Genomic DNA, 72,089 nt, shown 5'->3' with positions numbered 1-72,089 from the left:
CGTCCTCGTGCAATCATAACCACAAGTTAAAATGACCAAATTACCCTTACACGGTTGCCGACGAATCCAGATGGACGGGCCCTACAGGCCATCATATCATTTCATTTTTTGTCAAAACATGTGCGGCCTCCGATGATATCATAGTGACGACGACGTACTGCTGACTCATAATCAAGCCACGTCAGAAAAAATTGAAAATTCTTTCTATCAAAATCATTATATTAACCTCACACCTTCCGTAAACGACGAGAAGGTCCCCATCGTTCAACCATCTGTACAACCCTTTGGGGGCATTCCCGTTGGTTAAGCAATTCACTTAGGACAATACTGATATTTTCTTCATCCCAAAAGAGAAAAAAAAAAAAAAAGAGGGAACGGGGATTCGTCTCCTTCCGTTACCGCTCCAGGCGTTCCCCCTTGACCGCCACCTCACGGCCGCAGAGTTTTCCGGCGACGGACTTCTCGGCGAGGAGGGCGACGATGTCTGCCATGGGCGGCCTGAGTGCGGGCTGCTCCCTCAGGCACGACGCGGCGACGGAGACGATCGCTCGAGCCTCCTCGGCGTCGAACCTACCGGCGAGCCTCGAGTCGACGAGCTCCGGCACCCTCGCCGGATCCGCGACGATGCCGGCGGCGGTGCGCGTAAGGAGCCGCTCCGTCTCTGGGCAGAAGGCCTCAGCCCCGGAGACGAGCTCGAGGAGGAGGACGCCGAAGCTGTAGACGTCGGTCTTCTTGGAGACGATCCCGGTGCGGAGGTAGTGCGGGTCGACGTAGCCCGGCGAGGCCATCACCGGCGAGATCGACGAGGGCAGAACCGCGGAGGAGAAGCCCATCTTTGAGGAGCCGAAGTCGCAGAGCTTGGGGGAGAAGCTGCCGTCGAGCAGCACGTTCGAGGACTTGACGTCGCAGTGGACGATGGGCATCTCGCAGCGGTCGTGCAGGTAATCGATCGCCCGCGCCACCCCCAGCGCGATCGACGTCCTCTGCTGCCACGTCAGCAGAGCATTCCCCTTCTCCTTCTCGTCCCCATCCCCATGGAGCTTCTCGTGCAGCGTCCCGTTGGGCGCCAACTCGAAAAGCAGCACTCCCTCCTCTATTAGGGACAAAAAAAATGTGTCAGAATAATTAAGATGCCCTTTTGTATTTAACAAAAAAGCACTGCTGCTTAGCCGTCTATCCTGTGCTGCTTTTTTATTGTGTAATGCTTATGCATTAATGCTCTGTTTAAAAAAAATTCTCGCCTGTTTTGATCATTTTGAAGGAGAAAAAGAGAAGGTAAACAAGAAAAGAAAGACGAACCTTTTTCATCGCAGTAACCAAGTAGCTTCACGATGTTTTCATGGCGAAGGCGGAGGAGAATGTCGAGCTCCTGCCTGAACGCCCTGGTGAGCCGCTCGCTGCTCCTGAAGAGCTTCAGCGCGGCCAAGTCGGAGCCGGAGAGGCGAGCGAGGTAGACGGTGCTGAAGCCGCCCTGTCCGATCGCCAACGCAAAGTTGTCGGTGATCCTTTCCGCCTCCCCCCAGCTCAACCTCTTCACCGTCGACCCTGCTTTGGTCGATACGACGATGCTCTCTTGGGGGGGATGCTGTTGCTGAGCCTCCTCCTTCTTCTTGTTGGTAGTCTGTTTTTCTTCGTCGTCGACGGTGCTTGTCCTCCAGGGGTTCATCCCCTTGAGACGCATGAAGCAGAGGGCCATGAGGACTGCGAGAACGAGGAAGAGTGAGCCGAAGGCTACGCCTAGTATGATGATGAGTCTCTCCTTGGCGAAGGGGGCTCTTCCGTCGGTCTTTGATGGTGGGACGTCTCCGTTGGAAGCGAGAGCATGAGCAGTGAGTGAGACGAAAACGAATGCCCAACTCAAGATATAGACGACGGTGGCCCGAGTGAGGGCCATCCAGAGAGAGAGAGTTGCTTGTTGTTATGTGGTGTGTGATAGAGGCGGGGGGCAAAGAGCAGAGAGGGAGTGGGGTAAATTGGAATAGAAACCCTGGTTTTTGTGGGCTAAAATTGGAGGAGGGAGGCCCCAGAATTCAAGGCTCCAACTCACATAGACGTTGACTACAAAGCAGGCGTTTACACGAGGTTGTAGAGGGAGGTCGTTTAAATGGTGTGGGGAATATTGAAGTGAAGACGATGAGTGGCCCTCTCTCTCTCCTTTCTCCAAATGGGTTATCCCACCGTTCCTTTTCAACGTGCTATCTTCTGTCAGTCCCTCGTTCTCCCCTTATATTTCACGAGAGAGGAAAGAGAGAGGAGCTCTCCTCGTTTGTTAGACATAGCTGGCATTTCCCCTTTTAAAATAATGCAAATGATAATAATAATTGCATCACCTCTCTCTAACTTTCTCTCTCTAAAGTTTGTTTGGGTGTCCCCCCACCCTCCTCTCTCTAAAGCGTGTTTGGTTGGGGGTGTTCTCTCCTCTCTTTAAAAACTATTTTCGTAAAAAAAGATGAGAAAAAACAGAACTAGAGTGGGCAATGACTTGGGGATGTGGAATATAAATTGGCTAAAAAAAGGAGAAATGATGTTTGTATGGGTATCTTGATCGAGTAAAAATGCCTGCAAGTCTGCTGATTCACCTCGAGGAAATGCTCTCCCTTTTTCTTCTTTGCTTACGGGGAGGGGTTTGGTGACAGTATTATTTGTTATTTCTGCTGAAAGCTCCGTTTTTGTACTTTTTCTTTTGACATTTGTGTTACAGAGTATCCCATAAAAAAAAAGTGTTACAAAGTAAACCAATTTGCTCTATTATATTGCAGTTTAATACTTGGTGGGCATTAGTAAATTAAGCATTCCTTACCGTTAACAAGTATGTGAGATCAGTCGCATATGAGTTGCTTCTGATTGGGAGGTGGGCATGTGTTAGACAGAGCAATTAAGGTGTTAAGAAGGCCCTTTTGACAATAACACAAATTAACAATATATAGTCAACCCACCTAGCCTCCTTCATGTCTAACTTATACAGTTCAGATCCTGCAGAATACCGGGTAATAGGCGAAATAGCTAGGCTGCATCCTATATGGTTCCGGCTTCTTTTGAGCATTAAATAGAACTATGCTTTTGCTCCAATCTATAAAACCTAGCTCTTGATTTTTTTTTTGATACTTTCACCGAGAAACAGCTCCTGGATCATAGACCTAGTGGCTCTCGCTCTACAAGTCATACTTACTATCAATGTCCTAGAATTATAAAACTTTGTATGCTTACCCCTTACCCCTAGATAGTCACCATGCTTAGGCTTGTGCAAAGGATTGTTGGAAAAAAGTGTGAATCTATGAAAGAAAGGTAAATCAACAGCGAAAATAAAAATAGCACATACAAATTTACGTGGTTCTCTCTCAAACTGAAGTACGTCTACTGCGATCAATAAGTCAGCACCTTTCACTATTTTCAAACAGAGTTATAAGGTGGTCTTACAAATACATAAATGTGTAACGAAAAATAAAAAAGACATACCTCACTGAAGAACAAAGAACGAATGCTCTGAAGAACCAACCTCACGAAGTTGTCCTGAAAGAAGTGTATCAACACTTCTTGCTTTTGTTCTCTTCACACCCTTTCGGTGCCCTAAAAGTATATGTCACACTCTTTTCTACTTTTTCGACTCTCAATTTCTCTCTCTTTTTCATTCATCCCTTAAACAAAGGACGAGGCCCGTATTTAATGCAGAAGACTAAACATCTTGTACAACTTATAATGTGTTTGATCGTCTTATCATAAATCGCTATGCAGCGAATACTACAAATCACTATCCAGCGAAAACTGAAACAAATCACTATCCAACGAATACTGAAACAAATCGCTATGCAGCTTAAAGCATAAATCATAAATCGTCATCGATAAATCGTTGATCTTCAAAACTCTGAACAGCTGAATCATCATTTCGCTGTGAGGACTTCTACAAATCGCTATCTAGCAAATACTTCAAATCGTTCTAAAAAAAATCAAGCATCGCGCTTGAGAATTCTGCCACGATAGTAAATATGCATCGAACTAGTGATGATGCTATAAATGATCAGTTATCAGACGATCTATTTCTAAGATAGATGAGTCTGATAAAGAGGGAAACCCAACAAGGATGATGTCCATTGGATTTGAACCTAGACCGCCCATTAGGCCAAACACTTTTGAGGTCAAGCTCTTATATAGAATAAGCATATTTTGGCATAATTGCTAGCCATTAGTAAGATTTACAGGAAACATCCTGATAACCAACTAAAGGTGTATGCTATCTGATTAGATTTAGTTGGGTTGAATCAGATAGCTCGATGTTTAGGTTGAAGTATCTTAATCAAGGGGCTTTGAATTCATATCCCACGGGCGTTATCCCCTGGCTTCCCTATAAAAAATGTCAGTCAAGTTTGGTTCGGACATCTGATGGTCAAATACCATTTTATCCGGATCTTGAGTGCTCCTTCAGACCTGATTTGGTCAGGTTGGCTTGTAAGTTTTCACGAAGGTCCAAATTTAATAAAGGATTGCCTGCAAAGACTCCATTTTTCTGATTAGGGGCGATTATGATTTGTCACCTGACGTGAAGACCATAGTTCAAAACCCACAGGCATTCCTTACGGCAAAATGGAAGTTTACTGTACTCCCCAATGGGCAGGCAAGGGGGGGGGGGGGGGGGGCAATGGTTTTACTTTTACTAAATGGAGGCCTTAATTAAACATCCAATTTAGTTCTATTGCTTGCATCACCCTATGGATGAAAAGCTGCTTTACCAAGTCACACAGCTGTGCTTTGGAGGCCCTCTTGCTTGGCTTCACAATAGTATGATGTTTTGGGATTGGGAGAATTGACAGTGGTTAGGGTTTTTTTTTATGGTAAGACGAGGACTTCCCTTCCAATGTTTTATTTTCTTCTGGGCTTCAATTTCAAGATGTAGTAGGTACCGACAAAAAAAAGGCACTCGCAAATGGGCACGTGTATGCGTGCATTCGAAACGTGATTTCAGTGCATCATGTATTGGCCAAGTTTGACTCGGTGGACAGCCAGTTTGAACCAGTCACGGTATTTTATCAAACTTGTGATAAAATATAAAAAACTTAATATATATATATATATATAGAGAGAGAGAGAGAGAGAGAGAGAAATGGAGCCATGTTAAATGAAATATGCTAAATAGATTTTTCTACTCTTTCTGTATTTTTTGCAGTTTTGACCCTATAAACGTGTCGGGCATTATCGATTTACAAGAAATCCACACCTGCATCATGTGTTTTCAATCAAAAAATTTATATTTAAAGCCTCAAAATTTTACAAAGATTTTAGAGTGTTTTTTCAAACGTTATAAAAAACCACCCATGTGTCTAAATCAAACACTTCAAGAGCTGATCAATCAACTACATATATCACATTTGTATGTTCAAAATTTTAAAATAAAACAAAAGAAAAATCTGAAAAACTCATTTAGTACGTTTCATTTAGCATGTACTCATTATATATATATATAGGGCATAGGTGCTTAATGATAGATGCTTAATGGGTTTTTCAGGTTATTTTTAAATTCTGCCGGTACAGATGTGATATGTGTACTTGATTTTATAGGGATATGCTATTGAAGTGTTTGATTCCAACACACGAATGGGTTTTTATAAGGTTCAAAAAATCAAGGATCTCAAATTTTTATAAAAAATTTAAGCTCCAAATATCAAACTTTTAATTGAAAACACATGATCTAGGTATATATTCTTTGTAAATCGACCATGCCCAACACATTTATGGGGTTAAAATGCCAAAAAACATCAAAAGAGCAGCAAAACCCATTAAACATGTATCATTAAACACTTATGCTCTACTAATATATATATATATAGAGAGAGAGAGACGTGTTTAATGAGTTTTTTAAGTGTTTTTTTAATTTTTACAAATGTGATCTATGTACTTTTTTTTATAGGGATAGACTCTTGAAGTGTTCAATTGCGACACATGGGTGGGTTTTTATAAGATTCAAAAAATCAGCAGTCCAAAATCTTTGTAAATTTTTTAGGCTTCAAATATCATTTTCTTATTCGATTCAAGTATAGATTCCTCATAAATCAACCATGTCCAATACATTTATATGGTCGAAACTGCAAAAAAAATACTGAAAAAGTATATATTGTTGCTGGTAGCTGCCAACCATTGCCTGCTGCAGTGGATGCTCAAACTGCTTAAAAGGGTCTTTAAGGTCAAAAATCTCATCACTTTTGAAGTGACACTAAATACCTTTAGCGTCCGACTACTATCTTTCTTTGATTCGAGTGTTTCATTGATCAGACCATATATATTTATTCTTTATAATGTATTTAATAGAAATATGCTTTACATGAATAATTTAAAACATTTTAACATATTTTTTGAGACAAAAAAAGGATGACTCACAAATTTATAGTAGAAAGTATTGTCAACCATTGATTTTGAGTGCTTTAAAAATTGCATCTAAATATTGAAAATTCATAATCTAAAATATGTTGCTTACTAAATAAATGATAAACATGCAATATGTAGAATTCATTAATTAAAAAAACTTGACTATATATATATATATATATAGAGAGAGAGAGAGAGAGAGAGAGAGAGAGGATGGTAGTGGAGCGGCCCCATCTCAAAAATTTTGCCCTCCATCCCCGCACGGGTTTTGATTTTAACCTCCATCTATGGTCCAAACAAGCCAAGGTGGATAGGGCTCCATTTTTTCGGTATTTTCGTCTCTGCCACCTCTGCCTCTACAGGAAGAAGAGGGATGCGAGAAGCCAAATAGGAACTCACACAACTCGTTAGAAGAACGAGAGAAAGGAGAGAAGAGAGATTTGAGAAAGTGTTTATGTTAAGATTAGAAATATATATAATTTTATAATATATATAAAGGTATAATAGCAATTTTATTAACGGAGATCGGTGGGCAAGTTGGGACGAGGCAGGGCAGGGGCAAGAGTAAGTCCATCACCGCCACCAACACCACATGGGTTTTGATTTTAACCTCCATCCTCGGTCCACTACCATCCGTGAGAGGGAGTAGCTGCCAATACTACTCCCTGCCAACGATGGCCAACGCACCAGCATCATCCATTGCAGGCGATGGACGATGCTGATGCGTCCTGAGTGCACAAATACAGCTTTTAGAGGCGGGCATTATCCGCTACTGAAGACCCAAAGCAGATAAAAAAAGGGCATGCGTCTCGATGGAAGGCAGAGTTGGCTACCGTTGGCACGTAGTGCCATTGGCAGCTTCTCTCTCTCTCTCTCTCTCTCTCTCTCTCTCTCTCTCTCTATATATATATATATATATATATATATATATATATATATATATATATATATATATATATATATATATATATATATATATATATATAAACTGTTGGCAAGCAATTATGAAGCACATTTTTCCTCACACTTTGTATTTTTTGAGGGAAGTGAGGCGTGATTCTTGCGTCAGAAGTGTGCTTCCTAGGAAGCAGTCTTTGGAAGCTTCCTTGGGGCTTCTAATATCTATGGGCCTGGCGCAACTTGAATTAAACAAGCAGTGAAAATTGCTTGGCCAAAATCATGATCACTGACCTGTTTAACAAAACTTGGTCGCCAATCAAGTGATGTCATGTGAGTCATTGGGTTAGATATGTCCAAGTGTTTGGTAGCATCAAGGACAATGTTATTCTAGCCTGTCATTTGTTTGGTTGGTATCAGACAGTCGGTGCTGGTGGTTCCTGGGCTATTCGCAAGCATATCTGAAGAGGTTGTTGCCCCTTGTTAATCTCTTCTCTAACATCAGGTTATGATACATCATCTTTGTCTATCATTTATTTTTGTTTGGAGGATAAGGTGTTTTTATTTTATTTATTTTTTGTGAAGATTAGTTTAGTATCATATGAGGGCTGCACATGAGCCAAGCTCGAATTGAGCCTGGGCTTGTTCGAGTTCGGCTCATTGGAAAGAAACAGGTGTTTGAGCTCGGCCAGGGTCAAGCTCTAGCCAGATGAGTCTGTTTTGGCTCACGTTGAGCAGCATGAAAAACAATACCCTCCTTTTAAATATTTGTTTGAGGCTCGTTGCATGGGAATACCACTTTCATGGGTTTCTTTTGAAATCCTAAAATTAAGGACAAAGAAGATCTCTCACATTTATGATTCAAATTACTAGGGTAACTATAATTCTTAAAACTGTGGGGGGCCTTTGTTTTTTTATTTTCCAATGCACTCCACATTTCACTCTATGAATTCAGATTTACCTACTCACTTGAGAAGGTTGTCTTGGATAACAACGCCCCTATACATCTTGAGAAGCTTATTTTGGAAGCCAATATCTTTGGCATTCTCAGTCAATAAATCCTTATTCTGGCATGCTAACACGCCCTACTGTTCTTACCAATGTTGTCAGTTTCGGTATCGGCCCTGAATCGTTGGGCCACCTATTCAGCTGTATCGGCCCATACCCATATTCAGTTGAATTGTTCTGTATTGGTCCGAAAATAATAAAAAATTATTATACATGTCAATCATAGACACGTATTAAAACTATTAAAATAATTTTAAAATAATATTAAAAAATATTTTGGTAATTTTTATATTTATTAAAAAATAGCCGATTCAAGCTTACAGCGTATTGAAATTCCTATAAAAGCAAGCATATAGATCACATCTGTACTGTCAGAATTTATAAAAAAAAAACACCAGAAATTCATGAAAATCCAAAATAGTCATGCTGACCTAACCACCCAAATGAGCAAGAAATCATAGGTGGAGGTCATGTTGAGCCAATATGACCTCATGGATGGATTCAGCATGATCCGAATAGTATAAACTGACTTTAGAAAAAAAACATGATTTTATGAGCTGACAAAATATCACACATTGCAGGCCATTGACTTTTCAAAACTTATAAAATTTTACTTATATCTTGTAATCGAGAGTCGATTTCCATTAACCATATACATTACATTGTAAGATTAGTTTTATGAAAAACAACTAAAAAGAAGAAGAAAAAGGGAAAAAATAACTTAATTTGTACTCAATGACGACCTGACCAAATGTTAACCTTATATATATAAAAGCTTTAGGGACATCCAACCATAGAACAAAACGAATCATGTGGCATGCATCCTGCAACTATTGCGCCCTACATTTCTGTTCGAATCAATGAATCATCTTCCTCTTGGAAATTAAAATCTATTTGACAAAACTGATTCTCTCTCTCTCTCTCTCTCTCTCTCTCTCTCTGGATGCGTATTGGGGAAACAACAACAGGACAAAATATTTTAATATTAAAAAGGTTTGACGTTTCCTCATTATTATTATTACTATTATTATTATTATTGGATAATCCACGGAAACCCCATCATCGACAGCACATTGGCTGACTTCCTTGGTAAAACACTTGAGGTCCCCCTTGTGCCCACCGGGGAGTACACCTAGCGGCGAGAATGTCACCCATGGGTTTCGAACTTGTGACATCCTGTGAACTTGGTGACATTCATAAGTGGCCCCTACTAGATGAGCGGAGCCTACTTTGTGGGCTCGTTTCATCGTATTATTATCCACCAAGGTTGCGAACATAATTGAAATCATTAATGGAATTTTTATTTAGAGACCTGACTTTTATTCATAATTCCAAAGACAGGCCTTCATTTTTCTAAATTCTATACAGTCATGAGTTTATCCGACAATTGCCAAATATGTAGCTAACTTGACCTGTCAATTCTCCTTTAAATGAGAATAATACTTCTTCGCTAGGGCTGGTACATATACCAAGCAGCTCATAACTCGCTCGGTTTGGCCCGTCACTAATTCGTTCATGATCAGCTTGTATAGCTGACGAGCCTACTAATAAACAAGCCAAACCCGAACATGCCCTGTTTGATTCACTCATTTATCAGCTCTACCCTTCACTCTTTTAGTAACATTATAAATACAAAGGAGGAAACTCCTTCTATCACATGAATTTGATAATCTTTTTCTTTTATTTTTTTACCTCAAGTTCCTTTAGGTTCAAACCTCTATTAAAAGAGCTCGGAGGTCTGTAGCTAGTGTGGCAGCCATTAGAGTTGCAAAAAAAAAGGGCTGAAGTTTCTTATCCATATCAAACAAACATTCGACAAATTTTCATTCTATGTGATTTCATGTAGGAAACCTCCAACTTGTGCGTGTGTGCATAGCACCAAGGGTGCATCCACATACTGATATAAAGTTTTAGATGTATAATAGAGGTGATATCAGTCTCAGCCCCGAGCTTAAATCGATATCCAGTATTTTTGGAAGTCTATGGGACCTCGAAAAGTGTTTTTACCAAAAATGATTTTTGAAAAACTTTATTTTTTGTTCGTAGTTCACAAAAAACATGATTTATATTTTCATATTATGTTGGATGTGTGTTTGATGTTATCAACATGTTTAAATGATATTGAAATTGATATTTGTGGTGTTTAATCAAATAAAATAAAAAAAAAACTTAAATCTTGAATAAATGAATTAAATTTATTATAGTTTGGTAGAGATGTTTTTACGTACTTGAAACTTGTTCAAATTGTTTAGTCGATTTCAAAATAATATTTTTGCTGTGATTTTAAATTTATTAAATAAAAAATTTTTATCAATTGGTCATCTTATTTCGAATGTTGTTCTAGAGAGCTAGTAAATGCTGGTACTTGCGCATGCTAATTCCTTAAAGCTTGATTCGATTACGGTAATGTCATTGATGAAATACTTAATTTAATTATTCTTTTATGTAATGTGTTCAATCAGTAGTTTCGTACTGAATTTGGTACTTGAAGGCTAAACGCTCGTGCTTATGCTTAGACAGGTCGTCTGGTACTTCAATGAGTCCAATACATATTAAAACAAAAAAAATCAAGTATTTTTTAGTTAAAATTGAGACATTACAATCAGAAAATTATCTACTCTTGAATGGGTTGCTTTTTAAGAAATCTATACAGGAAAATCATGAAATTTGCAGTGATTTCTCTTGGGGAACATTGTGTCTCCTTCGAGGTTTGTTAGAGCATCAAAATGGTTTGATTTATTATGAGTAGGCAAAACTAGGACAAAACTTGCTGCTATACAAAAAAATTCTGGTTGTTGCTGCCATGTCTTTGTAAACTTGTGCATGCTATTAACAAAGTGAAACAGGGAAAGAATGTCTATTTGCATCATTCAATTGAAAATTATTTGATTTGGTTGACCATATTTTTTGAGAGAAGATTTGGTTGACCATATTCGGTACCTTATTTAAAAATAAAATGATGGTTGTCCACATAGAAATGAATACGTTGGGAGAGTATAACGTTTTATTAAAGCAGCTGTGTTTCAATCGATCTCCTTCACAGAAGCTTCATTTTAAGCTGTCACAGAACACACGATTTAGAGCGTGACAGCGTGTCACGGGTGAGACGATTCGGATACGCACACGCCTTGACATGAAGACACAATTCTAACTAATACGAGCAGTTTGCGGTTCAGCTCTGTCAACCGAACTATGAGCCAGATTGTTTAGGTAAATGAGCCGAGCACCAAGGTAAGCTGGGCTCTTATAGGCTTGTTTTACATATTCTATATTTACAAATTATATATATATATATATATATATATATATATTATATGCATATTATATATGTTTTATACATGTATTATACATATATTACATATATTTTGTACATTACCAAGCTTTAAAAACACTTAAAAACATTTTTAGAAAATGGGTCAGCTCGTGATCGGCTCGTAACGAGCTAGAGCTTGGCTCGGCTCATGACGAGCTCATGAGAAAAGTTTGAGCAGAGGTATACCCATAACGAACCGAGCCCGAACAGCCCGGCTCAGCTTCAGCTCGTTTACCAGCCCTATTTCTATGTGTAGTATGGGCATTGTTTTGATATTTTTAAATAGTTTTTAATGCATTTTTAATAATATATCAATAAACAATACATATTGATATACTAAAATTTCAAAAAGTAGTTTTACATTGATTAAAAAATAAAAAACCCATTTCCTCATGTCATATTTTTCAAAAACAAAAACAATCAAACGCGTGTTGAACTCGAGTCGGGCCATGCCCTTCTCTTTGTGACATGCATTTTAAGATATAATTTCAGTAACATATTTCGAAGTGTTTGATTTTCATGTTGTATGTACATTAGTACTTGATTTTATGAGATTCTTGATGATTTTTACTTCTAGAATGCGTTTATTCTGTCAAATATATATGGTAAGGTGAAATATGGCTATCATGTATGGTTTAGAAATAGATCACAAGCTTGTTACATAACAACTCAACTGCCTAATTAATGGCCATTAAAGGCTAGTTCACAAAATTGAACGTCTAGATCAACAGCACAAACCAACGCCCCTTCTTTTGTCATGTTTTGAACTTGAGACACTGTTACAGATCAACAGCACAAAATTGAACGTCTAGATCAACAGCACAAACCAATTGAGAATGACTCATTTTTTTTTTCTGAACTCTCTGTCAACTCGGCCTAAATTGTTTGATCTGAGACATTTAATGAATCTAGTTTTTTTAAGTTTTTTTTAGAAGAAAACCAACAAGAAGTAAAAACCATAAATCTGCCTATTTAGTTCTTCTTTCTCTCGCTCTTACTCTCTATTGTGAGTCTGAACTGTAATTATCTAATACGATGATCTCTTTTACTTTTTGTATATTCTCTTTATTTATTGAATATTTTAGAATTCAGATGTATTTTATTTCATTCTTCTATTGCAATTGAGTTTTAATAGCGAAAGTCACGTTTTGCTAAAACTTATAGAAGAAACTCAGTGTTGTTGGCGGTTGAGTTTCTCTAAAACTGTATAGGTGAATCTCATTTTCGCTGGTGACGAGTTTCATTGAAATTGTGAGTTTCGCTAAAATAGTATGGCGAATCCCAGTTTTTCTGAAATGTTTCGGCAAAAATACCCTCATATTCGACGAAAATCGAGTGAGTGAATATTTAAAAAATATTGTGATATTTTGCAGCTATTTTATAAAATAGCATTATTTTTAGGGGTAGTACAATCATTTTTTTTAATTTTCATTTTACAGGTGAAGTGAAAATCTCCCAATCATTAACCACACATTGACAGACCTCTAGTTTTTAACAACCTTTTAAGTGCCCACTTGGGACAACACTGAGCATCAGCCTTGTGGCAATTAGGGACACCCTCCATGGATTTTAAACTCATAATGTCCCACTAAGTTAGTGATGTTCACAAGTCGCCCCTAGCAGGTGAGTAGAGAGCTCTTGTTGGGCTTGTAGGCACAGTAAATTGTCAGCATATTTGAATTAGCAAGCCTTAACTTTCTTCAGTTTGCGCGACAATACTTGCTCACTAGTTACAAAGTTCACGAGGTAAAAAAAAAAAGAAAAATAACCAAAAATGAAGGTTTCTTGGAAGCATCTGCTAACAACGTTCTTTTAATCAAGTTTCATCATTAATTGGGATCCCTAAATAAAACCACAAATGTTGGTATGAATTTCTTGGTGGAAACATTTTGTCTCCTATCTGAGGCTTTGTCAGAATCAAAATAATGATTTTATAATGTATGCATGTTTATGTGCAGTCGGCATCCCAAGACAAAAGCCTTCGTTTTTGTGTGTCCTTATTTAGGGTTGTTGTGGTGGCAAAGAATGCGGTAGTCTTTTTTTTTTTATGTGCCTTGTACTTATGGGCCCTATGTGTCCTTATCAAGGGTTGGTACGTAGCGAAGAATGCCTTTATATCCTTTCATCGGTGCCATTATTTTATTTTTTTTTATGTTTGAACGTATATTTGTCTCGAGCATAAAAGATCATGATGCTAGATACGTGACATCTGCAGGAACACAAGATTGTAATTGAAAATGTGATTGAAGTAACGTTACTCGAAATCTCATTTAACAACCTTTAAAGCTCTGTTTGGGAAGTAGGAATCAAAGAAAAACTGGAGGGAATAAGAGCAGTTATGGGAATCATTCATAGATTAGGTTGTTTGCAACAAAGCAATTGGTGAAACTGTGAAAATAGGAAATGAATCTGCATTAACCAGTTCCTCCCAGATCCTTGTTTGGGGTTCCTTCACAAGGTAGATAATTGTCAAAATCATTTTCTGAGAAGGATTCCAATTTCCTGGTGAGCAAATTGTGCACAACAGACATAGAAACAGGATAAGTACGGTCAATATGGCTCCTCCTAACCCATATTCGGGATATCCGAACCGTTTCTCTTCCAAAAGTCAAAGGCGGAAAAAAAGATGAATTATCTGCTATATAACTAGATGTAATTAAGAACTTGGAGGTCTAACTCTTCCCTTTATCATTCTTTATAAGTACCTTTGTTTTTTTATGTAAACAAGTCTGTGAAATCATTTCTTCTCTTTGTTTCTCTCCTTAAAAAAATATTTTTTTTATACAAATAAGCTAGCTTGGACTTGGGTGTAGCTCTTGATGAGCTACTTGGGCTCGACCGATGCAAGCTCAAGTTGGAGTTTGTATTGTTGCGAAAATTGAAACTTCTCTATAGTAATCAGTGGGACCGAAGCATGGAGGTGCGCAGCTATGACGCTTTCTTAAAAGTGATGGTTGCTCCATCGGAGTTGAACTCGGGTGCAAAAGGGTTGAAGACAACCTTGCTTCTGGGATACAACCAAACTTGCACCTCACGTGCAATACTAGCCTCTCCTAACACTCAGAAACAGCTTTGTAGGAAATAAGAGAGAGAGAGAGGGAAAAGTAAGAGAGGGAGAGAGAAAATGAGCATAGGAAGAAGAAACTTGCATATAGACTGACCTAAAGCAGTTAGGGTTTATATAGACTCACTTTGCATGAGTCCATAAAAGGCTATTTTGAACCGTTCAAACGGGCAACATGCATCCATTAAAGCTCAAACGACCACCCATAATGGGATGCCTTTGGTCAAAGTCAAACCAAGATCAGACAAGACAGACGAGTCGAATATGAATTCAAGTCCAAGTCCAAAGCTAAATTTAAATATGAATCCAAGTTTAAAGTTTAATTGACAAGCTTCTTGAGAGCCAGCCTTGCCCTCTAAGCTATCTCTCTACATTTTAAATTCAAAGAGTTTTTCAAAGATGTTCAATGCGGGACTAAACACTTTTTATAAAGTACATTTTTTCGCTAAAATGCATTCTAAAAAATCTAGGCAAAGAAATGGTTATTTTGCCAAAGACCTTGATTTAAAAAGGGTATAATTTTGAGCCAAATAATAACAATCCTTCACGTGCATCAAAATTATAAAAAGAAAAACATGAAACTGCTCGTGAAAGTCATATGCATAAATAAAAGTACCTTTTGGGTATAAACCTTCATTTAGTGTGAATATGATTCAGGCAGTCTCATAAACTAAGTAACTAAGCTTTAAACTTGGTATCTATTATAGACTTCTTAGGCTCATTCAGACATATATTTCTTTCAGGTAACTATATGTGTCATCAATATATAAAGGCTACATATATTTAGGGTGTTATGCAGTATCTCACTTCATTGGTGCTATAGAGAATCTCAATTTTATAGAAGGTGACCTCATACCTTCACACTCATATATGTTAGTGTCAAAAGTGAAAACTTATTTAAACCACTTTAGCCATTTTGGCCTACAAATCTCATTAAGTATTATGAGACTCATCCCCATATTACTTGTTTTCAAGTACTTACAGTCGAATGAGACTGAAATATACTATCTTCATATATTCTTTAGTGTTCACCCAATTACTCTAGTGACTTCTTTTTTTCATTGAACCAAGAACTCAATTGACCTGAGTCACTTGCTTGGGTTTTTATTATAGGTAATTTATTTAGTATATTTTAATTGCATTCCTTTAAATATATTTTTAGTGATTTTTCATGAAAAGACTTTGGTAAGTGGATCTGCCAAAATTTGCCAAGATTTCACATATTTTAACTAAAATTACTCTTTGGTTGAGTAAATTATTAACAATATTGTGCTTTAGACTAATATGTCTAGAATTTCATTGTATATTGTTTATTGCTTTATATATAGCAGCTTGGCTATTATAGTGAATTGCTACAGGAGACAGGGGTTTGCTATCAAATAGAATCTCAATCAAAAGATTCCTCAACCATTCAGCTTTCATACACGCATATGTCAGTGTTATAAGCTCAACTTCTACAGTGGATTGGGTTATGATAGTTTGCTTCTTTGATGACTACAATATTGTCCCATATCCAAGAGTAAAGACTCATCTGCTTATAGATATGAAATCATCTATATCCGAATTTCAATTTTCATCGCTATATCCCTTAAGGTTAGTGGGTTCTTTCTTATAGAATAACCCATAATCCAGTATCCCTTTAAGGTATTTCAGAACCCTTAAGATTGTATCTCAATGCTCAAGTCCTGAATTGTTAGTATATATGCTTAGTTTTCTCATGTAAAAACTTATGTCTGGTTTAGTTTCATTTATAGCATATATAAGACTTCCAATAATATTAGCATACTCAAGTTGAGAAATACTTATTTCGGTGCATTTTGATAATTTAACACTGGGATTAAACATGTGAACAACATTGCACTCAATACATTAAATTTTCTAAGCAATTTTTTAATATAAAGCGATTGAATTAAACCATACCCATGTTTATGTCTAACAAGTTTGATTCCAATAATTACATCAACAAGCCTTATATCTTTTATATCAAATTTAAATAAAAAAAATCTTAGTGTTATTTATGCATTATATATTATTGATAAATATTAACATGTCATCTACATATATGAAAATTATGATAATATCTTTATGATCACCCATCGTATAAATACATTTTTCAAATTCAAGAGTCTTAAATTCATAACTAAAAATCACTTGGTCAAAATTTTTATGTTATTATTTTGGAGTTTTTTTAATCCGCATAAGAACTTAAGCAGATTGCAAACTTTGTTTATTTGAACATAAACTACAAAACCTTTAGCTTATTCTATGTAAATCGTTTCTTCTAAATTATCATTAAAAAAATAATTTTAGCATCTATTTGATGAATTTAAAGCTTTAAAATTGAAACTAAGGTTATAAGAACTCTAATTGAAGTGATCTAGAGACTGAAGCATATGTGTCAAAATAACCAATCCCGAATTTTTGTTTAAACCCTTTTGCTACTAATTTCGCTTTAAATTTGTCAATTGATTCATTTGCTATAAAATTTTTTATATATATCCATTTACAACCAAGTGATTTAAAACCATGTGGTAATTCAGCTAAAACTCATGTTTTATTTTCAAGAATACAATCAATTTCACTTTGAATAACTTTTTTCCAAGATGCATCATCGAGTGAAGACATAACTTCAAAAAAAGGTTAATAAATCTCTATTAATCATGTAGAGATGAAAATCTTTTCCAAAATCATTTAGTTTTTTAATTCTTTACTTTTTTTAATTTTTAGATTTTTTCATGTTCCAAAATCCACTTTTTGGATATAGATTCACGAAAAACATTAGGAGGAGACATATTTTGCAAATCTTTGAAAGTTAATTTTTTTCTAAATTCAGCTTATATCGATTCACAAATTACTTTGGTTTCTAAGTTCATAAATTCATATGTTTTGTTTCTTTGAAAATAGCCAATAAAAATGCATGTGCTCGTTTTATGTCCTAATTTAGTTTGTTTAGGTTTATTCAATCTAACAAAAGCAATACAACTCCAAACTTTAAGATAACTTGACTTTGTTTGGATACAGGTCAATAGTGGTGATATATCACACCACTATTTCCCTATTTCATGCTGCTCTAGGTCTATAACAACGAGAATTCTTGTCGAGAAGTCACAAAAAATGGCCTTTGTTAAGTAATAACGACAATATTTATAGCTCCTTGTTAAATGGTGAACCAACACCAGCAAATAGTGATGTGGCAATATTTAACGGCGAGATAGGATATAATGGCAAGATACCTGGCTCACCGTTATAAGGTACCTATAGTTTATAACAGCAAGGTATTATTTTCGTTGCTATAAGCTATAACGACGAGATCCCTACTCATTGATATAGGCTATATGAAGAGAATTAACTCGCTGATATAGGATATAATGGCGAAGACAGGGATCTCGCCATTATAGACTATAAACTTGCAAACAAAACACTAAAATTTAGTTTTTAAAAAAAAATTATATTCAAAAGATATGCAGTTCCAAATAGCATCACCAACAATCATAAATAACATATCATTGGATCATGTGCAACAACAATAATATCGTACTCGATAAAGAGAGATCTCATACCCATAAAAAGCAAAATCACAAAGAAAACTCCATACGTTATAATGGAAAACAACAAAAATATTAGTCATCTAATGTTTAGGAGCTGGGAACACCATTAACTTTTCCCAATGTCTGACCAGTAAATGCCACATACATTAGGGAAGAAAAAATGCAATAGATATTGCACCAAATGCAGCAGATATCAAATCATTTCATAACATGAAATGCATTACATAAGAGAAAATATATAACTATAGCTAACAATCAACTATAATTAACAAGCTGCACCTATAAAAAAGGAAACTTATATGACAGGATTAAACTACATTTACTTGCCGCTTCACATCCACCACATGACCCTTAAGTAATCAAGCAAAAAGATTAACAATATTCGATAATACAAAGGTGATTTCTTTTCATCACCATTAAAACATATTTATTGTTGCAACCAGAACAGTTTAGGCAAGATCAACATCCACCCAAACTACCAATTGACAATACAAATATAAAATTATTTCTCAAGATGAGTCATAAAACTCACACGACTGTACTAAGAATTTGGCATGTACCCTAGAAAACTCCATATGTATATATAATAACAAACAACAAAAATAAAGGGAACGATTGTTGCCAATGATCAAGATAAAGAAAACTCCATACAAGAAATGCAGAGTCCTTTATGTTGTGAGAAGGTGACAAATTGCTTATTTACTTTGCTAGCAGTGCACACCAATGATCAAGATAAAGGGAACTATTGCTGCCAATAGATGGTGGACAAGACAAGTAATGCTTTTGACTGAAAACAGAAAGTAACATACTAAGATTGCTGAATTTGTGGTTGGTGTTTTAGGAAGAAACAATAGTTAAGCTTTCTGCCAAAGTGGATCAATCTCATCAATATTGATTTGTTCATCTTGACCAAGTTTTTTATAATAGCCTTTGGTGAATAACTAAAGGTGGTTGTACTAAGAAAATATAATGTTAGTGTAACTGAAACAAAGAACCAAAGGAATTGCATCTATGCAACTAATTAACTAGAAAATGGAGACAAGGCAAAACACAACATAAATCTGAATGGTGCAGTGAGGACAGGAAAATCATTAAAAGCATAACATATCTCCATTGTTTGTAGTTCACTAAGAAGAGACATGGTCAAAACTGTCAAACACATTAAAAGAACACTTATTATAAGCAAACTCAGCTTGGGCAAGTATGTGGGGCCATGACTTAGGTTTATCTCCTACTAAAGCTCTTAATAGATTACCTAAAGATTTATTCACAACTTTAGTTTGTCCATCAGTTTGTGGATAATGAACAATACTAAAATGCAATAAGGTCCCTAATTTCTTCCACAATTGCCTCCAAAAATGACCTACAAACTTAACATCTCTATCTGAATTTATGGTTTTAGGAATACCATGTAGCTTATAGACTTTTTTGAAAAATGAATCTGCCATGTGTGAAGCATCCATAGTTTTTCTACATGGTATGAACCTAGTCATTTTTTTTACCTATCCACCATAACAAAAATATAATCTAACCCATATGATGTTTTAGGTAAACCTAGGACAAAGTCCATACTTACATCCTACCAAGGTTTTTCTAGAATTGGTAAGCGTAAATATAATCCTGCATTTGCAACACTACTCTGAGTTATGTGACAAGTATGATATTTTTCTACGAATCTAGTCACATCTTTTCTCATGTGAGGCCAAAAGTATATTGAAGAGATAAGTTTTATGGTTTTATCTCTAACAAAGTGACCTTCATTATGTAAATCTGAAATAAGCCTAACTCTAAGAGAACAATCAAGTATGCAAAGTAAATTTCCTTTAAACAAAAATCCATCTACTAAGGAAAATCATCATGATGTGCTTTATTTATTCCACTAATAATTTTAGAAAAGTAACTATCACTAGCATACAAAGAACCAAAATTTTTAAATCCCCAAACAAACATTTTCATAGTAGAAAGCAAAGAATTTTTTCTACTTAATGCATCAGCTATAACATTATCTTTTTTCACTTTGTGCTTCAAAACAAAATTAAAGTCTTGTAAATAATCTACCCATTTAGCTCTATGCGTATTCAATTTATGTTGACCATTTATGTATTTCAATGCTTCATGGTCAGTATGCAAAATGAATTCCTTATGTATGAGGTAATGCTTCCAATGCATTAGGGCTCTAACAATGACATAAAATTCTTTATCATAGGTGTTATATTTTAGTTTAGCTTCATTAAGTTTCTCACTAAAGTAAGCAATGGGTTTACCTTTTTTACTCAAAATTATACCCATACAAACACTCAAAGCATCGCAAAACAACTCAAAATCAATCTCAAAACTTAATAAAGCTAAAAGAGAAGTAGAACATACTTGAGCTTTCAATAACTCAAAAGACTTTTGGGCTTCAGGGTTCCACTGAAAAGTTTTTCCCTTTATGCAGTCGGTCAATGGGGCAATAATGCTACTAAAATTCTTCTATAAAATTATGTTAACTTATGAAAACTCCTAACAACAACAATAAAGTTTGGCACTGGCCAATCTCTAATGGCTTCTACCTTTGAAGGATCGACAGAAATACCCTTCGTGGACACAATATATCCTAAGAATAAAACCTTAGTAGCCAAGAACATGCACTTACCATACAATGCATAAAATTGTTCTTTCTTAAGCATGTCAAAGACTTAAATGATGCAAATGCTCATGTAAATCTATGTGGTGTTGAACATCCCTAAGAGTTGGTAAACCGGGTGGAAGCTCTTTAGAAAAGATGTTCTTGAATTTTTTTCAACTGTGGTGAGACTCTAGGATCTACAGGTGGGGACTCAGGCTCACTCGAGGGTGAATCTACAAACAATAAAAAATAACAAACCATAGACTACTCCAAGACCAACTTTAACTCATGCCTAGCTATGAATGCACCGGACAACTTAACCTTAGGAGCTATAGACTAGGATGGAGTAGGGTTGGGTTTGGGGGTGATAGATGAGGATGAAGATGATGTTGATAATGGTGGCAAATCCCTAGAAGGTAACAAATTGATCTTCTTTCCTTCATATGTGAACGAGTAGGTATTTGTCCTACCATTATGCACCATAGACCTATCAAACTGCCAAGGTCTACCTTGAATCAAATGACTCACATCCATGGAAAGGACATCAGACCAGACTTGGTCGAAGTATGAGTTTCCAATAAAAAACTTAACCAAACATTGTCGATCAACACAAACATCCACTCTCTTTTAAAGACACGACATATGATATGGCTTAGGATGGGACTTTGTGCTCTAACTTCAACTTGGACACAACTTCTATAGATATGACATTCTCACAACATCCTGAATTGATGATAAACCTATAAATCTTACCATCGAATGGTGCACGTAGACTCAAAAATATGGTTCCTAAGCCACCTTTCACTCGGGTTCTGCATAGATGCTAGACGTATACCCTTAGAAATGAGTGCTTCGCCATTATTAGGTAATAGCAAGTTCTCAACCTCAATCTCCTTAACTTTCTCCTTGACTTCCTCATCCTCCATATTATAACAAGGCTTAAAATTTGTATCAAAACCTGAGTCATCCTCCTCATGTATACCCTTAGTGAATAAAGCTTTACCCCTATATTATATGGACTTATGACCTGGTTTTCCATAAGTGTAATACTTAATGGGGACACCTGAACTAGTCGGCCTAGACTGAGATGATCCTTGAATGCTTTGACTCGCATTGGGATGTCTATAGGGAGGTACTCACTTACTAGCTAGTGTGACAGGTGCATGACTAGTGGTTTTCACGAGTTGACTCGTTCTAGCCAAAGCCTTCCTCTAAGAAAACTTTTTCCACTGTCTAGCTCTTTGATGAGCTACAGATAAAGTCCAACATTCTACAAAATTGAACATATTCTGCAATTGATAGCTCAAACTGCCTATGTATTTTGAAACTAATTGTTCATCGCTCTCACAAATGTCATTTCTAGCAATGAGGTCATGAAATTCTTCAGTATATTGATCTACCGACTTCACATCTCGCTTGAGGTTTAAGTACCTCTGGTATAACTCTCTATGGTAGTTAATAGGTAAGAATTGGGCTCAAAGTTTCTGCTCCATGTGCTCTCAACACTCGATAGACGCTCTTACTTGATGCATACTGGTTTGCTTGAGTTGTCTCCACCAAGCGGCGGCCCTACCCTTCAACCTAAGAGCGACTAATCCTACTTTCTTTTTCTCGAGAACCTTCTTGAACTCAAGGACCTCCCTGACCTCACCTATCCAGTCTAAGAACTCGTTAGGAGTGCTTGATCCCTTAAATTCAGAGATTTCAAACTTAAGACCAGATTTCCAATTGGATCTCCTAGGCAGATCCATGTTCCTACCCGAATGTGAACGTATATGGGGATCGAACTCGCTATTGCAGTCATACTGACTCATATCATGAGACCCTTGAGATCCGTGAGCACTATGCTCGGGTCGACACACTCTCTCTCTAGTAAAATCATTTATTCTTCGAATCAACTCTTTGACTTATCACTGCAAGTCACGCTTTTCACATTAAAGATCGAGCGCTTCATTTTCGATGTTATAGTCGCCTCGACAACAACCTCCCATTCGCCCATCCATGGCGAATGCACCCAAGGACACACTAGGATCAGACAAGACCCTACAAGGCTTTGATACCAACAATGGTGCAAACCGACCATGAATTGGTTTGTGACCAAGACATCGTACCTACTACTCTATTGCAGAAGCTTTCAAATTGAGATTTCAGAAATATGGCAGGGACTGTCACTATTGGAATTCGACACAGTAGATCACAAATTTTGGAAAAATACATAATTGAGAAAATACAAACAATGGAATGATCTTTTCAACTAGAATTTTTCGATGTCGAGGTATAGAGATACGCAAAGATTATCAAACCTAGCTATCGAGCCAGTAAGACAGTTTCTCGAGAAACTGTTTGTTCTGTTTGGGTCCATTTTAAGATATTGCAAGAATAGAATTTGCTGACAGACAGAACAAAAAATTTCAAGATATATTTGTTATCTTTCTAATGAATCTGAGAACACAATTATTTGACATCGAGGTCATGAGATATCGCACAAATATTGAGCCTGACTGATAAACTAGAACACAGACATGGGAATGACATAGCTCTATGTTTGGGTCCATTTTTAGAAACTATAGGAATAGATTCTTCCGACAGACATAACACAAAAGTTGTTAAAAATTTTATCAAATTTCCAACAAATCCAAGCATGCATAGATCTAATTCAAAACGACAAAGGTATACCCAAAATACTGTGACTGAGTCAAACAAACCAGAATTCTGAAAAATCAAATAGCAAGAATAAACACACCAAATTATGGTCTGATTTTATCTTTAGGTGTTTAAAGTTCATCCTGCATTCAAACACACTGTCAAAAGTAATTTCTAGAATGCCAATATCCCTTCCTCCTTAACCCAACTCCGATTAGATCGAACAAAAAAATAAAAGTAACACACGAGAGATGATCAACCACACAAGCTTTTATAAAAATTATAACTTCACAAATTCATATTTTTTCAAAAGATGTTCAAGTTTCAAATATTACAAACACATAAGAACTCAACAAAAATTTGATGGATTCAAGAAACAATAACACTCGTAATACAAGCTCAGCAAAATAAACAAGTTTTTTTAGTCAAACCAAAAGTGATGAAGATTGGTCGATTCAAGCACAATGATCTTCCAAAGCAATAGCAACAATGGAAAGGATACAGCTCTTGACTGCCACAAGTTAACACCAACAATACAAGGGTTCACTGCAGCAACAAGGATTCACCATAAATTCTTGTAGCAACAATCTCCATCACCTTGCAGCTCACGCCAAGCACTCCCCACGAGTTTTTTAAGAACCCATGATTTCCTCACTCATGACAAAAATGAACTCTCAAGGATTCAAGCTCACGTCACCATCAATGGAGGCATTTCAGCAATTTCTAGAGCTTTAGAAAATTACAAACAAGAGGCAAAAAGCCCCCAACATTTTTTTCAACGTACTTTATAGAGAAGTCAAAACTAGCATGGCCTCTCATTGGTCATGTGGGAGGCAGCTACTTTTGAGGCCAATGAGAGGCATCAATGTAAAATATACACTCTCCTTGCACCACTCAATTGCCCAATAAAAAATTATTCTGCAAAAGAAGAGAAGGCAGTTGAGCGGCACCTCAAGAGGGGCAAATGAATGAATGGTGAGGTGGCTAAAGAGGGATTGGCCACATAAGAGGCCACCTCACCACATATCCAATGAAACAATGCCACATGTAATGAACCTTATAGCACAATGGATCTAGATCCACATTGGCCCAATAAATGCATCATCTCAAAGTGGTTAATGTAGATCCAAAGTTTAAATTTTGGATCCCTCTCAAGATCCAACTTGGAAATTGGGCCTTTAGCAGAAAAATAGACCCAAGATCAAGATTCAAAGCTGGATCAAAAAGAAAAAAAAGCCTACCCATATTTCTTATACACCCTCTAGTACCCAAAGTTAAGCCTAATGAATACTAGAACTATCTAGATTCGCAGAATTCAGCACCTAAAAAAAAAATAAAAAAAAAATATAAATGAGTGATTCCAAAAGACAAAAATGAAACCACATAACAACATTATTTTCTGAGATGGATGAACAAAAAAATCTAAAAAAATTGAAGCATGCAAAATAACCATAATGCCCCTAATATCCATTTGGATCCAAACAGGATGAATTAGGCTTGGATGTTTGGAGTAAGACTTTCTGAATCGGGTCTTCAGAAGCGGATCACTCTCCTGCTCCTCGCTAATATCTGTATGCTCTGAATGCACAGCATCATTTTCACATGTTGCCCCTACTAGATAGGGGGGCTAACTTTAGCAACAATATATGGCAGAAGTAGTTTAGGGGATTTAACTTTATAGCATGTACATAAAATTATGTATCAACAATATCTGGCACAAGTTTACTACAAATTTGCCTGAATATGCACATAAACCTTGTTACTAAGGGTATGTTTGTTTCGATTACATGAGATTCACTTCTTAATACATTTTAGAAAGTGAATCTCATTTAAACAGCACCCCAAAAGCAATCAAACATAAAAAAATTTCACAACCTCAAAAGCAAACCTTATAAAAAGGAAGTTAGCAAAGAACCCAAAAGTGAGATTTAGAAAGTAAATCTTATTTGTGTGAGATTCATTTTCTCACGAAGTCTCATGAGATTTTGAAAGTGAATCTCTTTTGAACAGGATTTTCACTTTTCAAAAACACACCCAAAGGTACCTTAAGTCATGAAAGACCGGTGCACAAAATTGTGTTCACTTGGAAAACCAAAGAAATGTTGTGCAGAGTAATCATCGAGAATCCCAATTTTATCCATAAAATAGGATTCTATGAATGCCAAGGATGCTTTGAAAATAAAAAATCTCAATTAACTTAGAAATTTGCCTAACACTAGATTCTGAATAATCCCAAGATCCTAACAGTAGTGACACGAGCAGAGAGGCTGATTTGGATACACCTTTGTGAATGGAATTTCATGTAAAACATAAGAAAAGCTGGGGCCCACAGCTGCCAGCGTGGACCTTTCTCCTCTGTTTTGCTTGGGTGTTTTGTTTCACCGCTGGTAGGAAAAGGACCCTTTTCATATGGAAAAAGGCCATTTCCCGTGAGAAAAAGGAGGCATAAATGTTTGGGGTTACTTATGTAGCCAGATAGATTGGATAAGTGTGATACAGTGGTACTGTACTTTTCTCCCGGTGCAATATCCTAGTTTGTCCCATAATCAGGATAACAAATGCGTGAATCTACCTACCATTCATCTTCGACGATAGTGGCATCCGAGGTTCCTTGGACAGTTTTTTTATTCAGGGTCGTTGGACCTGATTTGTTGCCCGATGCGAGGGGCATGACAAGATCTCTCCCCATATTTTAAACTTTAAAATTATCTCGGTACTATACTAAAAAAAAACTAGCCAACTTGGAATGGACCTAATGTTTATCCAAAAACAGGATGGATATTTGCTCTTACACCAGGATGGAAAGTCAACCCAGATCATATGATGTGTGTTAGAACTCTTTTTCTTTTCTTACAATTAAGTGTGATAATCACATTAATGATTATGATCATGATGGTAATTAGGCTTCGAGATATCCCTTATCTGAGGCCTTTAGCTCATTGACTTCTTGCGAATGCAGCATCATGGACATCTGTATTATAGAATATAAAAACAATGGTTGATTACAATCGTGTAAAGAAATGGAGGCCCAAGTTGGTTTCACCAAGTCAGACTTAAACGTGGGGTAGTTAAGAGTTGTTTCATGACAATTATACTTTAACATAATGCTAATCTATTATATAATACAGTAAATGTCATTGATCGAGCAGTTCACATGTCCAGTAGCTACTGTGATTTGCAAGCTAGCGTTTTGGAAAATAATGCATAAACGAGGGCCAAATTTTGCATCAAAATTACAGATTTTTTCCAAATGACTGAATGGAAAGTATTTGGTACTATGTATCTACCATAAACAAATCATATACGACTGATCAAAGTTTTTTAAATGTCAAGAAGATATCAACCAGTTGGGGATATAATACCCTGCTAAATCAAATCCGAGTATCATTTTTCTTGGCATCTCATACAGAGCCAAGTGGGGGAGTACATGCATGTGTATGTGTAATCATCAGTGCATGAGAGGAATCCAGTAATCAAACTGATTATCTTTTATGGTACTCGCTACCCAAAACACGTGTCCTACTCATGGTTACCGAAATGCCTCCCTAGGGGGGGAGCACGCTTCCAAATGGAAAAACTTCTCATTTGTGATCATAGGAAATGTGCCTTAGACTCTGCTTCTCAAATTGTTTCTCTGTTACTTCTCTCTTGCTTTCCTTTCGCTTCCTACACATTTCTCCTCGCTTTCCTCTTGTTGTTTGTGTTTTTTATGTATCTTTATTATTTTTCACTTCCTATTCGCTTTTACCCTTGTTCCCTACAATTTTTTTTCATTTCTCGGGCTTTCAAAATGAATCTCACTTCATGCTTCATGCTACTTCCTAACACTTTCTTCTCTGCTTCCACTTCACGCATCGCTTCTCATATCTATTTGGCATCCTGGTTCACTATGCTCCTATCCTCTGGCCTACACTCTGCATTTTGCATTGATGGCGTCTTTTACAAAATCCACTATCAAACGTACCAGCTATTTTCAAAAAATTGCTACACATAAAAGTGATGTTGAAAGTGCTAAATATGATGGCAGATTTCTTCTAAGAATGCTGAACTATCGAGCAATTCTCACAAAAAGCAGAAATGAAAAATCACAGGTGCGCTCAGTGATTTTATTTAAAAGATGTTATTAACGCAACACATAGCGCGAGTGGGCAGACGGATGCATGTTGTGTTTTGGGTGGCCAAGTACCTTAAAATTAGTCCGGTTACTGTATCGGCTCTTTGGGTGCATAGGCCCAAGAGCACTTTTGGCAAATTCAAACCAATGAATCAACCTAATTCATCAACTACAGGCCTGTCTTATACTACATTGAGCCTCGTTGAGGCTTTGAGCTCATGCCTCACCAACCTTCCCATACCTGACAATGTAACCTACATTGAGCCTCTCATCTACCACCTTCCTAGCACCACTCTTCTTCACAATCTCTGCTATCCTGAGAACTTCCTCTTCCTCAAGCATATCATATGAAAAAAAGCACCGGAGTCAAGAATTCACATACCTGGAGGAGATGATGATGATGCAATAGCGGCACCCAAAGTTGAGGATGTCTTGATAAGATGTTGGAGTGCCTCCAAAATTTGATTAAGAGTATCTCTTCCGTTTTTGTTCACTTCTTTCTTTGGTACTTTTTCACCAATAGAAGCCACTTTACCCTTAAGCTTAGGGCAAACCGGTCTAATATGTCCTGGTTCATTGCAATAGTGACAAGTAACACCAGAGTTGCCAATCGAGGAAGCGGGAGCGGGAAGCGATACGGGAAGCGAGGCACTTCTAAAATTTTAAGAAGCGGAAAGCGCGGGATGACTTAGGAGCGAACCAGGAAGCGTCTCGAAAGCGACCTAGAAAGTGTCTCGGAAGTAACCTAGGAAGCGTCTCGAAAGCGACCTAGGAAGCATCTCGAAAGCGACCTAGGGAGCGAACCGGAAGCGACCTAAGAAGCGAAGAAGGAAGCGACAGGATTCGAGTGAGAAGCGAAAGAGAAGCGAATAAGAATCGAAAGGAAGGCGAAAATGTAATTATATATTTTTATTTTATCAAAAACTAAGATTTATGTCATTATTGACAAAATAAAACATGTATATAGACAATAAATAATATAAGTTGTAATTATCTAACAAATGCATCATATTGCAACTGTCAAGCATTTAAAAAATCATACATCAAGAGAAGATCATAATTCACATTCTTGTTGCAACCATTTAATAAATGCATGCAAACACTAAATAATGCATTAAGAAAATAAATAAATTTGATTAAAAAGCATACATTTTTCAACGAAAGAATCAAATGACTTGTTATTTGATGTTGTAAATCTTGTCATCTCTGTAACATAAAATATGAGAAATCAATAAACTCAAAGATTACATAGAGATATGGTTAAATTTTTAAACTATAAATTTCTAAATTGTAAATTATAAGCTACAAAGTTCTAAACTCTAAACTTAAAATTAACATAATCCACTACTTAACTTCATCATGCAAGATTCAAAATAAAAGTATACCAAAAAAAGATTACAAGACCATCACAAAAAAGTAACAAAAAAGTTTTAAAGTTGGACTACTCCAACTACATCATAAAAAAATAATAATTAATAATTCAAGAGTTCATTAATCTGCCATCTTTCTCTTTCCCTTCAAGTCAGCAATAGATTGTGAACTTTCTGCATCATCACGTGTTTCTTGTCCTCCACGACCATGTCTTCTGCTCCTTCCTTCATTTCCTATAATGAATACGTTAAAAAATTAAAATGTTCAAAAACCATAATTTAAAATATAAAAAACACAATATCAACATACCTTGCCTAGATCTCCGGCTAAAGAAATGATCAATCCAACCATGAGGAACTGATGGTCGCTCTTATATATCTGCAGTTCTAATAGCTCTGTTGGATTGATTTGTATCATCTTCAACTTCATTTGTATGTATGATTATTGGAGTTAATGAAGCTCTTGGTTGTGCATCTTTATGTTTGGATTTGGAAATAGTGCTTGATTGTTGTGCACTATCATCCAAATCTCTCCAACGCATGTCCTATAATCTCAACGTATTTTCTTGTACAATAGAAAGTTCTGGATTGATATCCCATTTTCGACTAGGTCCTTCTTTGTAGCGATTGTTGTACCTTTTTATAACAAGAATATAAAATATGAATGGTAATAAATAATCAATGATAGAAAAAGAGAAAAAAAATATCAAAACAAAGTACAACATGATTTAATCATACCTGTCAATCAATCAAAGATTGGAAGGAATATACACCAAGGTATCAAGCATGATCTTCATTAAGCTTATTTCTTTTAACATTGTGAATGTAACTATAGGTGCTCCACACTCTTTCTGCAGAAGATGTGCTAATAGGTTGAGATAAAACCTTAATGGCTAATGCTCTCATATGGATTGAGGTTAGCCAATCTCTGACATGATCCCATTCCACATATGTCCTTATTGATCTAAATGATTTTCTTTTCTTAGTCGGTCATGTCTTGTTTGTTCAGTGGCAACTTTCACTTCTTCCTCTTTAAAGTGGTGTTTGTGAATGTTATAATGAAGCCATCAAATAGTGACTACTATGTAAATCTTGCATTAAGTTCATAATTTGGATTTTGGTTAGTTTTTCCTAATCCATTGTACTTCTTCGCAGCTACTGGTTCTGAAGGCTATTTATGGAGACTATGTTAATTGTTCTGAAAGGAAAGGAGGACTACGATCACTTCAGGTTTTCTTATAAGCTGTAAAATTGCATATATGAGGTAGAAGAAAAAAGTTTTCCAATTGTGAATGTTGTTTTGCAGATCCATATACACTGTGAAGTTCCTGATGATTTCACCATCTCTGCGAAGCTTGACTCATCCACTGATTTCCAGCATGGAGGGAATACTAGTAGACATGTTATCGGAAAGGACGGATCAAATGGGTTTGTTTATTCTTTCAATGTTCAGCATCTTCCTCCAATCATGTTGGCATGCTTGTTGCCTTTTTCATATCCAAGTCATCATCCTCCCTACTTCAGTATCTACGTTCAGTGGCTGGATACTACAAGTATTAGCAAACTTTGTCACATGTTGGATACTATCTGCACTGAGCAACTAGGACAGGAGGTAATATATCAGTGGGTTGAATGGCTACAAAGTTCCTCTCTTTCCTACTTAGGGTGTGAAAGAGAGATCAGGCTAGGTCCATACATTTGTTTAGGTGGAGATGAACGTGCATTATCAGGACTTGACTCTCCTAGTGTAGATATCATCACACTTATGAGTTACAATGACAATAAGCGTCATAAAGTTTTTCAGAAAAGTCTTTATACATGTCCCATCTGTTTTAGCGAGTATTCAGGTACACATTTAATTTCTGATTATGGTCTTTGTGATTTGCCTGCTCTTTGTCAACATTTGCACATGAAACAGAAAATCCTGTAGTCTGTGTTTGGGAGCCTTGCATTGGGATGGGAGAAGCCGTTTCCATGCATTGCCAAAACATGGTTTTGAAAAGTTATGGAGCTGCCAACTCCTTGAGTTGTTTGGGAGCTAGCTTTGGTTTTCAGATGGTTTTGGCAATGCAAGGAATTGGTGTTGCCTTCCAAACAAGTAGAGTAAAAAAGGGTCAGAACTTTTAGCTTATTTAAGGGTTTTAAAGAGTAAAAAAAAAGGTGACTTGGACTGCTTTGACCATTATTAGGATTTGACCTGTTACACATGCCTGACTAATACCTTAACCCGCTAATTGGGGTTGACAACAGCTGCTCGACCCATTACTTAGATGGGACGATGGGCTGTTGACCATGCTGGCCCAGCACCTTGCTCACCATGTTCAAGAAAAACACCAGATGCTTGTGAAGAATAACCAGCCCTGAACCGCTGAGGTGGTATCCCTTGTGGTAAGAGGGGTCCTGTGGCAAGCTGAAGGCCCAGGATCGAATCCCTCAGACATAAAAGATGGGTGTTGTTCTAGTAGGGGTCCGCCTAACCCCAGCTTGCCTTTCAAAAAAAAAAAACCACCTGCAGCTGCTTGCACTAGACCTTTCTTTGCTACATTCTCAATGAAGGGAACAACCAGGATGGTGAGCAGGCCACTGTTTCTAAGCAAGCCTCTTAGCTTGGAAACATCACCTGCCGCGTCAATCACATTATCATAACACGAGGGCAGCAGCATAGCCACTTGAAGCTCTTTTGGCAGTCAGTCCTATGAGTTCTTGGTAAGAATCCCTGAGAGGAAGTCTGTGGGGTATTATGAAGGGTGTGACACGACTGCTGGCGGCCTCAGCTGTAGAGTCTCATTGGGACATGGAGCTGTAGTTGAGCCATGAACTACACCTGTGAGGGTAGAGAAGGGGGGGTGATAGGGCAACCATGGATAGCCAGATCTCACTTAGCTTGGATAAACAAGAACCACATATTGCTAGAGTTATTTGCTTAATCGCTGGGGAAATTGTGGCCATAGATTACCACCATAAGCGAAAAGGTCACCAGTGAATTTTATGTCATACATTTTTACAGGGAAATTAGCCTCAAGGGCCTTCTCTTTATGAGAATATCTACAATGAACATTTTGTTGTGTCAATTTTGAATTCATGCAACTCATTTGAAATAATTAGACTAAGCCTCAACGCAATTCACAACACTTTTGAACGGTTTATCTCAAGCAATTAGAATCGGATTCATAAACAATTATGAAATAGATGTTTATTTATTATCCATAATAATACTATAAATACACCCCAAAGATGAATATATCCACATTATACACTTGTCAAAAATATCAACATTATGTACTTCTATATTTAGAAAACAAATTTCCAAGGCTACTATTATTTAGCTTTGGCCACTATTAATTCCACGGTGAGGGTCTCTTGAAAATCACATTAAAATATGTTGAAAATAAGGTTTAAAATAAATTTCCCATTTGCGGGACAACCTTTTCCCTAATTCCAAATATGGGCCATGCTTTTCCTGTAAACTGTCAAACAACACTCACGTTTTCCAATATGATGTGTTGACCTGAGACCTCTAATAGATTTTCTTAAGAATGTTTGGTCCACATTTAGAATTTCAGAAACATGAAACCCTTATTTGGAATTAAAGGTAAAATGTTGGCCTCAAAATGAAATTTTCCCTACATTAAACTTTAGTTCTATGCAGTTTCTTTTTTCCTCTACTTCCATGTTTATTTACATAGTATGTAGTAGCTAACAATTTGATGCCATTTCACACAAGAATTTCAAAATCGTCAATTTTTCTTTTTAAACATTTCATTACGTGAGAGAGAGAGAGAAAAAAAAACACAATATATAACTCAAAGTTGCAACATATCCAAAAGGGGCTGGGGTCAACCACTTGTATCTTAACTGCTCAAAACTGATCCTAGTCGCTAACATCTGCTACTGCTATAAATAAGTTAAAAAGGAAAAGAGAGAGAGAGTAGAATATGTGAACAGTAGAATGCACTCAAGCTATGTGATAAACCATGAACATGGACTTAAAATGGAGGACGGACCCCTTTCATAAACCACATCACGCCTTACCCATTATATGTTCTTCATGCTCAAGATTCCTGCGTCATCACAATGTTTATGGCTGCAATCGAGATTGCCATCACCAAAATGAACTATACTATGCACCACGAGCAAATGTCCTAGCCCAAATAAACAAAAGATGATCAATTTGAAATCCTGATACATGCAAGCTTCATACACAACTTGGAGGGAAAAACAGATAATAGAGAAGCTCCATACACAACTCAGAGATAAAAACAGAATAGAGAACTCAAGCAATTGTTTCTGTTCATAACAATTGCAACTGGCAGAAGATAAAATAGCTCCTAATAACATGTGGCCTATGTAATGAGTACTTCAAAAAGGGTGGTGTATCTGCCTCCACCCGTGTCGACAGTGGTACTGGTACTTCACTGGGTATGGATCAGACCAGTTTTGGATATGACCAGGTCTGGACCCGATCGATTGACTGTTCCATCCATTTTAAGGTGTATGAAGGGCTTTTTTTATCCATTTTCATATAGTGGTTCACATACACACACATGCATAGGTACATGCACATAATTTCTCAGAAAAACATACATCATACATGCATATATACATATAGCCATACTCCCGTACACATACTTTTAGAAATTCCTGTCATAATCTATGCACCCGTACCCACATTCATATTCTACCTGTACCTGTACCTATGTCACATAGTTCGTAGGAGTAACTGGTATCTTTTTCAACCAATTTCTACTTATTCAACCTACACTCTTGACTATTGAATTGAGCTTTTGACGAATTATTCTCGGTTCCAGAGCATGTATTGAAGATCTATTAAAGCAAAAGAAGAATGAGTCTATGTTAGAACTATCCTTGGCATAAAAAAGAAGAATCTCTGAAGTTCTGTAGATAATGTTATTTAATCAAAATGACAAGATTTCCCAGTCAATATGCATTTCTACAATTGTTGCATTTCCTTGAGCAAGATCACAATGGACAATATGGCTATCCAAATGAATGATCTTTCAAGATGTTGACCAACATAACTAACAATTTTCTGTTGTATCTATTTATTGAAAATAAAAGTAAAAAAAATAAATGAAAAAAAAATCAGGGGAAAAAAAGCATTCCCAAATAACCTCACACTTCAATATGATCTTGAACTACTGGAAAAATAGATGAGAAAAAATAAGCACCGCAACTTACCTTCCACTTCAGTGGTTTGATCTGGAACTCCCACTTCCAGACAAGTAATGACTTCCAAAACTCTGACTTGCACTTCCATAACTACGACGGTCTTCAGGAACAACCCTGACAAGTTTTTAATGGATTTAGAAATAGTAAAGATGGCTGCATGAAGAAAATTATTGGCAAAAAAAAGGCTGAAAATTTTTCAAATAACTCATGATTAGAACTTCCTGTTCCACAAATGAGAGGACTGAATTGCATATTTAATTTATGCTATGACTGACAGTAGCAATTCTCTTCAAAAAAAAAAAGACCCACAGTAGCACAGGAACAAGAGCACACCTGGAATATGAGCCATATGATAAACTCCCTTGAGGTTGAACAGCTTCCATAACTAAATCTGCACGGCTCCTATTATTTCTTGCATATAACATCTCATCGCCCTGAACAAAACAAGTAGTTTAAGCATTTCATCATGCATACATACAGTAAGCCAATATGCAACTTCACCAAACTTACAACGCCAGAATAAGGTCGCTTAGATCCTGACAGAGGATGATGTTCATGTCCCATTGACATGCTAGCCTCATAGTGCTGGTACTGAGGACCATATGCATCTTCAGAGTATCGCCTCTGAGAAGGAAAACCAGAATACGAAGCTGGATATTCTTCACGATGACCTGACATATACCTTTCAGGGACATTGTCTTCCACATATCTGGCTCTTGATCTACTGCCATAGGGGTATGCTGCAGTCACAGATTCAGTACACACATGGGCAGATAAGATACTGTAACCTATGTCATCTGTGAAGGTAGATAAACAGAAGCAAGAAAGTTCTGACAAGAAAAGAAAAAGTACATGGTGCCCGTCTCTCAAAATCTTGCCCATGCCATGCACCAAGCCTCCCAGAAGAGGGAGGCAACTCTTTCCTGAATCCTCTCTCTCCCGTATAGTAGTTGCCACGCCCACCATACCCAGCTGACCTTACCGGTGCATAGCTTCTTCTTGGCCCCTCATGACTTCTGCTAAATCCCCTCCATCCACCCCTGGCTGATGGTTTTCGGTTTTGCAAGGGTTTTCGCAGAGAGGCCTTTACCATCACCTGCCAGTACCAAAGATGTGTAAGAAAGCATATAGACCTATGTCACAGGGACTCGCCCAACTGGGTGCCGCACCCACGTCGACGCGATGCGACGCGGGTGCAGCACCCGGTGCGGTCAACCTGACCCTGGGTGCGGTACCCAAGGTCATTTATGTCCAGCTTTTGGACTTTTTATATATATATTTTTTATATTTTTGCCGCACCCCCGCACCCGCACCCATGTGACATAGATATAGACACATTCAATGGTACAATCAATGGATAAATCATAATCAACCTACCTTCTCATCATCACTACCTATACCGTCCTTGTTGACCCCATCTATACAAGCTAATGCTGCATCTCGAGTTGTAAAACAAACAAAAGCAAAATCTTTACGCTTGGCAGTAGGCATATCACGAGCAAGTTCCACCTTTTCAATTTCACCATACTTCTTAAGCTGCTCCTTCACATGCTCCTCATCCCAGCTAGCAGACAAACCATCCAAGAACACAGATTTCACCTAAAACATGAACTCATATTAGCATGCCAAAAGGAGTATGTATGACGATGGCAGCTTCAACAAAATACAGAGCAACCAATAACAATTTGTTGGATAATCTGCAGCTCCATCTACAGAATATGACCAAACTTACTAGCAAGCAACACCTCAAAACAATGCAATTAACAATAGAAACTATACCTGAGCCATAACTTCCTTATCTGGCTGAACAGCAGATTTTGCAAAAGCAACTTCAGCAGGAGAATCAGTTCCGAAAAAAATCCCCCTTTTCTGTAATTTAGTACATGCAGACACAGCATCCATATGAGTGACGAACTCCAAAAATGCATAGCCTCTGTTTTTTCCCTTATTATCAGGGTCATCAATCAAATGAGCATCCACAAGGTTCTCGATGTCATAGGACTTGAGTTTTTGCATTAGCTGCAGAAAAAGAAAGAGTTTCAAACAGTGCGAATCATGTGTTCATAAGAAAATGCAGCGTGTCTCATCTGCAGGTGGAACAAAATTAAAAAAACAAACAGCTTGACACATACATGTGTCCCAGCAGAGATGAATCAGACAGTAAAGTCGCAAAAGCAAATGTATAGAGAGAAGAAGATAACCTACATCAGCACTGGTCCATGTTTTGCATATGTTGCGCAGGTACAGGGTTTCATTGTCATTATTTCTTGTTACCCCACAAACTTTACCGTTAATCTGCAAAATGTATATAGCGCTTAAAAAGAGCAGTATGAATAATCAAACTGGTAAAATGGTAATGCTGCGCAACTATTAAATAAATCAAAGAGACATCAAGTTTTACAAAGTAATAAGTAAATATGTCCATAATCTCCATATTTTACAGATCACATGGTAAAGTCTGATAATAGCAAGCAGAGGACAATTGTGGATAAAGTTTCAAACAGCAACTAGTCATGACTCATGAGCCTATTACAGAAGCCAATTTTGTTGAATCCTATTTTTCTGACATAAAAATAACATTTTTTGACAGTTGAAAATTTGGTACACTGTAGGCCATTGATTTTCCAATCTCTGGAGAATCAGTACACCTCAGAACAAGACCCAAGGGCCACTATATACTAAATCAAACATGTAGATCACATCTGGAGAGTCAGATGTGCAACAAAACTAAAAAAATAAAAAATATTAGTTCTCCACTAGACAGTTTATATATATATATAGAGAGAGAGAGAGAGAAATTGGGTGGAAGCTGCCTACCACCCAAATGGCTAGATGCCAGTGGACAAGCGCTTAGTGTCCATCGTGCACACATGCTCATTAAAGGAGCCTTTAGCACACGCAATGGACGGCACATGCAGGTCCTCATCAGGCACAAAAAGTGGTAGGCAGCTACCACTTTCTGTATATATATATATATATATACACACACGGTGCTCCCGGTGCACCTACTCCAAAAGAAGCTTCAAATTTTCAAAAAAATTGGACTATTTTTGTTGATCAGACGTTATAGATATTATCTACAATCATTATTTAGAGGAAAACAAGTTTTGGATCATGTGATTATAGCATACATGTAGGTTTTTTAATATCTTAAAAAAATCAATGGCTTACTATGTACCAAAATTTCATGACTAAAAAAATCTTATTTTTATGTCAAAAAACTTGATTCCTATCAAATAAGCTATGCTAAGTACATCTATAAGGTCTGATTGAGAAGATGCAACCTACATTGCTATGTCACAAAGGTGCGGGTGCGGTTGCAGCGATGCGGCACTTTAAAAAAACTTGGGTGCAGGAAGGGTATATATATATATATATATATATATATATATATATATATATATATATATATATATATATATATATATAATTTTTAACACTTTTAAGTTAACACTACGTGTATGTGTGTGCATTTATGTATTTATATATATATATAATACAGACAAAAATAGACTTGATTAGAGTTAACTAAATCTACTTTTGGATAGAAATGGACCTCAGTGTGGTGGACTTCACCTAACACAAAGGAAGTTGTGTCCAAGTGTCGCACCCGCCTGGGTCCGGGTGCAACGCGGGTGTAGTGCCCTGTTAGAAGAGTCTGTGTGACTAGGGATGGCAGTGAACCGGGGGAAAGCGGGGCCCCGCCCCGCCTCACCCCGTTTGGACCGGGGATGAAGGGTACGAAACGGGGATGGAGGCGGGGACGAAGGTTAAAATCCATCCTCGTTCGGGGATGGAGGCGGGGATGGACTTACACTTTTCCCCGCCCCGTCCCGCCCCATCCCCAGTCCTTCTAAAGGATGGCAATAGACTACAGGGACAAGGGGGCCCCGCCTCGTCTCATCCCTGTTTGAACCAGGGATGGAGGACATGAAACAAGGATGAAGGCGGGAGTGGAGGTTAAAATCCATCCCTGTGCGGAGATGGAGGTTCTAATCTTGAGACGGGGTGGGGGTGGAGACCCTGTCCCCCGCCCTGGTCCATTGCCATCCCTATGTGTGACATAGCTACTATGATTTCTAGTAGGTGGGCATAGGAGCACCATAGCATCTCTCTCTTTGTGTGTGTGTATATATATATATATATATATATATATATATATATCAGTGTTGTCAAAAGCGTTGAAGCGTAGCGAGGCACTCCACCAAAAACTGAGACGAGACGTAAGCCTCGAAGCATAAAGCATAAGCCTCAAAAAAAATTTGAAAACTTTAAAAAAATTATAAAAATATAAAGAAATAAAGAAATGCTTTATTGATAAAATAATGACCAATAAGAAATAGAAAAACTCAAATAAGTACTAAAAAATATGAGATTAACATATAAAAGTAACTAAAAACTGATTATATAACTGAAAAAAAATATGAGATTAACCAAAAAAAGATAAAATTTACTAAGAAACTGATTACATAACTGAAATAACTGGAAAATATATGAGATTATTCTAAAAAATATGAGATTAACATATAAAAGTAACTAAAAAAACTTATTACATAACTGGAAAATATATGAGATTAACCAACAAAAGATAAAATATACTAAGAAACCAATTACATAACTGGAAAATATATGAGATTAACCAACAAAAGTTAAAATATATAAGATTATTCTAAAAAATATGAGATTAACATATAAAAGTAACTAAAAACTGATTACATAACTGGAAAATATATGAGATTAACCAACAAAAGTTAAAATATACTAAGAAACTGATTACATAACTGAAATAACTGAAAAATATACGAGATTAGCCTACAAAAATTAAAATATATGAGATTATTCTAAAAAATATGAGATTAACATATAAAATTAACTAAAAATTGATTACATAACTGAAAAATATATGAGATTAACCAACAAAAGTTAAAATATATTAAGAAACTAATTACATGACTGAAATAACTGAAAAATATACAAGATTAGCCAACAAAAGTTAAAATATAGTAATATACTAATAAACTTATTACATAACTGAAATAACTGGAAAATATATGAGATTAACCTACAAAAACTTTGTTGATTATGTCTCTGAAATCTTGTAAAAAAAAATTGCACCTTGAGGCACAGAGGGCCGCGCCTCAAGGCGCGTTTTTGATAAGACTGATATATATATATATATATTCAAGCATCCAATAATCACATTTTTTCATCGAAAGTATATGATCCAACAGTAGATTCCTAGCAAATGGACTATGCTGACTACATCTGCAGGGTTGGATTTGAAAGAAAAATGTTGGAAATGCCTAATTCACACTCTGGTTCAAATATTTCCTTATATATATATATATATATAGAGAGAGAGAGAGAGAGAGTCACTAGAATATGAGAACTAGAAATACGGGCATTTGCTATGTTTTTTTTGCAAATCCAACCATGTAGATGTGTCCGGCATGGTGAATTTGCCAGTAATCAACTGTTGGATTGTGTATTTTTTATGAAAAAAATGTGATTCTTGAATGCCAGAATATTTATGAAGATTATGTGCCATAGATTTTAAAGGCCTAAAAATTCTTGTTTACACATTATAGTCGGATGATTCAACAGCTGGTCCTTATAAAACCAAGCATGTAGATGATTTTTGTTAGTTTGTTACAATATCATTTCACATGTTATAGTAGTACACGTGTATGTTTAATTGTTTATAATGCTTAAATTTGATTTCTTTTTTTCTATTTTTTTTATGTTTGGAAAAATTTTCTGATTTTTTGTGTTCTTTTATTTTTTGTGATTTTTAAAATAAGATTTTTATCATATCTTACGATACACCTGTATCGCTATCCCTTCCGATATGATAATTACAATATATATATATATATATATATATATACATACATGGGTGCTTCTATGGTGGTACCATACCACTATAAGTTATGGAGGTACATGCTTGATTTACATAAATCTAAGTTCCAAATGCAAAATCTAACCTTTGAATCATGTTTAACATGCTTTATTTACTATTTCCATGGTTGACCGAAATATGATGATACCATTTCTAGACCACTTTTATTTTCATGAATTGTGAGTCGTTGATTTTCATTGTCTCAAAAATAAGATCTTATGATGTATTACTAGATATGATAAAACCTTTTAATATAGTAAATAAACCATGCTAAGTACATCTGTACGGTTAGATCTATCAGTTGGTAGCTACATCCATACAAACAAGAGTGTGTACCACCATAAGGTAACATGTTACATAACCACCACATATATATATTGGTAATCATAGGGTGCTCAAGGAGTACCTACTCCCACCTAATAGAAGCTTTATATTGTCAAATTTCTTTAACTTTTTTATTTGATCAGACCCTATAGATATGATCTATAGGCATTATTTAGTAGAAAACAAGTTTTGGATCATGTGATTATAGCATATATGTATGGTTTTTAAGACCTTTAAAAATCAATGGCTCACAATGTATCAAAATTCCATGATTTAAAAAATCCTACTTTTATGTCCAAAAAACATGATCGAAAGCATGATTCCTATCAAATAAACTATGTTGAGTACATTCATAAGGTTTAATTGAGAAGATACAACCTACAACCATGATTTCTAATATGTGGGAGTAGGTACTCCTGGCGCACCGAAGCATTACTCATATATATTGGTAATGATAAGGTGCTCCAGGAGTACCTACTTCCACCTAATAGAAGCTTTAGATTTTCAAAATTTTTAAACTTTTTTTGCTAATCAGACCCTAGAGATATGATCTATATGCAATATTTAGTAGAGAACAAGTTTTGGATGGTGTGATTATGGCATACATGTATATTTTTTAAAACCTTTAAAAATCAACAAGCTCACAATATATCAAAATTTCATGACTTAAAATCTTATTTTTATGTCCAAAAAACATGATCCAAAGCATGATTCCTAAGAAATAAACTATGTTGAGTACATCCACAAGTTTTAATCATGGTTGTCAGTCGAGGAAGCGGGAGCAAGAAGCGATACAGGAAGCGGGAGCAAGAAGCGAGGCACTTTCAAAATTTTAAAAAGCGGGAAGCGTAGGACAACTTAGAAGTGAATCATGAACGGTCTCGGAAGCGACCTAGGAAGCGAACCGGAAGAGACCTAGGAAGCGAACTGGAAGCAACCTAGGAAGCGAGGGGGGAGAGAAAAAAGAAGAAAAAAATAAAAATAAAAAAAGAGGAAAGCAAGGAGGAAGCGTGTTTCCCATAAAAGGGAAATGTGCTTCCCATAAAAGGGAAGTGCGCATCCCAAAAAAAAAAGGATGTTTCCCCACGCGTTTCGAAAGCGCGACGTTTCGCGCTTCCCCTATTACATAGGCGCTTCCGGTAACTCTGGTTTTAATTAAGAAGATACAACCTACAACCATGATTTCTAGTATATGGGAGTAGGTACTCCTGGAGCATCGTGGCATTACTATATATATATATAGAGAGAGAGAGAGAGAGATCATCCTGCTCCCTTTTCATTAGGTCACCGTTAGGACCCTCCAAACATCATAGTTTTAGGTGTTTTATGCTCGATCTGAACCATGAGATGTGTTTATCATTATTTTTTTGTTAAGAAACAAGCTTTGTTTTGAATTGATTTGATGTAAAAATGAGAATCTCTTATCATGAAATTTTAGTACAATATCAACCGTTCATTTTTTTACCTCTTTAAAATACACATCTCAACATAAAGATGCCTAATCAAATATATATTCAATGATAAACACATCTAACGGTTCAGATCAGAGTTGTCAGTCAAGGAAGCGGGAGCAGAAAGCGATTCGGAAAGCAGAAGCGGGAAGCAAGGTACTTTCAAAATTTTAGGAAGCGAGAAGCAAGGGATGACCTAGAAGCGAACCAGGAATCGTCTCGGAAGCGACCTAGGAATCGAGGGGGAAGCGAAAAAAGAGAAAAAAAAAAGTAAAAATAAAAATAAGATGAAAAAAAAAAGAAAAAGCGAGAGGGAAGCACGCTTCTTCTAAATTGAGAAGTGTGCTTCCCTTTTTTTGTGCTTCCCAAGACATTTTGGAAGCACGATGTTTTGCACTTCCGAAACATATTTCGGGAAGTGCACTTCCCCACTTCCTATGGTGCTTCCAGTAACTCTGGTTCAGATTGAGCTTAAAGCACAAAACTCTGAGTTTTTGAGGGTCTCAACGGTCACATAGCGAAAAAAGGGGCAAGATAATCCCCGTTCTCATATATATGTAAACAAAAATTGATAAATTGAGTTTAGCATGTTTCTTTTTTTTAATTGGTTAATACGAGAAAACATCACAATTTTTTTAAAATAAAAATTGTGTCAATATTATAGTTCTTTCCAATAAATTCAGTTATTTCACTTTTTATACTTTTTTTACAATTACTAAAATCCCCATGAAGGAGAATCTTATAATTAGTGACCATTTGAAACAAATAGGCAAGCCATTGTGTATACATGGGCTTTGAACTACCACAGCAAGGATTGCCTTTGCATGAAGATTTTATCCAGGAAGAAAATGTGTTTTTGTCAGTAATAGGGTAATATTTGGTCATGTTGACTGGACTGTCTGAATGAGCAAGAAATTATAGGTGTGGTTCTTGTCGACCCAATATGACCTCATAGATGGATTCAACATAGTTCAAATGCTAGGAATCAGCCTTTGGATTATGTTTTTTCTAAGAAAAACGTGATTTTATAAGCCAAGGAAATATCGCAAATTGTAAGCCATTGAGTTTTCAAGGCTCATGGTACCTACTAAGCGTAATTTGATGATCCAAGTGTTGATTCCCACTAACCAAACCATGTAGATTGTTGAATAGTGTGATATAGCATTATCACGTGTATCACTAACTATCCTAATTTCTAACTATTTGTGCTACCCCACATTAAGTGTAAATATTATTATTCTTCAGGGGTATTTGTGTAAACTGATAATAGGTTAGTAGTCAACTGTTTTTGCCATTTAGTAGATTAAGGGGGATCAACCCTTATAAGTAGGGGTGTCAACGGGTCGGGTTTGGTTCGGACCCATGTGGAACCAGACCTGGTCCCAATTTTCGGGTATGGTATTAGTTCCGAACCCGGGTCTAATCAGACCCACCATAAGGGAAACCATACCCAGACCCAGACCCGATAAGAACTACATGAACCAAACCCAGGATATACCAGAGTTACCAGTCGAGGAAGAGATACGGAAAGCGGGAGCAGGAAGGGAGGCACTTTCAAAATTTAGGAAGCGGGGAATCGTGGGACCACTTAGAAGAAAATTTCAAACCGTCTCGAAAGCGACCTAGGAAGCGAACCGGAAGCGACCTAGGAAGCGAACCGGAAGCGAGGGGGAAGCGAGGGGGAAACGTGGGGGAAGAGTGGGGGAAACGTGGGGGAAGAGTGGGGGAAGCGCACTTCCCTTTTATGGGAAGCGTGTTTCCCTTTTATGGGAAACGCGCTTCCCATAAAAGGGAAGTGCGCTTCCCAAAAAGGGGGATGCATCCCCTCACGCTTCGAAAGCGCGACGTTTCGCGCTTCCCCTTTTGCCTAGGCGCTTCCGGTAACTCTGGGCCATACCCATATTTGTTATCATTTTTACATTGAAAAATTGCAGGTCTTAATTGAAACTCTGGTTGGGCTTGGGTATGGCATAAAATTTCACAAACTATACCCGGCTCCATGTATTAATCAGACCTTCAGGTCCGGACCTGGGTCTTAATCGGGTCTTCATATTTATCACCATACCCGGACCCTACAGGGTTTAGTACGGGTTGGGTCTAGGTAAACCCGACCCGTTGACACCCCTACTTATAAGATGTATACTCATTCTTTCTTGCTAATGAAAATACTTCATCCTTCCTTGTGCTTCTTTTTGAGTGCCTTTGTGAAACTCTGAATAAGTATATGGTATCAAAGCCTTTTTTGCACCAGAAAGAGGCAATCTTTGAGTGGAGGGAAGGATTTGAGCTGCACCACTGTATTGCTTCATGCACTACTGCTGATGTCAGTCATAGAGGAACGGCTATCCTGTCAGGTGCAATTTAGGTTAGTCTGAATTGGGGATTTTGAAGAGTTCGATTTTTAGGGTTTGTCGAAACAAACCTCATCAGATTTGGTGAAGTAACAGATTTTTGGTGAAATTTTCAGTATTTTTTCTATCGCAAGGGGAAAACTGACCAGATATTGAAAATCTGTCAGGTTTGTTGAGATTTTTAGTGTTCTGTGACTCTGATTGTTTGGGCATTTTTTACCTAGTATCGTGTTTATGCCTGCATCCTGATAGAATCTGAAGGTTATCATGAGTTTTACTAAGTTTCTTGGAGCATTCCAACAGGCGGTACTCTGTTTATTGGTTATATTTCTTCGTGTTGATATCGGGTGGCTGAGTTTTGGAGTCATTTGGTGTGAAACAGAGTGTTGGGATTGTGTCACTGTTTTCTTGGTCACATATCACGTTGGAGTGGTTTCTTGTAATTGGTTGGGCTCGATACTAGCATCAACAATCTGTTTCAAGGCTAGAATTGTGGAACCTAACTTTGGAATTTCTATTTGATATATTGTGTTGAGTTGCTTTTTCTATACTCTATATTTAGCTTTGCATTGTGTTTTCTGTTTGTGTGAAGCTTCTTATTGTGTAGTTGGGGGTTGTAATGAGGTATGGAGAAAGGGGAAGAAATTCAACTCATCTCAATGAAGCTTGTCGGGACAAATTATTCCTATTGGGCAGACTCTAATAATTATGGGGAAAGTACTTGGAGGATACTAGGATGGGTCCAAGGTAAAACCTAAGACAACCAACCCTAACTATGGCAGGTTGATAGAGGAGTGGATTGTAAACAATGTGAAGCTCAAGGCAGGATACTACGGTAAGTTGAGCAAAGAATTTTAGTGAATTTGTTCAAATTTCATGAAGCTAAAGAAGCTTAGGGGTACCTCAAGCAAGTATACAAACAGAAAAATTGGGCAAAACAATATCAACTCGTACAAGAAGTTAGAGCCGTGAGGCAAGGGAACAAGTCAGTAGAAGAATTCTACTTTGAGATGCAGTGGGTTTGGGATGCTCTTGCTCTTATGGAATGGCATGCTAAATGTGAAAAGTGCATGAAATGTGGTAAGTTCGGTGGATGTCAGGCTTGTGTGAATGTGGTTGATCAGCAAAGAGAAACAAGCAGACTTATAGAGTTCCTCATGGCCCTTCATCCTGATTTTGATGGACTGAGGAATGTCATTCTTCACAAGCCACTCTTACCCTCTGTGACTCATGCATTGGCAAAGTTGATTGTTGAATAGACAAAGATGAAGTCTCATAACACGTCCTCCAGGTGATTCAGTTATGGAGGTTTTCGTCAGTCAGGTGGAAGATTTGGTGGTAGGGATGGTGGAAGAGCTGGAAACAGAGGTGACTTAAGTTTTATTCAATATCAATATTGCAAGGGTTTTGGTCACATGAAAAGCTCATGTCCAGCTCTGAAGAAAAAAAGAGGTGGAGTCTGTGAAGTGTCTTCTGATGGTGAGGGCACTAAGCCCAAGGAAGACCACAATGATGTTGGTGTTCAGTCAATTGTTTCTTCTGCAAAGAGATTGTCAGAACAGTTAGGTAGTGCTCAGCTGCAACTTTTGAAGAAGATGCAGTAGATTCTTCAATTGTAGCTTTTTGCTCAGTCAGCTACTGCACCCACCTCTCCTGCTCCTTCCTCTTCTTCCTTTGCAAGTATCGCAAATTGTGCTTCAAGGTGGTTGATAGACTCAGGTGCCTCATGTCATATGACAGCTCATGAGTATGTTCTAACCAATTGTCAATCTTGCAGTCGCATTGCAAGTGGTTTCTCTATGTCAATGTCAAAAGTAGGTTGCATTTCTTCAAACTAAGGTTTTAAAACTCATTGACTTGTCACTCAGCTCGTCCTTGAGTGACCCGTGACTCAGTCGGGTCAACTCAGTGACTTGGTCAGGTCATGTTAATTTTAAATTTTATATAAAATATATAAATATATGTATATGCTATGTATATTTTATAGTATTTTATTAATATATTATATATTTTATTAATATATTATATATAATATAACACCTGCAATTTTGATGAAGTTTAACTTTTAAATTCAAGCAAAATTCAAGTTAAATTTATGTTAAAATCAAGTTAAATTCAGGAAAAATTCAAAAGTTTAAGTTGAACTAGGACTTTAGTTAGATCCATTATGAGCCCTAGATCTCATAGGAGATCCGATTAAGCAATTTTGGATTTTGTTTGGTTCAAAAAATGCAATTTCGTGATTTTTTTGAAATTTTTGATTTTTTTTTATTTTGTTTATTTTAAATTATTATGAAATTAAGTCTCAAGTTATGAAAAACATTGCAAGCATATTTGTAAAATTTTAAATATGTAGACTAAACAAGAAAGTAAATTATTTTAATATTTTTAGATTATGGATATTGAATTTGGATCTAAATCTTAGTATTCGGTTTCAATATAGATTTGAACCTTAAATTAGGTAGTGGATTTATCTAATAGTATTTGGATTCAACTCACTTAGGTTAGATATGATGCATGATATTTGAATCTAATTAGGATGTATTCGATTGAATATAACTTAGAATTTTTTGATCCAATCTCATTAAATTGGACCCATAGGGTTGAACGCTCTGAATAACGTTATTACAGAAATTTCAACCGATCAGTGGCTCACCTATTAAATCGAAATCGACCTTGACATTCTTCACTTCGAGAGCATCAAAATCGACTATCTACATGCCCCAATTGGTATTGATTTGAGCATTTTATCATCGACCGAAGTTCATGCCTAATTGTAGGTCAAAAATTAACATTTTTCAACATCAACTAAATTTTATTGTTGATCCTTATGCGTATGACTAAATCTAACACCACCACGATGATCTATGTTTCGAGGGTTATCGAATCAACTATTTAAACATCCAATTCTGATGAGTCTTTGGTTCTATAGAACTCCCAAAAAGTTACCATGTCACTAGAGTCTAAGCCAAGATAAGAAGTCTATCACTTTTCTTTTCTATTTTAAGTAATTTCGAAATTTAATGAATTACGACCCATAATTTATTTACTTGTTTTATTAATAAATAAAATAAATAGATATTAACCTCTTATATTAGAGATATGACTCTTATCTAAGCTCATCTATAAATAGAGATCCTTACGAGGAGGATTAACAAAATTAGTTCTCTTTCCCTCTCCTATTCTCATTAGAGTTCTCTAATCTCTTTTTTTCTTTCATCTTCTTCATTCTTCCTTCTTTCTTGGAGCTTTTCCAGCAGTTATTAAAGCTCCTCTAAGGTTTAAAGATGGGAGACAAAGGCCAATTTATGTTTGAGAACCCAATTAAGGTAGGTACATCAATCGTGTAGGCATCAATTTTTTCAAACACATGAAATATACGTGGGACGACTTTCAGATCTGAACCAATGATGAATCAAACCTTAAAACACCTCTCTAAGATATATTTTCAATCTAGAAAACATGTTTTTATGGATCTATGTTTTCAAAGAATAAAAAAGAAATACGATTTTTGAAACAGGACGATTTACGAGCTTGTAAAGAAAAAAAAAGATTTGAGAAAAAAACTTGTTCTTTGTTAGATCATTATTTGTTTTAGTATGTTTAATATGTTAATCTTAGTTTATATTGATGAAATATATGATTTATAAGTTCTAAAAATTTGTTATGTGCTTGAATTTATGTTCTTATATGCGAAAGATCGATTTAAACGAGATTTTGGAAAAAAATGTTTTTAGGGTTTTGATGTTGTTGATAAAGAAATATGATATGATTATGTATGATGGATTATTTCATGTTTAGCATGATTAAACAGCATGTTAATGTATAAAAAATTCATGTTCCCAAGAGTGTTTAGGGTTTATTATGATTCTTAAATAGATGTAATCTTATTTGAGGTATTTCTTGATGGTTTTATGAATACTAAATGATATATGTTATTGTTTTAGCAAAACTAGCATGGATATGAGCTATGTCACAGGGATTCGGCAAGCAGAGTGTCGCACCCGCGTCGACGCGACGCGGGTGCGAGTGCGGTCAACCCGATCCCTGGGTGCGGTCAACGCACCCAGGGTCATTTTGGTCCAATTTTTCGGACTTAAAAAAAAATGTTTTGCCAAGAAATTTTTTTTAATATATGTCACAGGGATTCTCCAACTAGGTGCCGCACCCGCACCCGATGCGGTCAACTTGACCCTGGGTGCAGTCAAGGCACCCAGAGTCATTGATGTCCAACTTTTGGACTTTATATATATATATATATATATATATATATATATATATATATATATATATATATTGCCGCACCCCCGCACCCAGGTTTTTTGGAAGTGCCACATCCCCGCACCTGCACCTGCACCCATGTGACATAGGATATGAGCAAATAATTGTAGATGTAAACATGATTAGAGCATCAACAATCATGATTGTATAGATCTTTACCTTAAATCTTGTTCTTTCTTGATGAATCTTGCTTGAGTTTGATTCTTGGCTTTTTTGTCCTCGTTTTTTGTCCTTATTTCAAAAAAAAATCGATAACTCCATAAAAACGAAGTCAATAAATTAAAATTAAAATACTAGCGTGTTCTACACACCCAGAGCTTGAATTTGGAATCTTGAATCACTTCGTTTAGAGCAGTATTGAAGTTGAAACGTCCCTTACAACAGAACACTGATTTTCTGCTCTGTTTGCAGGACTCTTCTGACCCACGATTTTGTTGCTTCTATAGACCTAACCAAGGCTGATCAAAATAAATTGAGAAAATTTGGGTTAAAGATTTTAGGTATAAGAAGATTATGTAAAAAGAATTTTCTATAAGGCTAGAAAAATTCTCCAAACTGAAATAAATTTCTACAGATGATAGGATCTGGCTTAAATTTTTCCAGAATAGGGTTTAGTCCAGGAATTTTCATGGTTTATTTACAACGAATTTTTGGGTTTTGTTTCTTGGACTATTTTGGTAAAACATAGGGGCATTGTCAAAAAAATTGGGAAGGTGTAATTCGGTTTCTATGATTTTTGGTGGGTTTTCGAAAAATAGGGTACTAGGAATCTGAATTTACATATTAAGATATATATGGATGCTAAGGTATATTTTACATTATGTTATGGATGTTTATCTTGATATTTGAGTTTATATGCATGCAAACTAAATGTATTTCATATTACTCTTGATTTACAACCATTCATATAACATGCATTGTTAATGAACATTAAATATCATAAGACATGATCAGTGTAAAGTGAATTGTTACACATGTTGCTTGTTTAAGCACGATCATGAATTACACGTAGTTGCAGCCTTTTATGTATGTATGTTGGCATATGACATGGTAATAATGATGTGTGATATGAGCATGTGTGTAGCTCGAGTGCGAGCCAGGGTTTGGTGAAACCTATGGGTGCTTGTGGTGCACCAGAGACAGAAAAAATATCCATGCACATAGCAATAATTGCCTCGTGGAGGTCGCACCCACAGTGTTGACTGTAGGATCTGATGGGTCAAAACAGATTTGCTTATAAAATCTCTAGTGAGAAGATGGGGCTGGTGAACCCGGATGTGTGTGCGGTGTGCACATGTAATTTAATTTATAAGCCTAATAATTAAAGAACACCCATGATCCATTTAGATGTAGTCTGTTGGACTGTGGCCTACTTTAGAGAGAGTGGGGGTACACACGACCGGGAGATCGACATATTGTTTTGGAGAGCGATGGTGTCTCCTGGTCCCCCATCTGCAGTCGTAGGAGGCCCAGACTACCATGTGTCTTAGGTGGTAGGTCCAAAAATTTTGCAGAATAGAAATCGATTTCGCACAAGACCACTGGGAGTTTCTCTCAGTTACGGACCGCTCCAGTGAGACCTCGGTGAGAGGTTGGCAGGTTCTTTCAGTTCAATGAGGTTAATAAAATACATGGCATAATATACCCCTCATTGGATTGGTTGAATCGAAGTTAGGAACATGAACCTATACCATCGGGCGCGAAGACAAGTGGCACATAAGAAATCAGAATGGAATCATTGAAATAATTCAGTTGTGCATAAGTTGTTATTTCATTGACATGATGCATTATAGCATGTTTATTTCTGAAATATGAATGCAAGCATAATTAGTTATGTAAATGTGAGTTATGCTTAATTCCGATATTGTGATGTTGCATGATTTAGTTGTTATCTGAAAATGTGTCAATGTCTATTTATGCGTGATCGAAATAATTGTGTTAACGTGTTTGGTGATTACCTACAGAGGTTGTAGATTTACGCCTCTATTTATAATATTTCAAGTAATGAATAGGTTGAGGGGTGATGACAGTAGGCTTGAGGTGGCGCCAAGAGGGTCACAACTCTTTACGGTTTCGAGAGGACTTGATATTTTACTATTTGGTTATTTGATCAAGTCTCGTTAACTCTAATAAAGTTGAGACTAGTATTTGATTTATTTAAATGCAAATTATGGTTTGATTTAATTATTCTAGTCTTATGTGTGTGTGTTGTACATGTAACCCGCTCAAGGCTTGAACTGTATCTAAAAAGAGTTTTCGTTGTATTTCTAGAAAATCATGTAAAGGGATTTTTTAAAAAAATCCTTAAATTTTCAGTTTCAAAAATTGGGACATTACATATAATATGCATTATATGATATTTTTATAATGTATAATTTTATTAATATATGCATAACCATACTTATATATAATATACACAATTTTTATATTATATTTTATATAATATATGTAATTATATATAAAAATACATTATATATGTATATATATGCATGACTCGCCCATGACTCGGTTAACTGGGCAATCTAGGCTGAGTCAACCGAGTCACTAGGTTGACCCGGTGAGTTTTTAAACTATACTTTAAACTCTTGTCTTGTTGTAAATTGAACCTTTCTCAAGTCTACCATGTTCCCTCTTTAGTCATGAATCTTATTTTTGTTGGCCAAATCACTAAATACAATTGTAATCACATTTTGTTTTGTTGATTGTGTTGTACAGGATCAACTATTCGGAAAGAGAATTGGGATTAGTCATAGAAGAGGAGATTTGTATTACTTGGATTAGCTAGACATGAGCAAGCAAAGAAGTTTTAGAGTCAGTCTCAGTGGAGCTATGGTGGATGAGTCAGGATATCAAAGATTGGGGCATATTTTCAGCTCTACGTTGCTCTAGGTTCAAGGAGTTTGAGTAAATTAGAGTTGGTAGTGTTTAAATGTGTTCAAGAGTGTGAAACATGTAGGTTGGCAAAGAGTCATGTCTTTGCCATTTGGGGTGAGAGATAGAGTCTAAGAGTCCTTTCGAGCTTATACATTTAGATGTATAAGGCCATTCACCCGTTTTGTCTAAGGGTGGTTCTTAATATTTTGTTACTTTTACAGATGATTGTATATGGGTTTATTTTATGAACAATAGAAGTAAACTTTCTGTTATCTTAAAAAAAAAATTGTGTGATGATTGAGACTATTTTTTGTTAAAATTAAAGTGCTTCGTACTAATTCAGGTAGAGAGTTGTTAGTGGTGTATTTAAAAAAAATTTGAAGGAAGATGGAATTGAACATCAGAAAACTTTGTCAATATACCCCCGAGCAAAATGGAGTGACAGAGAGAAAAAACAAGCACATTTTAGAGACTACTAGAGCATTGTTTTTAGGTGAATGTGTGACTAAAAACCTTTAGGCAGATGCAGTGTGTATGACAATATATTAGATCAATCAAATGCTATCAAGGGTACTTAAAGGTATATCATCATTCTAGGAGTTGTATAGAATTGTTCCAAATTATAAGATGATGAAAGTCTTTGGATGTACTTGTTTTGTACTATTGTCTGATAGATATAGAGATAAGTTCTCACCAAGATCTGTGAAGTGTTATTTTTTGGGGTTCTATTATGGACAAAAGAGGTATAAAAGCTATGACCCAATTGAACGAAGAGTTTGGAGATCCTAGTTTGTCAAAATTATCTTATATACCCCATTTAAACAAATTTTGTAATGAAAAATTTATTATAAGGATTGTATTGTTGAAAAAATGAAGGCTCTCACTTTTCTAAAAAGAACCTTTTTTTCTTCCAAACCATTTGAATTAGTGCACTCGGATGTATGGGAACCTCCTATTTTATTATGTAATATTTGTTGATGACTATACAAGATACTCTTGGATATACTTCCTTAGGCACAAATGTGAGGTTTTTGAGAACTTTAGAAAATAGCATAACTTTGTCAAAAATCAATTTGAGGCCAAAATTTATATCTTTTGCTCTAACTTTGAGGTAGAATTTATATTGAATGATTTCAAAACTTATTTTGAAAATAATGGAATTGTTCATCAAAGATCATGTGCCTATACTTCTCAACAAAATGGATTAGCAAAGAGAAAACATGGGCACATAATTGAAATTACTAGAGCTCTTTTAATTGCAAAAGATGTTCCAAAACATTTTTAGGTTGAAGCATGTTTGATGGTTGTATATCTCATCAACCGACTTCTGTCATCTAAGCTTAAAAACATCTTTCCTTATGAAAAACTTTTTAAAGTTTCTCCTGATTATCTTGGATTAAGACCTTTTGGATGCAAGTGTTTAGTTCTCACTGACAAAAATAATAAACTCTCTCCCAAAGCCATATCGCGTGCTTTCTTTAGATATGGAGAAACTAAAAAATGGTTTAAATGTTTTGATTTCAAAAATAACAAACTATAAATGTTTACTTTCTAAAAAATAAAAGTTTCTTTCAAAATTTGCCTCAAAAAAACTGCGTATTCTTTCTTTTTTTTCTTGAATTATTGCCTCAATATAAGGGTGATTCTTCGTATGAGAATGATAGAGATGAAGAGCCTCAATCAAATCAGGATGGTGAAAACATTGAAACTGGAGGACCTAGTATAATTCATTATAGAAGACGTGACAATGATAGTCAACCACCTTAGAAAGATACTCTACTTTAGAAAATCAACAAATTGAAATCGTCAGAAGATCAGATAGACCCTTTAGACCCCCATATAGACCTTCTAGACCCCTAATAGATTTGTTTAATATGAATTCTTTTCTCCTCAATATAAGGCTTGTCTAGCTAGGATTTTGGCTTATTTTGAACTTACCACATATAAACAAGCAAAAGAATATTTTGAATGGGTGAAAGTTATGAATAAAAATTAAGAGCACTTGAAAAATTCATGACTTAAGAAGTCTCTGATTTGCCTAAAGGTAAGAAAATTATAGGATGTAGATGGATGTATAAAGTTAAAACCAAGAGTGATGGGACCCTAGAAAGAAACAATACCCAATTAGTTGCCAAAAGGTATGCACAAGAATACGGAATATAAGGTACTTCGATTAAGAAAAGTTCTTTATGGTTTGAAACAGACATCTAAAGCTTGGTATGAACGCTTTAACTCTATTATGATAAAGTTTTGTTTTAAATCTTGTTATACTGATACTATCATGTTTACTAAGAAATCTGATGTAGGTATTGTTATACTTCTCCTTTATGTTGATAATATGATCATTAAAAGTGAAGACAAACAGGGAGTAAAGGATACTAAATGTATCCTCAAGAAATATTTTGAAATGGCCGATCTTGGATTTCTCATATTTTTTCTTGGAATTGAGGTTGCTTACTCTGCTCGAGGATATTTGCTTTCTCAAACCAAAATTGTTGATGATATTATTGACAGGTAAACATTACTGATGGAAAAAAGGTAGACACACCTGAAGTTATCAACTCCAAGATGAAGATTAATGATGGGACACCTACGAATGATCCTACTCCATATCGTCAAATGATTGGCACCCTGACTTATTTAACTATTATTAAGTCTGATATTACGCATGTTGTTAACACTGCTAGCCAATTCCAACATTCTACCACCACAGTTCACATGAGTATTGTGATGAGAATTGTCAGATATTTACAAACCTTTACCTCTAGAGGTCTTTTGTTATTTTCCTCTTCCTCTCTGGAGTTGATTGCCTATTCTGACTCAGATTGGAGAGGAGATCCAAATGATCGACGCTCAACTACTGGTTTTTGTAATTTTTGTAGGTGATTCTCTAGTATCGTAGAAGTGCAAAAAACAACAAAAAAGTGTTTTTATCATCCACTGAAGCCGAGTACCATGCAATGGCTACGACAATATCAGAGATCGTTTGGTTGCGAAGATTACTTGAAGACATGAACGTTCATCTTCTGACACCTTCCAGACTGTGTTGTAATAATAAGAGTGTTATATACATAGCTGGCAACCATACATTTCATGAAAAAACCAAGCATATCGAAATGGAATGTCACTATGTGCATGAAGAGTTTATGAAGCACAATATCACTCTACCTTATGTTACTTCTAAATATCAACTAGCGGACTTCTTCACCAAGACACTTTCTTCACCTCGATTTTACTTTCTTCTTGACAAACTTTTGGTGATCACACCATAAGTTTGAGTGGGTGTTAAAATGTATTGTATATGTGACATATTTGTATTATATATATATATATATATATACATATATGTCGTTTAATGTGCATGTAAAGTGAAATACCCCTCAGGGTATTTCAGTAATTTCACTGTATAACAGGGTTTTTTTTTGGTTTTTAGTTTCTTTGTAAATGCTACTGAACAACATTGGGGTGTTAGTCCAACTAGTTGTTGGACTAGCCTCAACGGCTAGAAATCTAGCCATTGGGGCTAGCCCAACAGCTAGTTGGGCCAGCCCCTGCCAGCCCCTTAGTACATGGAGTGCCTATTTAAAGGCACTCCTTCCCCTTGTAAAAAGTATGATTGTTGCCAAGCATATTGGAATAAAGATTCTTATTTTTTATGTGTTCTTGCTCTCTTTTGAGAGTTTGTGTGATTAGCACTTAGTGGCTCTTGTACTTGTGAGTGTGCACCTTTGTAGCCACTTTGTGGCACAGTATTTGTGCACTTGTTGCTTCATTCCATTCATTACAAGAAGCTCAGCTTGAAGATTCGGTGATATACAGGCAACTGGTCGGCAGCTTGATATATTTGACCATCACCAAGCTATATATTACTTATGCAGTGCATCATGAGTTCGCCTACATTGGTGCATCTTGCGGCTGTGCTTAGAATTATTTGGTATGTGACCGACACTATGCACTTCGAGATATTTTTCTCCTCCTCATCCTCCACAGATGTTAAACCCTTTTATGATTCAGTCTTTGGGGGATCGACCAGAGTTCGGCTTTCTACCACTGGTTTCTGCGTGTTTATTGGGAACTCCTTGATTTCTTGGAAGAGCAAAAAGCAACAATGAGTTGTTTTGTCTATTGCACAGCCAGAATATAGGGCTATGGCGCAAGCTATTGCTGAGATCATATGGATTAGATGGCTCTTGAAAGAGCTTGAAGTGACAGTTTCTGAGAGAACACCTCTATATTATGACAATGAGTGCCATTTATATTGCCAAGAATCCATAATTTCATAAAAGAACAAAACATATTGAGTTACTTTACCAGAAAGGCTTTCAAGGATAGAGTCATAGCCCTAGAGCATGTTAGTACAAAAGAGCAAGTTATCGATGTATTCACCAAGAATTTGGTCCCATTACACTTTCAGTCCTTCCTTTCCAAACTTGGGATGATTCCTCTTGAATCATCTCAAGTTTGAGGCAGCATTGAAATGTGTGATATAGCTTTATCATGTGTATCACTAACTATTTGTGCTACCCCACACTAAGTGTAAATATTATTATTCTTAAGGAGTATTTGTGTAAGCTGACAATAGGTTAGTAGTCAACTGTTTTTGTTATTTAGTAAAGTAAGCGGGGTCGACCCTTATAAAATGTATACTCTCATTCTTTCTTGCTAATGAAGAAACCTCTTTCTCCTTCTTTGTGCTTCTTCTTGAGTGCCTTTGTGAATACGTATATAGATCACATTTGTAGTGTTAGTTTCATGAAAAACAACCAAAACATGAAACTGAAAAAGAAAACATTTGGACACAATTGCGAGCTGACCAAATGTTAACCTACATATACATATATATATATATATATATATATATATATATATATATATAATTTATTTATTATATATAATGCAGCTTTGATCCCTTAAGAACTGGAACATACCAAGAGAAACTACTTCAAGATTCTCCAAAGAAAAAACATTAATTGTTTATCACAACACCAATACTGGTTATTGTGATTTCATGTGTGCTATTTAAAAAAACACAAATTTGTTACCATGTTATGTTTGTGCATGAGTTCTTCCAAGCCTACCCCAAAAGATTTTATAATAAATAGATTCATGCAACTTCGCTGATAAAGAAATTTAATGAAAAAAGAGTAGGTTGGGGTGGTATATTCAAACCAACTTCCAAAGAAAATGATAAGCTGAAAACAAACACTTTGGTATGATAGGCTGCATTAACCAAGTTGAAAACACACACTTTGGTAAATCTCATGGCAAGACTCATATGATGGAGTAAGTTAAAAATTTAATTTCATTTGCTAAAATATGCCCCAAAATGAAAATTTGCTTAGAACAAGTAATAAATGTCATATACAATTGGTCATACAATTGCAGCTACATAGGCACCTATTACAAAAAAGTATTCATCAGGGGTACACACGAATTAGCTCAACTAGCTCATTCTTTTGATCAACAAGCAATTGATGAGTTACAAACGGGGTTGGTGTTGCAAGTTTCTTTTAGGGAGAAGGATGGTGTTGCAAGTTTCTTTTAGGGAGAAGGACTAAATATATAGAGGAGAAGCAGGGCGAATTTTGTCTTATATGTTCTTATATTTAGCTTGTGTATCAGTGGGCCCTACTAGTTTACTATTACTATTTTTCTAAATACTATTATTTCTAATAGCTAAAGTAAAGCTATCAAGAACAATAAGGCATTTTTTTGTAGAAAGACAAAAAATATAACAAATTTAAACAAGGTAGCCAAAAAGGGTGAAAATAAAAATCATGTATGATATATGATGAATATGACAAAATTTATATCAAAAACAAAATGTTCAAAAGATATATGCATATTAGACAAGAATGAGGTGATAAAAACTGAGTATTTGAACCATGTGAAGTAAATTAAAGATGATGACTTGATTTAAACATGATTGAAATAATGACAGAATTTTTAGCTTGGTTAATGAAAACAAAATATAAAATATAATAAGAGGGAGGACCCAATCAAGGAATGATTGATAGAAGTAGTAATATAGATTTGATGATAAAGAAGAAAAACAATAGGTCTAGATGGTGTTATCAAATCTTGGATCTGAATGGGGATAAAATAAGTAATGAAATTATTTAATAATATTTTTTCTATGAAAAAATGTCTAATTAGTGGAGAAATAGCACTTTAGTTCTTATAGCAGAACAAAGGCGACATTGAAAATTGTGCTAATTACGTGGGTATCAAACCTATGTCATACTATTAAGTACTGAGATAAAACAATAGAACAATGTTTACTAAGAAGATCAATAATAGAGACTATTTATGCAAGTTTAAAAACATAGAGAGAGATTTGCATAAATTCACTGATTAAAAAAAGGTGATGAGTACCAAGAATAACTAATTTGGATATATCCAAGAATATCATATAGATAAAATTGAAATTATTCAAGATATGTATGCAGAGACAATCACATTGTGAAGACATGACGAGAGACAAGTATGTTTCCCCTTTAAGGTCAACATCTACCTAAGATAAGCTTAAGGTCATGCTTGTTCGCACTAATCATAGATGAAATAACATCTATCGAAGATAAGGCCCCTTACTGTATGTTATGTTTGCAAATGAATGGTATTTGTTAATAACTAAAATAAAGATGATGTACAGAAGAATCTATATTCGAAAAGCATGTTAAAGAAAAATGGTTCATGATTCCATGAACTAGTAAAAAAAATAAAAACATGTGGAGTGCAGCTTTAGTGAAAAATCTAGTGTAGATATTGTCATAACTAAAATACAAGACCTTGCAAGACAACAATGCCAAAAGTTTTGATACTCCAGCTCTATCATAAAATAAGATGGCAGAGTTGAGAAAAATATCACTAGTAAGACGTGTTGAATGGATGAAATGACAACTAGTGGAGCACCATGTAATAGACAAGTAAGTTTATGACTAAAGGGTGTTTCTACAAAAATGTTATACAATGCTAAGTGTTGGGCAACTAAAAAGCAATAACAAGAATTCATGTTCTAGAAATGCATCTGTTAAGATGGACAAATGAAGTAACAACTATTGAATAAAACCAAAAAAGAATATATCAGAAGTTGAAGAGTACTGCAGCTACTGCCAGTAATCAAAAATAAATTAAAGAATGCATTAAGGATGGCTTAGACATATTGCATAAAGACCTAACACAGCACCAATGAGAAAGGGTGATGTGATCTAAGCAAAGGAATTAAGAAAAGATGACCATTGATGACTTGGAAGGGGGGCCATAAAAGGAGGCTATAGCTCTATATAGGAGTAGAGAAATGGGACTTGTAAAACCAATTGAGATGATGATGATGTAGCTTCATTTGGTTACCACTTTCTAGTTAGATATATCCCATTACTAAAAAACTATCTTTCTGCTTTTTTTTCTTAATTCTTCTTTATATTTTTTTAAAGGAATGCAAGCCTTCATTAGACAAAAATGAGTATTGACAAGAAACCACTTGAAGGGTTAAAAATAAGTACAACAATAAGAGGAATGTCAAAAAGAGGACAACCCCAAAAAGGAATACAAGCACAGCCTTCTTTATAATCAATGAAACTTCATCTTTATTTTAAAAACTTGCAGATTAACATGGTAGACAACCTAAGTAACATAGACACGCCTAAAAGGGTGTCGTACCAGTGTTGACATGGGTACCACCACCGGGTGCAGTGCGGGTATGCCGCAGATTTGGTCCTGCACTGCCCCATTCTGGTCTTTTTAAAACTGGCCCGATGAAAACCCTCCCTCTCTCTCGGCTCTCTCCTCGTGCCCTAGCCCCCTGGCAGCCTCGCTCTCTCTGCTCTCTCTGCTCAGCTCAGGTACCTCTCTCCCTCTACTCTCGACTCGCCTCTCTCTCATCCTAAGATACCGCAACACGGCACTTTGGGTGTCGTACTTGTCGTACTCGTGTTGACACAAGTACAGGTACCAGACATGGCATTTCACGTGTCCTACATGATATCATATTATATTATATATTTTAGATATATAATATATATTTTAGATCTAGAATATATAATTTAGATATATAATATATATTTTAGACATATAATATATATTTTAGATATATAGTATATATTTTAGACATATAATAAATATTTTTCAGTATATATCGAGTTGTCTTACAGTACCCACACTTTTTGGAATTTCTATGTTGTACCCTCCGCACCCGTACCCAGGTGACATAGCTCTCATCTATGTCCCTCTCTCTGTCTCCCTCTTGACTCGCTTCTCTCATCTTTGTTTCCCTCTCGACTCGCTTCTCTCATCTCTCTCCCTCTCTTAAGGTTTCCTATCTCTGTCGCCCTCTCGATTTCCCTCTCTTTGTCTCCCTCGTGCTCTCGTCTTCCCCATCTTGTCCCCCCCTTTCCCTCTCTATCTCGTGAGTGACCTCCGGCGACTGAAGGAGCTTACCTTGCGACACTCCAGCGAATTTCGATGGCTGGCAAAGAGGTAGGACCATAGAAACATCTCTCGGTGACTCATATAGGGTGTTTTCAATTTTTTTTGTTTTAAGGTGTTTTTCAGTTTAGATTTTACATTTTGTATTTAGTTTTTATTTGCATATATTCAGTTTACATTTTCATTTTGTATTTAGTACATATTTTCAGTTTGTATTCAATTTATATTATCAGTCTATATTCATGATAGCTTTACGTGTATTCAATTCATTTTTTATTTAGTACATGTTAATTTGTTAGTTGTAGTTGTAGCTTTACTTGTTATTGAATTTTGATTCTTTGAATAAAAGTTATTAGCCTCTTCTATTACTACTAGTTTAGTTGGTTGTTAAATGTTAATTATTTAAATGTTAGTTGTTAAATTAATTTTCTCTCAAAAAAATTTGTTAGTTTAATTTATGTTGTCTTGTTGGAATAATAGATTTTGATTTTTGGAATTTATTTTATATCTATGTAATATTTAATATATATTGGTTCATTTTCATAGGATATGACAAAGTTTTTATGCTGGCTGTCACAGGCCTACCGCAATTTAATATATATATTCCTTTTCATGAGATAAATCGTGACTTCATGCGCAAGATTCAAAAGAAAGAAATTGCAGAGGCTTTGAAGAAAATGAAATCAAGAAGGGCAGTTGGCCCAGATGGTATACCTATCGAGGCTTGGAAATGCTTGGGAGAGAAAGGTTTAGAATGGTTGACAAATCTTTTTAACTTGATTTGGCGAACAAATAAGATGCCTAATGAGTGGAGGAAGAGTACTTTGGTGCCTTTATATAAGAATAAGGGTGATATACAAGATTGCACAAACTATCGTGGTATAAAACTCATGAGTCATACTATGAAACTTTGGGAGAGGGTGATTGAGTCTAGGTTGAGGAAGGTTGTCATGATATCGGAGAATCAATTTGGTTTTATGCCTGGAAGATCAACTATGGAAGCTATACATCTTCTTAGACAACTTATTGAAAGATATAGAGAGAGGAACAAAGATTTGCATATGGTTTTTATTGATTTAGAGAAGGCATATGATAGAGTACCTAGGGACGTTCTCTGGTGGACAATGATGAAGAAAGGTGTTTCTCTCAAGTACATTAGTATAATTAAAGATATGTATGAAGGAGTAGTAACCAATGTCCGCACTTGTGGAGGGATGACAACCAATTTCCCGATAACGGTTGGGTTACATCAAGGATCTGCCTTAAGCCCTTTCCTATTTGCGATAGTGATGGATGAGCTTACGAGATCAATTCAAGAAAATGTACCGTGGTGTATGTTGTTTGCTGATGATATTGTTTTGATTGATGAGTCTAGAGCTGGGGTTAATGCTAAGTTAGAATTATGGAGACAGACATTGGAATATATGGAATGTCGGTTTAGTAAGCAACAAAGTAGTGATGGGAGTGTAGTGAAGCTTGGTGAGCAAGATATACCGGTGAATGATGGGAGTGTAGTGTAGTGAAGTTGATCGAGTCCATTTATGGACAAATATAACCCTAGGTGTGCGTTGACCGCACCCGGTGCAGCATATTTTTGTATTAGCCGCACCCTTTGAAGAGTCTGTGTGACATAGCCCAATGCACTTTTAGGAAGAAAGGCTATGTCTAGATCAATAAGTGCACTATAGAATGACACAACAGTGAAGGAAGAATATTGGGAGCAACACCAAACCACCTGGTCACCGTCCTCATTTGGGTGAAAGCTAGAAAGTGTAACATGAACTTCAACCAATCTTCATACTCCTTCCTCGAGGCTCCTAAAGGGGATTTCTGTACTCCTCTTCCTTGAGGCTCCTCCATCCTGCATCTATACTCCAGCAATGAAAAACAAGAATTCCAAGATCTATAGCCACTCTAAACACCATGACTATAGCTGGAGCAGAGAATTTTGTTTTCCAGGGTTTTCGAGTATCTCAAACTCTATACACAGCTTACATGTGAAAACTGTTAGAAATATGCCTGTTTTGATTTAATATACTTATGGCATAGGTTATATCCGCCCTAGTTAATGTAAGATCAATTAGCTTTGCTAGAAGCCCTTGATATCCTCCCGTCTTTGTAGGGTTGTCCTCCTTGGCTTGCAACCTAACATTTATGTCCCCTTTAATATGTCTATTACATACTTTTGTTAAGATATCATAATGCCTTTGAGGGATCTCAACACCTAAACCCAAGACAGTACCTCAACAATCCCAAGTATTTTACACCAAATACTTGATGCAAATAATTCTTTAGGGTGAGTCTCAATGTCAGTAAAAAAAAGTCATTGGGGATAAAAACCACCAAAAAGTGGTGGGGCCCATGAATGAATTCAAACACAGTGAAAAAAACTCCCCCGCCCTTTTGCATTGCAGGAGGGGTTTCTCCATGGTTTTTGAGGAAAAAAAGTCGATGGGGTAATGGTTTTTGAGGAGAAAAAGTTGCTGGGGTACCCCAGCAACTTTTTCTTCCTGATAAAGTTTACCCTTGGTGATTATTTTTTACAGCCATTCAAAGACACCCTTAGCTGTGCAATTTCTTCCCCTTCATCTCTAATGACAATGATATCATATCATTTATTACATACAAAGTGATTGTATTCCTTCTTCACAAAAAGTGTATGGTCCAAAGCACATCTTTTGAACCCAAACTCTATAATTGCTTTACTGAACCTTTTAAAACAAGCCCATAAAGATTGCTTCACCCATATATAGCGTTTCTTTTAGCTTGCACACCCCATGCCTTCCTTGCAATTCAGGAGGGAGAGCCATATTCCTTTTCTTGTGAGCAATAAAGCAAGAATTGTTTAAATTGAACTTGATTTATCTAGTAATGCAAAAGTGCCTTGGTAGTCTATAGACTATAGGCTACACCACAGGTTTGCATGTACCAATGTTGTCAAAACCATATCAGCTATTGAATCGTTTGGCCAACGATTCAGGTGAATCGGCCGATACCGATTCTCAAGTGAATCATTCTGAATCGGATAAAAACTAATTAGAAAATATTCTGTGTTAATCAGAACGTGACACATGTTAAAACCATTAAAATAATATTAAAAAATCATTTTAAGCATTTTTTACATTTATTAAAAAATAGCAGATTAAGGTTAGTAATGTATCAATTTTCTTTCGATATGTTACGAATCAACCGATTTGCACCGATATTGACAACATTGGTATATGCCCTTTCGCAACCTATCTTGCCTTGTGTCTTTCTATGGAACCATCCAACTTGAACTCCAAAGTGTAGACTCATTGTCACCTTATAATATTAAAATCTCAAGTGGCAATATGGTGAAGCACCAATTTTGGCTTTATACAGTGCCTCCATCTCACTCATTGTGGCCCCCCATCATGGTACTAGCATGGTGTCTTCCACATGCTTGGGAATAAAGATAGAGCCACAATTGGCTACAAAGACTTGGTAAGTCTTTGATAATCCATGCAAGAAACAAAGCTACAAACAAAATGTGTAGTGCAAACTTTTTTACCTTTACAAATAGCTATAGGATGATCAAAGTCGTGAAGAGACTTAACAAACTTTGAAGCACTTTATAGGAGTAATATGCCAGACACTTTAATTCAACGTCTCTTTGAGCATGAACATAGAATGTATGAAAAATATTTTGCTCCCTTTTAAGTATATCTTTGCAGCCATAGGCTATGAACTCTTAACATCAAATAGTTCTCCCTCATTCTCATCACCATGATAATATGAGATACTCTGAAATAATGTTTCCTCTACAAAAACAACTTCTTTGATATAGGACCAGAATACTGATATTTCTTTTGAACTGGTGACTAGCTTATGAAGATATATCATCTAGCTCTAGGGCTTAGTTTGTCTCTTTGTGAACTAAGTAAAGAACTAGGTAAATGTACTTAATAGATACATAAAAAAACTCTAGGTGTGACATGGAATTGATGATAGGGTTCATGACAAAGGCTTCCATTCAAGCACATCTGATGGCATCTATTAATTAGATAAGCTGCAGCAAGTATAACTTCTGATCAAAATCCTTTAGGAAAATTCATCTCAAAAACTATGACTCGAGACACTTCTAGCCTATGTCACAGGGACTCGGCAAACCAGGTGCCGCACCCGCATCAACGCAATGCGGGTGCGCGTACAGGTGTGGCACCCGGTGCGGTCAACCCAGCCCTGGGTGCATTGACCGCACCCAGGGTCATTTATGTCCAATTTTATATAAAAAAAATTCTTCGCACCCAGGGTCCTAAGCGAATCGGGTCTGATCCATAAGAAACTGGGTCTCAAACATAAACCCAAAAAGAAATTTCTTCTGGGGGGCGCTGCCCCCCTACGACCCCCCGCCATGGGCGGGACCCACGTCGGGGGGAGCCCCCGGACCCCCCTTTCCGCAAGGGCAAAAACTTTGAATGAGGCTCCACAACTCATCAGTTCGACCCTCCCCTGCACAAATTATATATATATATATAATTTTTTGCCGCACCCAAGTTTTTTTAAAGTGCTGCACCCGCACCCGCACCCATGTGACATAGCTTCTAGCAAATGCCTATTATTTCTATTCGGCAGCAGAACCATTCTAGTAAGGGTGTAAGGACATTGTTAGAATAGATATAGTGAACAAATAAGGGGGGTTTCTAAATTAAGTTAAAACATACTAATTACATGTTTGCAATATTTAACATTATTATGGCCTATTTGTAGTTAACTTTAATCAGGGTTCAATATAAATAATATTATGCATATGCTGCCACCCATATTGAAGATTGATTGGGGTTTGAGGACTTCTCATTGATTTTATCTCTCCTCTTCCACCTCACAATTCATCATGATATTAGAGCTGGTGGTCTTCTCCAATAAAATCAAGTGCAAGTGATTATATTCCCTTTCTTAATCCCAACTTCTATTTAATCCCCTTCGCTTTCCCCCTCTTTTATTTCTTCTTCTTCAACATCTCTTCTTTCTTCAATATCCATTCTTCATGTTTGGACCCAAAACAGATCAGATCTGAACCAGTAACATCTAAGTCCAATCTAGGTTTCTAATCTTAATATGCTCAGTTTTTCCTCATTCATACTTGAATCATGGTAGATTTAGAACACGTTTGGAAGCAAGAAAATTTCTCATAGGAAAAGAAATTTTTGCCTAATGAGAAGTTTGATATGATAACTCTTCTAAATGACAAATTTTCACTTGTTTGTGTAGCATGAGAAAAACAGAATAGAAAATGTGAGAAAAATGAGAGAGAGAGAGAGAAAGGGGGGGCGGGTTGATCTGCCCTCTCAAAGAAACAGAGGGGTGGTTGACCACACCCAAGAGAGAGGGAGAGAGAGGGTTGATCAGCCCTCTCGCAGAGAGAGAGAGATGGTCGACCACACCCAAGAGAGAGAGAGAGATGGTTGACCACACTCATGAGAGAGAGGGGGGGGGTCGACCACACCCGAGAGAGAGAGAGAGACCTGAAAATGGTGGTGGGTAGGAGGAAGATGAAGATGGAGGAAACTCTTATTGTGGCAGCCCATGGGATGAGATGTGTTGTGGGTGAATGGTTTCCCTAATCAAAAAGAAATTTTGATAGAAAAAATTCCTCCAGCCCCTTGGTGGAGGAATATTTCCTATCAAAAATCACACTTTTTAGAAAAACTTTTCTTGCAAAAAAATTTTCTCATTTGGAATGGTTGGAAAAATTGTCACTTTTTCTTTCCTACTTGCATTTTTCCTACCATTTTCTCGCTTCCATACTAGTACTAGATGGGACTTGCATAACCAACCCAGTTTGCAGCCAAACTTGACAAGGCCTGCTCAAGATGCAGCTTACTTTATGAGGCTGAGTCTTCAGCTCATTTTTTTTTGGTATTGAAGCTTCTTCCAGTGACTCTTCAAGTTGGTGTGGCTAGACTTGCATGTTAGGATTCAGGTTCCACCTTGCATTAGAGACTGTATCTTGCAGCCCTAATCCCTCATGAGGAGCAGAAGATGAATATTGATTTGGAAATGGTGGCTGACGAAAGCTTGTTGTTATATTTGGTTTGAAAGAAATAGTAGGGTCTTCAATGGGAAATGCTCCAAACTTATTGTCATTCACAGGCATCGTCAATCAGACCTGGTTCTTTGTGTCTCTATGAAGTGGCCTGATTCTAATGTGCAACAGATTGGCTCAGATCTTTATGGGCCTTCTAAATTATGTTTGTAACCAGTGAGTCCTCATCACATTTTTTTTTGTTTATTCAACAATATCCTTTTCATCTCTTTTCCAAACAAAAAGGAAGAAAAAAAAACTCTACAATGGGCTTCATCCAATTATGGTTGATATGTGCAACCAAGCAGACCCTAGAGCCTTAACAAATGACAAATCAGTAGTTGATAGCAGCATTCCCTACCAACCTTGTTCCTAGAACCAGAACCATAATTGTAACACTGATAAACAAGGCCTAGGAGATCCTGATCCATGATTATAGGAGTGGACTAGGCAAAGAATGATATTTTTCTTGCTGTCTCCTTTTTAGAGAGTATAAATATGTGCATGTGTGTGTGTGTGTGTTCAAGACAAAGTAACTTAAGTAATAAGTACACATGATAATCACACTAAACTATAGGATTGCAAACAAGCAATAAATAACTGGAAAAAAAAAACTGACACCAAAGAGGAATACAAACAAATCAGTAGCCAATAGAAATCTTAACCTTGTGCTTAAAATTAGAGGTGGTTGGAAAAAGTGATAGATGAGGCCTAGGCAATCTTTGTCCCCAGCCGTAGGTGCACACTAGGAAAACCTTAGCAACCACCAAATTTAACAGGCATTTTTTTCCTTTTCCTCTTCTTTTCAGAATAAAACTTGCACTAGAAACTAAGAATAACACAACTAAGTGATTTAAAGTTATGCATTGAGTGGACATCAGAGCTAAAGGCCAACCACCTCCATTTGTACTCATGGAAGAAAAGAAAAAGGGCAGCAATTCACGTAACATGGTCCCTAAAGAATTGACAAATGTGCATGTTGATCCAAGAAAACCTAAATCCAAAATGATATGAGCAAGTTACAACAGAAAATGTCCTACTAATGCACTGAATGAAGAGGAACAGAAATGGGAATTTGAAAGCAAATACCAACATAAAAGTTAACCAATACTCTGAAACCAAATGCAACATATCGCATAGTATAAAACACATAATGAAGGCAAGAGAAACCTTAGGTGACTTGAGTTCAGTTGCCGCCCTTTTGGCTTGCTCGACAGTAGCAAACCTCACGAAAGCAAACCCCTTGTTGCTTTGGGACTGAGAATTCTTCACCAACCGGACCTCCACCACCTCCCCTACATCGGAAAACACCTTCCTCAAGTCATCCTCAACCACATCCTTGTCGAGTCCTCCAATGAATATCTCATACTCTTTCTGCTTCTTCCTCTCCTCAATCGGCACTGGGACTTCATCAACCTCTCTCCCCTCTTCCCCTTCTCCTCCTCCCTCGCCATCACCTGCTTCCCCTCCTCCTCCTTCTCCTCTTCCTCCTCCTCCTTCTCCAGTTTCACCTTCTGCTTGAGCCTCTACTTCTCCATTCCCACCTTCGCCTTGAACCTCTTCCACTCCATCTCCACCTTCACCTCGAATCTCTGGTTCTTCATTCCCACCTTCTCCTTGAACCTCTGCTTCTTCATTCCCATTTTCTTCTTGAACACCTATTTCTTCATTCCCATCTTCTTCTTGAACATCTATTTCTTCATTCCCACCTTCTTCTTTAATCTTCATTTCTCCATTCCCACCTTCTCCTTGAACCTCTGCTTCTTCTTTCCCATCTTCTTCTTGAACCTTTATTTCTTCATTCCCACCTTCTTCTTTAATCTCCATTTCTCCATTCCCACCTTCTCCTTGAACCTCTGCTTCTTCATTCCCACCTTCTTCTTGAACCTCTATTTCTCCATTCCCACCTTCTTTAATCTCTATTTCTCCATTCCCACCTCCTCCTTGAACCTCTGCTTCTTCATTCCCACCTTCTTCTTGAACCTCTATTTCTTCATTCCCACCTTCTCTTTGAACCTCTTCTTCTCGATTCTCACCTTCAGCTTCAATCTCTTCTTCCTCATTCCCACCTCCTCCTCGCTCTTCTCCTCCTCCATTCTCTCCTATTCCTTGTCCTTCCACTTGCTCTACTTCTTCTCCAATCCCTCCTTTCCCTTGTCCTCTTTCTTCCACAAGGTTTAACTCCTGATTTACGCATTCCCCGCCATCACCGCCCTCATTTGCTTCAATCAAAATCTCCGTCCTTGTTTCTATAACCACAGTTTCAACAACGACATCTTGGGCAGCCTGGACAGATTCAGGCTGGGGCTTCTCCACCTCCATCGGCTCCGTATCCCCTCCGCCTGTCAGAAACCGAAGAAGATCATGAGCGAGAGAGAGAGAGAGGGAGAGAGAGAGAGAGACCCACCATCTTGGGTTAGGGCCTGGGGGCCATCTTCCGAGTGCTTAGGCTGCTGCTGCGCTTCGGCGACGAATACGTCAGCTTGCTCGGCTGGAGCCGCCGATACCGGTGGCGCTGGTGGCGGCGGTTGGTTCTGGTTGTCCTCACCCTCGTCGGAGGGAGGGAGGATCTTGGGGGGTTCTTCCTCCGCCGGTGCGGCGGGCGGTGGCGTTGGTTGCTGTCGGGAGGAGGATCTGGTGGAGACTCTGGTGGCTCTCGGGGTGGTGGCGGCTGACTTCCTCTTCGGCGGCATGCTGCTGCGCCGGCCAGTGCAGGGAAGGAAGGAAGGAAGGAGGGATACCGAACGACCAAATAGAAGTGTGTGTTTTTGCTCTTTGTTAGGAGAGGCTTGCCGCTCGTGTGCTTGCCAAGAAATAGAAAAGGGCAGAGAGGACAGCAAACCACTCGGGGCCTCTCTCCATGTACGGTAATATGAATATAGGATTTTAGGAGCAGCCTCACACTAGATTTTTTTATACATAGGTTCATGTATGGCTATGCTCATGGTCCAAAGAACCGGGTCTGACCCTGATCCAACCAAATAGAAGTGTGTGTGTTTTGCTCTTTGTTAGGAGAGGCTTGTGCAGTTGTGCTTGCTAATAAATAGAAAAGGGAAGAGAGCACAGCAAACCACTCGGGGCCCCTTAATGTGAATATTGGGATTTTAGGAGCAGCCTCACACTGAATTTTTATATATGGGTTCATGCATGGCTATGCTCATGGTCCAAAGAACCGGGTTTAACCATGATCCAACCCTAATATGGTGATATTATTATCATGGTCATCATCATCATTAGCAACTATCACATGCCTTCTATTGAGTTGTTCTGTATCGGCTAAAAAATAATAAAAATATACTGTGTCAATCTTAAATGTGACACATGTTAAGTTACAAATGAATTTGGATTTATTATGTGAGGTTGGATCCATATTGTGTTTGAAAATTTATTTGATTAGGATTTGGTATAAAATCCAAAGTTTGAAATGGATCCAAGATCGGGTTTAGAAATTGTGGATTTTCTCAAAATTTTACAAAAAATATTAATTAAATTAAAGTAGCAAGTTAATCCAAGAGGGTGGGACGCCCCTAGGTGGGCCCACACCCCTTGGTTAGAGATTACATTCAAAACTTAGCAATAACAAAGAAAGAAAGAAGAAGAAAAAATAGTAAAAATAAAACTTTTGGAAAAAAGTCCAACTTCTCTTGAAATTTTAAGAAAAAAGAACTTGGAAGAGGGTTTTGGAAACTCAAGAAAAGAATAAACAAGGGGGGACGTCTCACCTGCTTGTGTCTCTTTCTCTCTTCTTATCTTTCTTATTTCATAACTCTCTTTCTCAATTCCATCTTGGCTCTCCCTCTTTTCATTATTTTTTTTCTCTTTTCTTTTTCTTTGGTAGGTGCATCAATCGCGTAGACATAGATTGATCCAAATGCATGACTTATGCGTAGGATTAATTTTCAAATCTGAGTCATTATGGATCAAGCCTAAAAACATCTCTTTAATGATGATTTTCACTCTTGGAAAATTGTTTTGGTGAAGTATGGTCAGCACGAGGTTTTTGACAAAAACGATTTCCAGAAAAAACTAGTTTTTTATACCTTAATCAAAGTTCGGTTTGAGGAGGCCCATGTTCTATGTTTTTATGTTGATCTTGGTTTATTTCAACACATCTAATGTGTGATTAATGGTTTAGTATGATGTAACCATGTGTGTTAAGTTCTAAAAAAAAATAATGCCTAGATTCATGTTAATTTATTAAAAACAGTTTTGTAGAGAGACTTAAGTAAAATCAGTTTTGGGGTTTGATGTTTTATAGTTAAATATTGATTTACATGAGCATGTGAAATTAAAGTACTTCATGTTATTAAGGTTAATCAACATGTTAATATCTCTGCAAAATCATATCGTAATGGCTTTGATTGATTTTATGTGATTATGGGTTAAGCACATGTTTGTTCGAATAGATCCATAAGTTAGGGATAAATTATGTTGATATTTTTAATTGTGTAAGACTGAAAAGGTCTAAATAGTTGTTGTAATACGTTGTAAAGAGGTTTAGAATATCTGTAATCATGCTTGTTTATGGTTTGATATTATTATTGATCTTGAATATTGAATACATTATGAGTTTAGAAGTTTGTGTTAATCTGTTCTCATTTTTTAACTCGTTCAATTTTTAAAAAAATGGTTATTTCTTAGAATATCAATCAGAAAAATTTAAATAAAAAATACTGAGAAGTTCTACACATTTGGGATTTAATTTTAGAATCTCATTTTGTCCAATTAGAGTTAGTTTTGAGGAGGAGATGCCCATGGTAACATGGCTCAGTTTTTATGCCCTGGATATAGGACTGTTTCAACCAGTTGTTTTTTAAAATTTAGAAACCCATTTAAAACAACTCAAAATGATTTGTAAAAAAATCTAGATAGAATCCAAGACATAATAGAAGACTTTGTAAAAAGGGTTTTGTCAAAAGAGTTTATAGTAAATTCCAAAAAATTCCCCAAGTTTGAAAAAAAATTATAGTTTACAGAATCTGTCCTGTAATTTTTCAGAATATGGTTCAGTTGTAGAATTTTTATAATTTGTTATAATTGATTTTGTAGTTCTATTTTTTGAGTTATATTCCTGACATGTGAGGGCAACGCCATTAAAAATATGAAGGCTAGATCTACTTCTGTAATTTTTGCCAATTTTTCTAAAATCAAGTAAATAAAAAGTCATATTTTTCAAATAACATGTATTAATGTCTAATTGCTTTTCTACATTGCTAAGCCTGGTGAGTGATGATTAATACATGATTTGTAATATTTTATGTGTTAACTGAATGTACTTCTTACTTAATCGTGTATGTTAAGAAGTTGTATGTCATTTATAAAAATGTGTATCATGCATCATGAGGCATGATCTTAAGAAAGCATTAAATGCACGTAATTTTATTGAATGAGCATAGTCATGAATGATATTATGCATGCAGCCTTCATGTAAGGATGTGTTAATGTAAATTGATGTATGCATGATGAAAATGGATATTTGGTATGAGCTTGAACATAGCTCGTGAATGAGCCTGGATTCTATGAACTCATGAATGTTTGTTGAGCACCAACGAAAGAATAGACTCACTAAGACATGCAAATAACCAAATAATTTCCTCATTAAAGTCGTGCTTAAAGTTACTTAGAGATAGGGTTTGTACTGGTAGCAATTTGAATGGGTTAAAAACTACCTTGTATTATGAAGTCTTTCCAAGTGGAGATAGGCTCGAGAGTTCGTGTACTAATAGCACTTGAAATTCATTTATGAGCTTAATATTAAATAATGCCTAATGACTCATTCAAACCCAGGACTACCTTAGAGAGAGTGATAGTTCACTCGACCAGTCGACTGTTTGTTGCTTTAGAGAGTTGGGTATCTCCCCCAGTCATCGGTTGTAGGGAGCTAGATTCCCGTGTGGCCTAGGTGGTATGTTCTGAATCTTTATAGAGTAAAAATCATTTTTGTATGAACTACTACAAATTCTCTCGGTCATGGACCGCTCCAGTGAGAAACTCTGAAAAAAGTTGATAGATTCTTCTAATCATTGTAGCTAATAAATCATATGGCATAATAGACACCCCATTGATTTGGTTGAATCGAAGTTTGGAACCTTGAGTGTGTACCTTTCAAGGCAAGGAAAGAGAAATAAAATATTAAGTACTGAATCACTGATATTATTATAATTTATGCATGATTGTAGGGTTTATTATGAATTGTCTGCTTATCATTAAAATTATGCATAATAGGATAATTGTCATGAATGTTAACTGTAAGCATGTTTGGTTTTGAATATATGCATTGAACTTATTTTGTCATGTTGTGTTACATGCTTTAGTTAATTGTCTGAAGAT

General features: G+C 36.5%; 2 protein-coding genes across 3 annotated transcripts; both read right to left on the bottom strand.

The window, feature by feature from the left end:
• Positions 1-54: 54 nt before the first annotated feature.
• LOC149835853 (salt tolerance receptor-like cytoplasmic kinase 1) lies at positions 55-1,918 on the bottom strand. The gene is made up of 2 exons (XM_090010695.1): positions 1,300-1,918; positions 55-1,093 (listed from the first exon to the last, which is right to left on the bottom strand). Exons 1-2 carry the CDS (start codon positions 1,892-1,894, stop codon positions 396-398), a joined length of 1,293 nt encoding a protein of 430 aa, XP_089866821.1. The 5' UTR covers positions 1,895-1,918; the 3' UTR covers positions 55-395.
• Positions 1,919-32,645: 30,727 nt separating this feature from the next.
• Positions 32,646-68,555, bottom strand: LOC149835852 (uncharacterized). Of its 2 annotated transcripts, none has more exons than XM_090008789.1 (10): positions 68,167-68,555; positions 66,930-68,101; positions 36,315-36,404; positions 35,889-36,128; positions 35,487-35,708; positions 34,962-35,205; positions 34,620-34,849; positions 34,443-34,543; positions 34,119-34,223; positions 32,646-33,061 (listed from the first exon to the last, which is right to left on the bottom strand). In XM_090008789.1, exons 1-9 carry the CDS (start codon positions 68,450-68,452, stop codon positions 34,127-34,129), a joined length of 2,682 nt encoding a protein of 893 aa, XP_089864915.1. In that variant the 5' UTR covers positions 68,453-68,555; the 3' UTR covers positions 32,646-33,061; positions 34,119-34,126. The 2 variants fall into 2 exon arrangements, with proteins under 2 accessions (XP_089864915.1, XP_089864916.1); XM_090008790.1 differs by lacking the exon at positions 32,646-33,061 and adding an exon at positions 33,083-33,743.
• Between the last annotated feature and the right edge of the window lie 3,534 nt (positions 68,556-72,089).

This window comes from Nuphar pumila, chromosome 6 (genome assembly GCF_984573655.1).
Source record: "Nuphar pumila chromosome 6, dmNupPumi1.hap1.1, whole genome shotgun sequence".
NCBI lineage: Eukaryota > Viridiplantae > Streptophyta > Magnoliopsida > Nymphaeales > Nymphaeaceae > Nuphar > Nuphar pumila.
This window is presented reverse-complemented; position numbering and strand designations above follow the sequence as displayed.

What these genes read in the sequence shown, in the direction of transcription:
- LOC149835853 (XM_090010695.1), bottom strand. Translation starts at nt 1,894, where the DNA reads ATGGCCCTCACTCGGGCCACCGTCGTCTATATCTTGAGTTGGGCATTC. An exon ending in TGGTTACTGCGATGAAAAAG is followed by an intron (nt 1,094 to 1,299) that starts GTTCGTCTTTCT and finishes TGTCCCTAATAG; the next exon opens with AGGAGGGAGTGCTGCTTTTC.
- LOC149835852 (XM_090008789.1), bottom strand. Translation starts at nt 68,452, where the DNA reads ATGCCGCCGAAGAGGAAGTCAGCCGCCACCACCCCGAGAGCCACCAGA. An exon ending in ATAAGGAAGTTATGGCTCAG is followed by an intron (nt 35,709 to 35,888) that starts GTATAGTTTCTA and finishes TTCATGTTTTAG; the next exon opens with GTGAAATCTGTGTTCTTGGA. An exon ending in TCATATGGCTCATATTCCAG is followed by an intron (nt 34,224 to 34,442) that starts GTGTGCTCTTGT and finishes AAAACTTGTCAG; the next exon opens with GGTTGTTCCTGAAGACCGTC.